At 42.2% G+C, this 62,367-nt stretch overlaps 2 long non-coding RNA genes across 4 annotated transcripts; one reads left to right on the top strand and one right to left on the bottom strand.

The window, feature by feature from the left end:
- The first annotated feature begins 16,226 nt into the window (after positions 1 to 16,226).
- On the top strand, positions 16,227 to 23,267 carry LOC112256561. The gene is made up of 4 exons (XR_002954425.2): positions 16,227 to 16,357; positions 21,206 to 21,405; positions 22,072 to 22,309; positions 22,462 to 23,267. It is a non-coding gene; the product is annotated as an uncharacterized LOC112256561 (long non-coding RNA).
- Positions 23,268 to 24,393: 1,126 nt separating this feature from the next.
- On the bottom strand, positions 24,394 to 43,650 carry LOC112256562. Of its 3 annotated transcripts, XR_002954427.2 has the most exons (6): positions 43,113 to 43,647; positions 42,470 to 42,595; positions 42,348 to 42,402; positions 36,542 to 36,652; positions 30,542 to 30,885; positions 24,394 to 25,125 (listed from the first exon to the last, which is right to left on the bottom strand). It is a non-coding gene; the product is annotated as an uncharacterized LOC112256562 (long non-coding RNA). The 3 variants fall into 3 exon arrangements; XR_002954426.2 differs by having other exon boundaries at positions 42,470 to 43,650; XR_002954428.2 differs by lacking the exon at positions 30,542 to 30,885 and having other exon boundaries at positions 24,397 to 25,125; positions 42,470 to 43,645.
- Between the last annotated feature and the right edge of the window lie 18,717 nt (positions 43,651 to 62,367).

The following is a 62,367-nucleotide window of genomic DNA, read 5'->3' as shown; positions in this document are numbered from 1 at the left end:
GTAGGCTTGTACAAGCTTCCCACAATAAGTTGGGTGAATTTTGGCCCATTCCTCCTGACAGAGCTTGTGTAACTGAGTCAGGTTTGTAGGCCTCCTGGCTCGCACACACTTTTTCAGTTCTGCCCACAAATTTTCTATAGGATTGAGGTCAGGGCTTTGTGACGGCCACTCCAATACCTTGACTTTGTTGTCCTTGAGCCATTTTGCCACAACTTTGGAAGTATGCTTGGGGTCATTGTCCATTTGGAAGACCCATTTGCGACCAAGCTTTAACTTCCTGACTGATGTCTTGAGATGTTGCTTCTATATATACAAATAATTTTCCTCCCTCATGAAGCCATCTATTTTGTGAAGTGCACCAGTCCCTCCTGCAGCAAAGCACCCCCACAACATGATGCTGCCACCCTGTGCTTCACGGTTGGGATGGTGTTCTTCGGCTTGCAAGCCTTCCCATTTATTCTCCAAACATAACGATGGCCATTATGGTCAAACAGATCTATTTTTGTTTCATCAGACCAGTATGTTTTGTTCGATAAAGTTCATATTTATATCCAAGAATCTCAGTTTACATTGGCGCGTTACCTTCAGTAGTTCCAAACCATCCAGGGATTTTGCAGAGAGCCACATCAATTTACAGAAATACTCATGATGAACATAGCTAAAAGATATGTGTTATGCATGGAATTTTAGATCCACTTCTCCTTAAATATATTTGGCTAAGGTGTATGTACATTTCCGACTTCAACTGTATATAATAAACAGAGTAGCAGCAGTGTATATAATGATTCAAATCAAATCAAATCAAATTTTATTTGTCACATACACATGGTTAGCAGATGTTAATGCGAGTGTAGCGAAATGCTTGTGCTTCTAGTTCCGACAATGCAGTAATAACGAACAAGTAATCTAACTAACAATTCCAAAAAATTGATTGTATGTGAGTGGGTGTGTGTAAAGTCAGTATAAATGATGGAGTGAGTGTTTGTATTTGTGTTGGAGTATCAGTGTGCATTGTGTGTAGGGCCCTATGAGTGTGCTTAGAGACAGTACCAAAATAAGAATAAATTACAACGGTTAACTCAGCCTGTGCAGCCATTTTGTTAGCTAATTTAGTTAGCTATTTAGCATTCTTATGGCGTGGGGACAGGCACTGTTCAGGAGCCTGTTGGTGTCAGAGAGAACAGTCCTTGGCTTGGGTGGTTGGAGTCTTTAACAATTTTCCGGGCCTTCCTTTCACATCGCCTGATATAGAGCTCTTGGATGGCAGGCAGCTCGGCCCCAGTGATGTACTGAGCTGTCCTCACTACCGTCTATAATGCCATGCGACCGAGGGCGGTGCTATTGCCACACCAAGCAATGATGCAACCAGCCAAGATGCTCTCAATGGGACAGCTGTAGAACTTTTTGAGGGCCTGTGCCAAACCTTCTCAACCTCCTAAGGGGGAAGAGACTGTTGTGCCTTCTTCACGACTGTACGCATGTGTGTGGACCATTTTTAATTTCTTTGTGATTTGGACACCAAGGAACTTGAAGGTCTCGACCCACTCCACTGCAGCCCATTCGATGTGGATGGGGGCTTGCTCGCCACCCCATTTCCTGTTGTCCACGATCAGCTCCTTGGTCTTACTGATGTTGAGGCGAGAGGTTGTTGTTCCGGCCCTACACTGCCAAGTCACTGTCCTCCTCCCTGTAGGCTGTCTCATCGTCACCGGTGATCAAGCCTACCACCGTCATGTCCGCAGAAAACTTGATGATGGTGTTGGAGTCGCGCATGGCCATGCAGTCGTAGCTGAACAGGGAGTACAGGAGGGGACTAAGCACACAACCCTGTGGGTCCCCGTGATGAGGGTCAGCGTTGTGGAGGTGATGTTGCCTACCCTCACCACCTGGGGTCGGCCCATCAGGAAGTCCAGGATCCAGTTGCAGAGGGAGGTGTTCAGTCCCAGGGTCCTAAGCTTGGACGGCCTACAGAGCGGCCGTCCAGCGCTCTAACATTCATGGGAGTGGAGAGGGGCTGAGTGGGAACGTTCAGCTCAGAATCCAGGGTAGCGTCCAAAAAGCTCTCATCAGCCAAAGAGTTAATGAGGACCTGGAGAGATTTGGACTGGTTTCCCCACAGCAGAATGGCATGAAAAGGGGTGCTTGCAAAGGAAGCAGGAATGTTCTCCATATGGCCCACTCGAGTACTCGCTTCTACCAGTGAGCCTGGTCTTTTTAGGCTCACTGAGAAGGTGGAGTGGCCGATGAGACGGCACTGCTAGAAGCTGGGTTACTGAGGGGCTGTGGGGTTACCAAAGTGGTAGGCTGCCTCCCAGACAACCCGCGGAATTACTCCAGCAAAATGTCCAATGCCTGGTCATGGCGTTCAGCCAACATTTGGACCCCCTCCATAAGGCCACAAAGCAGTTCCTCGTGCCTCCCGATGGTGGCTCCTTGGGAGGAGATGGCGTCGCACAGCTGGCCCGGGTCTGCTGGGTCAGTCATGGCCAGTTCGTACGAACACGTTTTGAAAGGAAGACCCAGATGCAGACAATGTCGAAGTAACAACATTTTATTGATTCGAACATGGGCAGTCAAAGGTACAGAACAGCAGACAGGCTCAGGGTCAGGGCAGACAGAAAGTTCAAAACCAGGAAAACTAGAAAACATGCACTATAAACTGGACAGGAGAAAGGGGCAAACGCTGGTAGGTATGAATGAACAAAACGAATTGGCAACAGACAGAGAACACAGGTATAAATGCACAGGGGATAATGGGGAAGATTGGCGACGCCTGGAGGGAGGTGGAGACGATCACAAAGACAGGTGAAACATCAGGGTGTGACATCCTTACTAATTAGTGACCTTAATTAATTAATCAAGTAGAAGGGTGGAGCGAAATCCGCAGACACTCGGCCCTCCGTGGAATGAGTTTGACACATGGTTTACAGTGTTTGTTTACATTTACTTTGTTTATAAAATTTCGAGTAAAAGAAGCTTATATTTTGAGTTCTGATGATCGATGAAAGTTGAAATAAGCTCGTGAGGCATTTATAAGTTATTTTCTTCAAGAATCAATGGGGATATATCATTCATTTATAAGTCCAAAAATGGATGCAGCAACTGCAGATTGCCCCTTTAAACCAACTTCAAAATGGCGGTCTTTGTGAGTCAAGATGTGGGTTTTTCATGACCGAAGGCACATGTACAATATGGAATTACATGCACGCAAACCATGCATAGAGCTGGCTGCCCAGCCAAACTGAGCAATCGGGGGAGAAGGGCCTTGGTCAGGGAGCTGACAGAGCTCAAGAGTTCCTTTCTGGAGATGGGAGAACCTTCCAGAAGGACTACAATCTCTGCAGCACTCCACCAATCAGGCCTTTATGTTACAATGACCAGACAGAAGCCACTCCTTAGTAAAAGGCACATGACAGCCTGCTTGGAGTTGGCCAAAAGGCACCTAAAGACTCTCAGACCATGAGAAAGATTCTCTGGTCTGATGAAACCAAGATTAAACTCTTTGGCCTGAATGTCAAGCATCACGTCTGGAGTATGCCTGGTAACACCTCTACGCTGAAGCATGGTGGTGGCAGCATGCTGTGGGAATGTTTTTCAGTGGCAGGGACTGGGAAACTAGTCAGGATCGAGGGAAAGATGAACGTAGCAAAGTACAGAGAGATCCTTGATGAAAACCTGCTCCAGATTGATCAGGACCTCAGATTGGGGCAAAGGTTCACCTTCTAACAGAACAATGACCTTAAAACATCTTAGGGCTAGGGGGTAGTGTTCAGAAGTTTGGATAAATGATGTGCCCAAAGTAAACTGCCTGTTACTCAGGCCCAGAAGCTAATATATGCATATAACTGGTAGCATTGGATAGAAAACACTCCGAAGTTTAGAAAACTGTTAAAATAATGTCTGTGTGTATAACATAACTGATATGGCAACCCAAGGAAATTCCATCCAGGTCACAGTCCATTTCAATGCTTGTATATGGGATATACAAATAAATAGCTCCCAGATTGCAGTTCCTATGCCTTCCACTAGATGTCAACAGTCTTTAGAAAGGGTTTCAGGCTTGTTTTTGAAAAATGAGCAAGTATTTGTAGTCTTTCAAGGTGTCCCTCGTTAGGACTCTAGTCTTGTGGTGCACGTGAAAGAGTGCGCACACTTCGTTATTTATCTCCGGTATTGAACATACTACATTCCGTCTTATATTGTATTTACATATTAGGGTACCTGAGGATTGATTAGAAACGTTGTTTGACTTGTTTGGATGAAGTTTACGGGTAACTTTTGGGATTCCTTTGTCTGCATGTTGAAATAGTGAAACAGGTGGAATACTGAATCAAACGTGCCAAATTAAACAGACTTTTTTGGGATATAAAGAAGGACTTTATGGGATTGGGACCCTTGGGATTGCAAACAGAGGAAGATCTTCAAAGGTAAGGGATTTATTTTATCGCTATTTCTGATTTTTGTGACGCCTCTGCTGGTTTGGAAAATGTTAATGCTGGTGTATGCGGGGCGCTGTCCTCAGAAAATCACAAGGCATGCTTTCACCGTGAAGCCTTTTTAAAAATCTGACAATGCGGTTGGATTAACAAGAAGTTAAGCTTTTAAATGATACAAGACACTTGTATGTTCATGAATGTTTAATATTACAATTTTGTCATTTGAATTTGGCGTGCTCCAGCTTCACAGGATGTTGTCGATTTTGATGCCGGTAACGGGATCCGTGCGCTAAGAGGTTTAAGCACACAGCCAAGACAATGCAGGAGTGGCTTCGGGACAAGTCTATGAATGTCCTTGATTAGCCCAGTCAAAGCCTGGACTTGAACCCTGCAGAGCTTGAGAGGATCTGCAGAGAAGAATGGGAGAAACTTTCCAATACAGGTGTGCCAAGCTTGTAGCGTTATACCCAAGAATACTCAAGGCTGTAATTGCTGCCAAAGGTGATTCAACAAAGTACTGAGGAAAGGGTAAATACTTATTTGGATGTGATATCAGTTTTATTTTTATACATTTGCTGAAAATGTCTAAAAATTAGTTTTTGCTTTGTCATTCTGGAGTATTGTGTGTGGATTGATGAGGAAAAAGAATAAGGCTGTAACATCACAAAATGTGGAAAAAGTCAAGGGGTCTGAATACTTTCCAAATGTATTGTATAACGTCCTTGGACGTTAAAGGAGTAGGCTTGCTTGCCTACGTTCCTTAATAGTACATTCCTGAAAGACATGAAAGAATGATTGATGTGTGTAGGTGCTGTGTAGGTGTCTCAGTGCTTCATAGCCCCGTGACAATGCCTTACATCTTAGGGACACATCAAGATTTCTCTTTGCTTATTTTTCAGCACAATAAACTGATTTATTGATTTTTATAATGAACAACCAAATATCGCTATATATCTTTATGAAGAACATGAATGAAAACAACCCAGCTCTATGAATACACTCCTTGGTTGAAGAACTCACGCTTTATCATAGAGATCCTATTAAATTACTAGAGGGGCTATGTCATAAACCCTCAAAGTTCCTTAATTCCATAATGGGAGAAAAAAATTGCAGCCATATTGGTCAGGGAGAAATCCAAAATCGATCTAATTGAATGCAGAGCAAATAAATTGCCCGCGCTTGAAGACGTCTACAGTATATGGGTCTGCTAATACAGGACTAGTAAAGGCCCAGTGCACTACTTTTGTGAAAATTGTATTTGAGTGTTTACCAGCATTTGTAACTTAAGTCTGATAATTATCTGTACAAAGCAGTTAGTCTGATAATACAAAACAGTTAATCTGATAACATTTGTGGAATATAAAAATACTATATATGTTTTCCAGTTTCTTGAAATACTTTGCAAATGTAACTTATTTCTATGTGAAAACTGAAATGGTCTATTCATTCCTTTTCCATTTTAGTAGATGCTCTTGTCATTTTTTTTAGTATCTGTGGGAATCAAAACCACAACCCTAGCATTGCCATACCAACTGAGCCACATCATCACAAACCACTTGATGTCTCAATGTACTCAATTACTGCATTGGTCATTGTTTTTCTTCACAGTGATGGAAAGTCTACAGGTACAAACCACAGCCTATGTACAATACAGTAATGTATATTTACATTACGTGGTTTGTACGGATGGTAAATTAATACTTCACAAAAGTGGTTGATTTCAGTCTTATTTGATAAAACAATATATTTCATTTGATGGGGATGTTTTGTGTCTTTGCCCATAACTTTGCACCTTTTGGTGTAAATGTTTGAGGACAGGGTTTTGTTCTTTGTGGATCCCATTAGAATGGTGATCACAGAGAAAGGGGCAGGGTTTTGTTCTTTCTGGATCCCATTAGAATGGTGATCACAGAGAAAGGGACAGGGTTTTGTTCTTTCTGGATCCCATTAGAATGGTGATCACAGAGAAAGGGGCAGGGTTTTGTTCTTTCTGGATCCCATTAGAATGGTGATCACAGAGAAAGGGGCAGGGTTTTGTTCTTTCTGGATCCCTTTAGAATGGTGATCACAGAGAAAGGGGCAGGGTTTTTCTTTCTGTTTAGAATGGTGATCTTTTGTCTGGATCCCATTAGAATGGTGATCACAGAGAAAGGGGCAGGGTTTTGTTCTTTCTGGATCACTTTGTTCTTTCTGAATGGTGATCACAGAGAAAATGGGGCAGGGTTTTGTTCTTTCTGGATCCCATTAGAATGGTGATCACAGAGAAAGGGACAGGGTTTTGTTCTTTCTGGATTCCATTAGAATGGTGATCACAGAGAAAGGGACAGGGTTTTGTTCTTTCTGGATTCCATTGATCAAGAAAAGGGACAGGGTTTTGTTCTTTCTGGATTCCAGAATGGTGATCAAAGAGAGAAGGGACAGGGTTTTGTTCTTTCTGGATCCCTTTAGAAGGGACAGGGTTTTGTTCTTTCTGGATCCCATTAGAATGGTGATCACGGAGAAAGGGACAGGGTTTTGTTCTTTCTGGATCCCATTAGAATGGTGATCACAGAGAAAGGGACAGGGCAACAACTCTTACAATTCCAACTATTGAATCCTGCAAGATCCTGTTCTTAATTATACAAATATTTTTTTTTTGCCAAAGCACATTTTTGCCCACGCTATAGGCGTTTCTATTGGTCTGCTAATACTAGTAAAGGCCCAGTGCACTACTGTTGTGAAAAAATATTTGTTTAAAAAAATAATAACAACATTTCGTTTTTTATTCCGATTTTCAGGGGTTGCTGCACCCCATACTTCCCGCAGCTATGGGGTTGACTGCATCGTTTGAATGGAATGTTAGTAGATTGGCAGTTAATTAGGAAAATGAATAGGATCATTCCTATCAAACAGTCTGCAGATGAATTCTTCACATTCATTATTTTAACACTATCTTATCACAGCACTAGCAAACCATAGATGACCAACATGGCTGACCTTTGTACCAGCAACAGACAGCCTGGTCTCATAGACTAGATATAACATAGTAAATGTAAATCCGGCACACTCAAATTAGTACGATATGTTACGTTTTAATTTATTATTTTAAGGTTATTTTAAGATGTATTACATTACTTTTAAGAGTGATTATTTTATTGTGACTCTGGGCGCGAACCCAGAGTCTCTGGTGGCACAGCTGGCGCTGCAGTACAGCACCCTTAACCACTGCGCCACCCGGGAGGCCCGTGCTCTGGTCTTTAGAATGCACATGTTCACAAATGTTCACAAATTCACAAGAAAAGACAAGCAAAAGTTATATCATCACTGATTTAGTGTTGCATTACTGTTTATAGCAATATATGTTCATCTGAATGGGGATAATGTTTGAGTACAACTTTGCAAGGCTAGCCCAACTACCATTAGCTTTGTTGTGGGAGAGGGTCTCTATCAGGTGCAGACATTGAGTTTTTATTTTCTCATGGGTTTTCTGCGCTGTCTTTTATCAGGCAAATGTACTTGTGTGTAGTCCAGACGGCAGCATTAACTTTTGTATTTGTATCCATTCCATGCAGGTATGTTGTGAAATGTGACGATTTTGTATTTCATGTTTAATGTGCCGTTCATTAGCTGCCGTTCATTCTGTTACTTGCCCGGGCATGTCAAAAATGGCGTTGTTGCTTCATTAGTATGCCTCAGGTATAATGGTACAATAGTACACTCTCTTCGAAATATTTAGCACTTATTAACAAATTATTGGTGTACAACATTTATATAATCTAATTGGTCTTTTGAAAATATGAACATATACATTTTGTACAATGTATTTTTGTTGTTGATGCTTTTACTACTGAGTTCAGAGCGTGATGAGGAGAGGCAAATATAGTTGTATGGGAGTCCAGACTGCAGCATTAACTTTTGCCTTGTATTGTATCCATTCCATGCAGTCATTAAAAGAGAGACAACCGGCAGAATTGTGTCTAGAGCCTTATCTTCCTCCTACACCTTACCAGAACCCAACGTAGAAAGGTCACAGTTACTTAAGGCAAAAACCAAAGTAGGGTGGTTGGCCAATCGTATATGTTACGAATATTCAGGGAGTCAGGAAGCAGGTGCAGAAAGAGAGTTTATTAATGATGATGCAAGGCAGATGGACATAACAGGGATAGCGTACTGAACACGTTGAAATCTCATTATGGACAGCTTTCGCATTTGATCTAATTAGCAACTTTTCAACTACTTACTAGTTTTTAGCTACATGTACTTTGCAACTACTTAGCATGTTAGCTAATCTTTCCCCTAACCCCTTTTAGATAACCCTTCCCATAACCTTGACCCTTCAACCTAACTCCAAAATGTACATATTGTGCAAATTTGTAACATATAATACGAATTGTAATTTGTAACATATATCTTACGAAATGAGGTGATGGACATCCACAAATTAAAACATACGAAACGTAACATAATCTACTAAATTGACTATCTGGGATTTGCGTACAGAAAAATACTAAATGCTAAGAGACCAGGCTGCATAAGACGGTTCATGTCCATTCTAGTATTCTAATTCCTAATTGCGCTTTATACACTCACACAAAGGGCACTTTTCCTCGCTAAATAGAATGAATGACGCAATATCTGACTGGTAAAACAGAGTTGAATCCATTTGGAATTTACTACAGTGTAAAAGCACATGACTCTGTTACACCCTGTGGGTTCATTAAGAGAAGTGTTGGTGTCTAGTTGGATGATGATAGTGAGTCGGATGGGGGATACATCAGCAATATGTGCTCTATGAACCACAGCTAACAGAGCTGATCTAGAGCTAATGCCTCTGGATGGTGTTTCATGCTTCAAGTCATTATTATACAGCCAAAGAGCCGGAAGCCTCAACAGGAAACAAGTCTGGAATTGGGAATAGAAAGACCAATATCAATCGTTCTAACTATGCCTGTTGGGGTTCTGGGTACAGTATATGCTATTCTACACACCGTGTCAATTACCATTATTATGTCTAAGTGATCAGACAAAACAATATAATACATTGGTCAATCATTTTGAAAAACGTTTTATTGACTTTCTACTGTACAGGTAGATATAACAGGGGTAGTGAAGGTCAACAATAGTCAACAGTAATAACTTAAAATAGTAGTGACACATTTGTAGAAACAAGATAAATTAAAGAAGGAAAAAGTGCCCAAAGTGCAAAATTGCCAAATTTCTTTGTCCCAGAAATACCTTACAAGGTATAGGTATAGAATACATCATGTTCTATTTAGAGGGCAATAGGGGGTGACCTAACAGGAGGCATTAGAGTTTTGTGCTGTTTCGACATGTCATGTTTCTGTGTAAGATCATTAGCCAGTCCATTGACAAGTTGTTTATGAGTGTCGGTCTCAGCCGAGTTGTGGGGACTGCCGGTCGCTCTCTGACGCCAGCTTGGCCAATTAGAACATCTGCTGAGTGGATTAGGGCCATTTGTAGTGACCTACAATGCAGTGGCAGGGCTAGCACAGCTAATCTGGTCCTGCTAAAAACGTATATCTTGGCAGACTCCGGAAACTGGCTCGGCTGCTGTGGAAAAAGATTATGCGATCAGATTCTGCTGACCTCTACTGTACCTGCTCTCCTTAAAAATCACTCCTCTTTGTTTAAGGTCAAGAGTATTGATTTGACGTTTAGTGGTTTTACAATAGCTGGTGATTTTGAATGTATCATCTCCCAACATAGACTGGATAAAGAGCTCCCATAATATGACCGCTTTGGTACCCAGCCTCTGTTCACAGCAGGAACCAGTCTCCTGTCCTCATTGGTCATCATCCCTAATACCAGATTAGAGCGATGTGCCAACTCCACCTGGTTAAATCCTACAGGAGGAAATTGGCTTAGTGATTAGGAGCTTCGTCATCCTGCTCTCTCTCTCTCTCTGTCTGTCTCTGCCAGCATCATTTTAACCATTAGACCATATGAACGTGACTATACGAACATACCCAAACCAAAAACCGTGGATTACAGGCAATATCCTCACTGGGCTAAAGACTAGAGCTACTGCTGACAAGGAACAGACAAGGACACAGACATGGACACACGGCCTCCGACAAGACATCAAACGTACAAAAGGACAATATAGGAGGAAGGTAGAATCCTATTACACCGGCTCCGACGCTCGTCGTATGCCGCAAGGGCTTGTAGACGATAACGGATTACAAAGGAAAACCCAGCCGCTTCGAGGACTGTGTGATCTCGCTCTCTGAGGCCGATGTGAGGAAAAACGTTTAAACAGGTTAAAAATCACAATCCCAACCAGTTTCAAGCTGACCACCCAGTCCTTTTACCAAGAGCTCCTAGGTAAACTGCCTAAATGACTATTGCCCTGTAGCACTCACATCTGTAATCATGAAGTGCTTTGAAAGGCTGGTCATGACACACATCAACACCATCATCCCAGACACCCTGGGCCCACTCCAATTTGCATACCGCCCCAGCAGATCTACAGATGATGCCATCTCAATTGCACTTCACAATGCCTTCTCACACCTGGACAAGAGCGGAAATAATTATGTGAAAATGCTGTTCATAGACTACAGTGTTCAGTACTATAGTCCCCTCCAAGCTCATTATCAAGCTAGGGACCCTGGAACTGAACCTCTCCATCGGCAACTGGATCCTGGACTTCCCAATGGGCCGGGCCCAGGTGGTGAGGCATAGTCCCTTCCTGTACTCCCCACAACTGTGTGGCCACGCATGACTCCAACACCATCAAGTTTGCTAACGACACAACGGTGGTAGGACTGATCACCGATGGCGATGAGACAGCCTATAGGGAGGAGGTCAGAGACATAGCAGTGTGGTGCCAGGACAACAACATCTCCCTCAACGTCAGTAAGACCAAGGAGCTGATTGTGGACTATAGGAGAAAGAGGGGAGAGCACGCCCCCATCCACATCAACAGGGCTGTAGTGGAGCGGGTCGCGAGTTTCAAGTTTCTTGGTCCACATCACTAAGGACATAACATGGTCCACACACACCCACACAGTCGCGAAGAGGGCATTCCCACTCCGGAAGAGGAACAACAACAATCAGGACTGGCCTATTTACCGCTTGGTATGGCAAATGCACCGCCTTCCACCGCAAAGCGCTACAGAGGGTGATGAGAACAGCTCAGTACAACTGCTCAGCATCCAACCACAAGGCCCAAAAGAGGGTAGTGTGTACAGCCCCATACATTACTGGGGCCGAGCTCCCTGCCATCCAGGACCTCTATATCAAGCAGTGTCAGAGGAAGGTCTGAAAAATTGCCAAAGACTCCAGCCACTCAAGCCATAAACTGTTCACTCTGCTACCATCGGAAAACGGTACCGGAGCATCGGCTCAGACCAACAGGCTCCGAGACGGCTTCTACCCCAAAGCAATAAGACTGCTAAATAGTCAATTCATGGTCCCCAAACTTTCTGCACTGCATCTCTTGCACTGACCCTACGCACACCTAGACTATAGAAACCAGATACACATTGACTCACAACCACTACATTGACATTCCCACAGAAAACACACACACATTCACATACACTACATACACACACACACACACACACACACACACACACACACACACACACACACACACACACACACACACACACATTACACACCCACGAACACACACACACTTTAAACTCGTAATTTGCTGCTGCTACTCTTATTTATTTTGCTCTTATTATCTATTCTGTTGCCTGGTTACTTTACCCTGCCTTCATGTACATATCTACCTCAAATACCTCATGCCTCTGCACACTGATCTGGTACTGGTACTTCCTGAATATACCGTAGTTCCATTCTTGTGTATTTTATTTCATTCTTCTTCTGTTACTATTTTATCATTATTTTTCTTTTGTATTATTATTTTTTAGACTCTGCATCGTTGGGAAGGGGTCATAAAGCAAGCCTTTCACGGTAAAGTCTACACCATTTGTATTCGGCGCATGTGACAAATAACATGTGATTCGATTTGAAAATAGGAACAGTAATCTAATGAACAGTATTAATAAAGTGGCATTATTTACATGGCATTGCAGTCTGGATGTTGTCCTCAAGTGAGAAATCATATTGCGAGTATGGTCCATCCTATACAACTGGAAGAATCACTAGCTTGCTTCAGTGACTGTCTCTGAAAAATTGCCCAAAACACCCTTGGACATCCCTCATCACAGTGTACAATGTACCTCATTACATACAGTATCAATATGTAAGAGAATTGACACCCTCAGAGAGGACGACTGTAGTGCTATCGTTTGACAATGCAGTGAAATAATAACCGGTCTTTCACTCTGGTCCAGACCGGACCTGACAGTGCATGCCAAGCTATAGTGACGGATGGCACCTCCTGTTTCTTATTCATTGAAATCAATGAAAGTAGTTGGACGTGGATGAGCTTCCCCAGCCCTTATGGTTGGCAATCTGCCCGAGGGAGCGGGGGTTGCCAACCATCTGTGTACCAGGGGGCTGAGCCAAACATGGTGACAATTTACCAGCCTTCACAGGCACACAATATGTAGCTATTCAGATGGACGGCCACAGCTAAATCTTCCAAGCTACTATAGCAACAGGTTGAACTACTCATCGAATCAGTAATCTCAAATTCATAACCTGGTATAGCAGCTCATATACTGTATGCCAATGAAGAATTTTACACAGGTGAGGCTAGTAATCATTGGTTATCAGATTATTGATCACTAGGTTAGGGTTCAACTTCTGTTAACACTAAAGTGCTAAAGCTCCACCATACCTGGGTAGAAAGATACTACATACTGAGGGATTCATATTGATTGATTGTTGTTTTTAAGGCACTTTCTGCCCAGCAAATGACGGAGGCGGGATGTTCTGACAGACAGTGTGGCGTTGAGACAGGTCCATGAAGGATGGGGCTCTCCCCTTCCCCGGGGTGCTCCCGACGTCCATCCAGGTCAGCACGCGAGCGGAGGGCCGGTGGTACAGTGCCAACTGCCTGGAGCTGTAGCCACACACCCCAATCCCCAAGGCCCCCAGGAACATGGCCAGACGGGGCATGGCCAGGTCCCCAGCCCTCTGGGTCTCACTTGCCACAGCCTGGGTCTGAGTGGGAGACAAAGCAACATGATGTGGTTACAGGGGAAAGCTTTCTTATTCATTAACAATTGACTTGGGAGATGGCATGGCATTGGCATCTATAGGATAACCAGAACAGATTTTCAATACTGGCTCAATGCCAGTCCACTGAGACCAAGACCAATGTACTGAATGTACTGTGCATTGTGGCCATATAAGCCAGCTAAATGAAAATAACATATATATAATGCAATTATTTTCTATACTGATAGATGGGGGAGATGTTGTGGGCTGCAGTCGCTTCAACAGAACAAACATAATATAACCTCCCAGTCTCTTGCGACAGAAGTCTCAACTTTCCTCTGCGCCAATCGAGTCAGCCACAATTATGCCCCCATCACCCCCACCCAAGAAATTAAAAACCCACTTTCTCCCATTTTGCCAAATTAACTCTGACAAAGGCTCTCTTGTGATACGGGCACATTTCCACGCAGGCCCCTAGACAACAATAAAGAGAAGAAGAAATAACAGGAACCTGAGCTCTGAGTCCCAGCCCCATTCCTGATGCTCTCTCACGGAGTTATTTGTAATCAGAATTCAACCAAACATGTCATGGATTTGTCCTCACTAGCTTGCGGTAAACAGCAGTAAATACGTCAAATAAAGCTTTGTGAGCTAAAACAAAAGACTTCCTCAAGTCTATAGCTGATAAGTAAAACAGAGAATATAGTTTTTTTGATGGAAGTAGAAACATAAACTGCACTGTGGTCTATTACACATTGCAAATTCACTGTGTTTTTTCCTCTGTCATTGCCTGCAGTCACTCTCAAATTTGAATGATTGCAAAGCCGCTGAACTTTCGAAGAAGGATCTAAACATAAAACTATTTGAGACAAACTGCCCTATATAAGATGGATTAGCAATGGATTAGTAATATATGATAACGTTAGGCTCAGTAAAGCAATCTATGGATAAGATGTAAACCTAGAGGCAGAGCCGAACCTGTCCACCCATCCACAACAACTACAGGCAATACAGCATACGTCAATACACCATCTCAAGTTCAATCCATTTCTCTACATCCCATGTACTCCCTAGAGACTCCTAAAGCCTCAGAATTCCAAGGACCAAGTCATCTATACTACAACATCAGCAGATATTGCCAGGCATTATGTTTGAAAGGTCCTCAATCAAAACAAGCCAGGAAAAGTCATGCCAAAAAAAGCAGAGCGCACTGCCTCATGCTATCCAGTGTCGAGGGCAGTTTCCACTGCCTCATGCTATCCAGTGTCGAGGGCAGTTTCCACTGCCTCATGCTATCCAGTGTCGAGGGCAGTTTCCACTGCCTCATGCTATCCAGTGTCGAGGGCAGTTTCCACTGCCTCATGCTATCCAGTGTTCGAGGGCAGTTTCCACTGCCTCATGCTATCCAGTGTCGAGGGCAGTTTCCACTGCCTCATGCTATCCAGTGTCGAGGGCAGTTTCCACTGCCTCATGCTATCCAGTGTCGAGGGCAGTTTCCACTGCCTCATGCTATCCAGTGTCGAGGGCAGTTTCCACTGCCTCATGCTATCCAGTGTCGAGGGCAGTTTCCACTGCCTCATGCTATCCAGTGTTCGAGGGCAGTTTCCACTGACTCAACCAAAGAGATCATCTGGACCTGAGCTACTTGATGTAGCAGACAGGTTACAGGTAAAAAAATAAAAATAATCTAAGAAATGCATATAAAATAAAAAGATAACCCCAACCCATTCCCCCCACAGTCCCCATCCACCTGCCCGCCCGCATCCTCCCTCCCCACCCGGAAACATGCCTCCCACCCCACCTAGCCTCATTGTTTTTCGCAGCAGTGGTGCATGCCAGCATTCACTTTCTCTGATTGATATAGAGATTCAAGAGGCTATCGTTAAGTAACATGATAGTTGCAAAGCATTGAATATTTAAATTCATGCACTTCTAAATTAATTGTGTAACTTTGCCCCAGTAGCATTTAACTGCAGGGCACCCTCACATCATATGAAATAATGTGACTAACTGAATTAGGGGACACAGTGAACAGTTGGGAGTGGGGGCCAATTTCATCCTAAAAAGTTTCATTGGCGTTAAATACAGTCTGTGAACAAAATTAAAATGTATAAATTGATGGTTCGGATTACGGGATGTCAAGGTCATATTTTTCCATATTCTGTTCCAGTTAAAGGGTTGTCAACCATACTTTTTTAATGGCTAGCTCAGAATATTAGCTTTCCAAAAGTAGTTTATATATTATAGAGATCAGCCCTTTCAGGAGCCCAGATCATTTATTTATAAATGCCATCATTTGATGGTTCGGTAGCAGACAGTTTTAACAACAATGCTACAACAAAACACGCTGTCCTTTTGTATCATTTTATAAGATTTATCTAAAAAAGTACATTTCACTGGCCACTCACCTGTAGATATCGTATGTACCCAGGAGTTAATCTTGGGAGTCTAAAAAACATCTTGCTGCTGGTCTCCAGGGTTTCAACTGGTTGCTTAGAGACTGATAGTGAAAATACAGCTCTGCTGGGCAACTCCTCTCAAACGGTTTCCTCTCGGTCTTCCTAGACTCCCTCTCTTTCTCTCCGATGGGGAACCCTCTGTAAGAGAGAGGACTGGATTTGGATGTGTGGACCTGCTGTTGTCTACCTGGTGTGGGTCAGTGTCTGAAGCTTTTATGTAGCCTCTTTATATAACCACTCAAACACAGTACAGTATAAGACACAGGTGGTGCATCTGACTGGATTATGGGAGTTGCTGGCACAAAGACAATGGCCTAGGAGTAAACACGTGGGGGAGACCATCAATGAGGAGACACAAGTCAACCGTTAGAGAGCCAGGTGAGATATGGGTCAAATTCCTTAGAGATCAAGCATGTAAACACAGCATACAGTTTCAAGTTTTACTAGTCGTATGTATGGGATACACCGTCCAACTAATTGCTGACTTGCAGGTTCCTTCTCGACAATGCAACAACAGTAAGAAATAAGAAAATATAAAAATAGGATCATAAAGTAAATGGCTCAGTAGAATAGAATAAACATTTTATCATAAGTATAATACAGGAAAGTCCAATATTTACATGTGTTTTGGGATAGGGGGGGATTGTTTAAACTGTGCAGTATTTAGCAATAATAATAAGAGTCTGGTACCAGCAGTTGTGATGTTTGTGTTGCATGAATGTACTGTATATACTGTATGTGTATGTGTGTATGTGTGTCACAGGAGGCTGCTGTGGGGAGGACGGCAAATAATAATGGCAGGAACAGAGCAAAAGGAATAGCATCAAACACACGGAAACCGTTTAATGTATTTGATACCATTCCCCTGATTCTGCTCCAGCCGTTAAAACGAGCCAGTCCTCCCCAATTTAGGTCCCACCAACCTCCTGTGGTCTGTGAGGGTGTATGCATGTGTTCTAAGGTGTGGAGAATCAGAGCAGATGGTCAGTCCAGTTCAAGTGTTCAGCAGTCTGATGTCTTGTACAGTACATACAAACTGTCTCTGAGCGTGTTGGTATCAGACCTCATGCTCCGATACCGTCTGCGTGACGGTCAGTGAGTAAACAGCTCATGGCGGGGGTGTGTGGAGTCCTTGATTATATTGCCTTCCTCATCCAGCATTTAAGTAGGTGTCCTGGATGGGTGGGAGCATACAGTATATACACTGAGTGTACAAAACATTAAGAACACATTCCTAATATTGCGTTCACCTGGTCAGTCTGTCATGGAAAGAGTAGGTGTTCTTAATGTTTTGTACACTCAGTGTACACTGTAGCATACAGTATACTGTACAGCAGTGGTAATAAAAAAATGACCCCAGTAAAAGTGAAAGTCACCCAGTAAAATACTACTTGTGTAAAAGTATTTGGTTTTAAATATACTTCAGTACCAAAAGTTAATATAATTGCTAAAATATACTTAAGTATCATAATTTCAAATTCCTTATATTAAGCAAACCAGAAGTCATGATTGTATTTATGGATAGCCAGGGGCACACTCCAACACGCAGACATAATTTACAAACAAAGCATGTGTTTAGTGAGTCTGCCAGATCAGATGCAGTAGGGTTGACCAGGGATGTTATGTTGATAATTGTGTGAATTGTAAAAATGTTGTCCTGCTAATCATTCTGTGACGTGTACTTTTGGGTGTTACGGAAAATGTATGGAGTAAAAAGTATATTATTTTCTTTAGGAATGTAGTGAAGTACAGATACCCAGATACAGAAACTTTTTACTGAGGAAGTTTAACTACTGAGTAATGATTTATGGTCAAGCATACTAAATGGATGGACATTAGGACCCCAGTTGGTTAGCTACTCTCCCCTTCCCAATCTTAGAATGATTGATAGGTGTGAGTTGAACCCTGCTTGTAACGTACAAAAAGTATTTAAGAGGGGGTACGATACCCAGCCATGTCACATCACCCCGAAAGATGACAAGCCAGACTGAAATAAAAGTCTGAAATTAGCAGCATCACCAAGCAAAGTGCTAATGGTATGCTGCTAACACTAACTGTTATCACAGCATATTGGCAATGTTGTGTTTGCCTCGCCGTCCCCTCTGGCTAATGGCTCGAGAATGGGACTATAAGCATGAACCAGACACCACAAACCTGGTGGATCCTCCTATGAATAGGGGCCAGAAATGGTGGCCCTTGTGTTAATCGTTCACTACTGCTGTGGCAGGTAGCTACTGATCCAGTCTGAGCTATTCCTGATCTCATAATGCCACTCAGTTCTAAATCAGCATCTGAGCACCGGAATGAAATCAATTCCTCTTAATCTAGTGTAAATTTACTATTGAATGCTGGGCAACCACAACCCAAACTAATTCCCTTCACCCGCTCCTCTCTGTCACACACGCTACTGCCAATTCTATTAGATTAGAATGCTCAGTGCTAAAGTCAGATGCTGTGATGTTAGTGGATAAGCTGTTGGCTCTGTGACAATAGGTGATTATCAACTTAAGTTCACTCACCAACAGAATGTCCGTATCATTGTGTGTGTTTGTCCCTAAGGCCAGAGTTTTTCCATAGCATGAGATCTGATCAGCAACAATAGCCTTATGCTAGGGCTCAGAGTTCTCCTGTTCAGGAAAAACGTCACATGTGCACCTTGACTTGATTAGTGAAGTAAATTGTCGCCAAGTTAGCTTGTTCAAGAGGTGTAGGTTCTGACCTTGTTTAAAGTGGATTGTGAATACTACACTGTACAGTAATTGGTAAGCTATCAAGTTGGTCCAAATGTCATATTAACTAACAAACAAACAAACAACTAAGCCAATAATTGGGCCAGACTTGGCATTTCCGTCTCTGGTAATTTGGAAGGACGCTGTGTGATGCTACTCCCATTAGGTATCCATGCTATCATATGAAACAACTTTAACAGTAACTCAATAGTGGCATTATCATGCTTACTCATGGAAGGAATAATGATCCAACAGCCTGTCAATTTGAGGAAGTAATTAGGGTGCAATGTCATACTGTATATCATGTGGACAATACAAATAAATACAAAATATATATCAAAACAAACATTTTAATACGCATACAGACATTCCCATGTACAGTGCCAGTAAAAAGTTTGGACACACGTACTCATTCAAGGGTTTTTCTTTATTTGTGCTATTTTCTACATTGTAGAATAATAGTGTAGACATGAACACTATGAAATAACACATATGGAATCATGTAGTAACCAAAAAAGTGTTAAACAAATCCAAATATATTTTATATTTGATATTCTTCAAAGTAGCCACCCTTTGCCTTGATGACAGCTTTGCACACTCTTGGCATTCTCTCAAACAACTTCAATAGGAATGCTTTTCTAACAGTCTTGAAGGAGATCCCACATATGCTGAGCACTTGTTGGCTGTTTTTTCCTCACTCTGCGGTCCAACTCATCCCAAACCATCACAATTGGGTTGAGGTCAGGTGATTGTGGAGGCCAGGTCATCTGATGCAGCACTCCATCACTCTCCTTCTTGGTCAAATAGTCCTTACACAGCCTGGAGATGTTTTGGGTCATTGTCTTGTTGAAAAACAAATAGTCCCATGAAGCCCATGGGATGGCGTATCGCTGTAGAATGTGGAGCAGCCATGCTGGTTAAGTGTGCCTTGAATTGTAAATAAATCACGACAGTGTCATCAGCAAAGCACGCCCTCACCATCACACCTCCTCCTCCATGCTACACAGTGGGAACCAGACACGCTGTCACGACTTCCGCCAAAGTCGGCTCCTCTTCTTGTTCGGGCGGCGTTCGGCGGTCGACGTCACCGGCTTTCTAGCCATCGCCGCTCCATTTTTCATGTATCCATTTGTTTTGTCTTGTTCCCTGCACACCTGGTTTTCATTCCCCAATCAATCTATATTCTTTGTGTAAGATTGTTTGTTTGTGTTACGTGTATTTGGAATTGTGGATATTGTTACGCGCATCACTTTTTGTCTATGTTCCGTGTTTGGGCACATTTTATGTTACTTTGTGCTGTCATTTTGGACCGGAATAAAAACGCGTGCCTGTTCACTACACTCTGCTCTACTGCACCTGACTTCGCCTCCAATACACACTCCTAACACATGCAGAGATCATCCGTTCACCTACTCTGCGTCTCACAAAGACACGGCGGTTAGAACCAAAAATCTCAAATTTGGAGTCATCAGACCAAAGGACAGTTTTCCACTGGTCTAATGTCCATTGATCATGTTTCTTGGCCCAAGCAAGTCTCTTCTTATTATTGGTGTCCTTTAGTGGTGCTTTCTTTGTAGCAATTCAACCATAAAGGCCTGATTCGATAAGTGCGGTCTCCTCTGAATAGTTGATGTTGAGATGTGTCTGTTACTCTGTGAGGCATTAATTTGGGCTGCAATCTGAGGTGCAGTTAACTCTAATGAATGTATCCTCTGCAGCAGAGGTAACTCTGGGGCTTCATTTCCTGTGGCGGTCCTCATGAGAGCCATTTTCATCATAGCGCTTGATGGTTTTTGCGACTGCACTTATCACGTTCAGGTAAGACCCAAATGCAGACTGTGTTGAAGTAGCAATGTTTATTACAGCAACAGGGGCAGGCAAACGACAGATTAAGGCAGGCAGGGGTCGATAATCCAAAGAAGTGGGGCAAAGTACAGGACGGCAGGCAAGCTCAGGGTCAGGTCAGGCAGAGGTCAGTAATCCTGAGTAGGGGCAAAGGTACGGGACAGCAGGCAGGGTCAGAATCAAGCAGAGTGGTTAGGCAGGCGGGTAGGTGGAGACAAGCACAAGGATAGGTGAAAAACAGATCAGGGCATGACAGCACATGAAGAAACTTTAAGTTCTTGACTGACCTTCATGTCTTAAAGTAATGATGGACTGTCGTTTCTCTTTGCTTATTTGAGCTGTTCTTGCCATAATATGGACTCGGTCTTTTACCAAATATATTCTGTATACCACCCCTACCTTGTCACAACCCAAATGATTGGCTCAAACACATTAAGGAAAGAAATTCTACAAATGATGAATGAAGCTCATATGAAGCTGGTTGAGAGAATGCTAAGTGTGCAAAGCTGTCATCAAGGCAAAGGGTGGCTACTTTAAATCATCTCAAATATTTTGGACAACCAAATTGAAGCAAAAATGATTGATGAAATCAAAGTGTTTCAGCTGTATGGTGATTTGCGATTCATAACTTACATTTTACCGGTACTACCAGTAGTAGCAGGCCAACCGATAACACCAAGATGGAATGCTTTTGAAGTGTTAATGCGCCGCCGAGAACAAGTCCAGGGAAGTACATCGCCAGTGGCACGCACACACTTCGTGCCGATCAGCAGCTCCACAATGATGTGATCGACTGTCTCCAAGGTGGGGGCTTTTCGTGGCAGCCAGACGAGACAATCAAAGGAGGATGTGGTGAGCAAAGTTACAGGGCTCGAACTTAGTCAAGCTTGCTCTATAGATTTGATGCTTTTAATTGTGCACGTTAAAAACAACATTTTTTATTTGGTGATGATAGGCTATACTCTATGGCTGGATTCATGTATTTTTTCCAATGCTACATTCATTTGGCAGACCTAACTTGATTGACCCTCTTTCTACAAGGCCTAGTCTATAAGAGGCCTAATCATATTTGTATGAATATTTTGTTAACGCCTAGGCTATAGAGATGCATTCAGGTAATGACCTCAATATTGTACATCAACATTTTAATCTGATTACAATTATTTATTGTCCATCATTCTTGAATTTGATTTGTTCTCTCTACTCTATTACCCTATACATCACATTGAATTACGAGATTGGATTGCACTTTTTCGATTAATTTGACCCCATTCAAATGATTCCCCTTTATTAACAATGGCATATTTTTTTCCTAGGAAGGGTAGCCTATGAAAGGCCTTTATATTTGTATTGTCTTCATTTGTTAATGCCTTGTTAGGCTATTTCCCAATCATTTTTGAATATATCATTCTATTACATATCCTATGTGGACAATGTTCATTAATGTTAATTTGTGTATTAATAATCTGATAATCAGGATGAAATATAATGTTTCTCCTATTTTTCATGTCCATATAGCCTGGACATTCGTTACCCGATTATCAAAAGCACTCTGGTATATGGAACTCCATCTAGAGAAGTTTAAAGAGGGAGGCTTAGCCATACCAGACAGATTCCTGCAATTAGGCCTTGGATCCAACAACAGGTACCAGGAAACACGACACAAAGGCACCAAAACGAAGTCAAAATCAGCTTCATTGCAGTCAGCTGTCTATTTCAATATCCCAGCCCTGGGCACACTGGAATCACTTCACAGGTATGTTCATGAATGTGTTGTCTCACTCCTTGGAGATTCATGTCTCATATACTGTGTCTGATATTGTAAAATGTCACCATTTATTCAGGAAATGTAAAACGTGTAAGCTTTATGTTTTAAACCTCTCAACTAAAACGGCCTGTATTCATTAGATCTCAGAGAAGATGTGGCGAGTCGAACAGAGTCCATAGCAGCTGATGCATCCCACTGGGAGAAGGTGAATCAAGCAATGACCAGACGTCACCAACAGCCCACTCCCCTACGTACACCAGAGTCTGATGTTTTATGCTACACTGTGAGAGCACCATGCTGACCGGTCAGCCCCCAGTATAGCACTCTGTTACAAGCTTTGGATAAAGTGCCCCAATTCCACCCCCTCTTTCAACTGGACTTTGCTGCTGAAGATAAGATTCCAGAGAAGGAAATGGATTGACAACTTGAAACCGCCATCGACTTTCACTGTATAGAAGTATGCCTGTGGTAACCACCTAGGCACTCTGACATTCAAATGGAAGGTATCCTCACACAGCAATGGTGTTCATGAGACCAGGCTTCTGTCATCTCCCCACTGTGAAAAGAAATACCAACATACTCCACACTAGAGCAATGCAAAAAACATTCCTGAATACATACGCACACGCTGCAAAGTGAACAGCTACTTCCTGAGAGAAATGTATCAGTTTCTGACAGATGACAAGAGTTAAGCAAATGATGATGAACAGGGGGCCTACTTGATGAGAGAGTATCCTTGTTCCTCCTTGATGGTGATGACCCAGACCTGATCATGGATTTAAGGAAGCTGAATGGCAAACCACAATCCTCATTTCAGCACTTTTGGGATTAAGTACAAAAGTATTTTAACGAATACACAGCTCAGGTCAACGATTGCAGACATGGGGCGGCAGGTAGCCTAGTGGTTAGAGCATTGGACTAGTAACCGAAAGGTTGCAAGATCAAATCCCCGAGCTGACAAGGTAAAAATCTGTTGGCAGTTAACCCACTATTCCTAGGCTGTCATTGAAAATAAGAATTTGTTTTTAACAGACTGGCCTAGTTAAATAAAGGTAAACAATATATAAATATATATTAGTTGAGGACTTGTGTGACAAAGTGGAAAAGCGGCTTCCACCAGTAACTAAAATCCCATCAATACAGTGGCTAAGACTGCAGTTTACACCCAAGAATCCATGGTCCATGTCTGCTCTCCAGTACACAGGAAGGTTTGACCTCAAGTTCATAGTCCAGTCTCGGGTGATAAGAAAGGAACATCAAGACTGAAAGTTTAGAACTACATTAAAACAGTTTGCCTGCATGTGGCAGAAGGACAGTGAAATGTTATGTGTGGATGATAAGGCAATCATCCCTGTCGGAGAACCTGGCCAGCCTATAGGGACCTGTAACAGAGGCAAACATCCAAGCATTGCTCCTGTGAGCGGGCCAGTTCTAGCAGCTGCCGACCATGATTATCACATCAGTGGACTTGTACCATCTGTCATGTTGATCCCAGGATCTCCATCTAGTTCATTCTATGATGGGAAAGTTCATGTCACTGTCAAGGACAAGGTTTTCTAGCCTTCCAGCCCCCTTTGAAAATACAGTTAAAATCTCAGCATCCTCAGTGGATAGAACTACAGTGAAGATGATGTGTCTCTCAACAAGTCAATCTTGATCATTCAATTGGATAGTGGGCCAGACCACAGAACCACAATTGCCTCTGTTCAAGCATGCCACACACTCAAACCCACAAATGCTGATGCTCCAGATACTCAACTAGTCTAAAGGCCAGTTTTATTGCTTCTTTAATCAGGACAACAGTTTTCAGCTGTGCTAACATAATTGCAAAAGGGTTTTCTAATGATCAATTAGCCTTTTCAAATGATAAACTTAGATCAGCTAACACAACGTGCCATTGGAACACAGGAGTGATGGTTGCTGATAATGGGCCTCTGTACGGCTATGTAGATATTCCATTAAAAACGAAATCTGCCATTTCCAGCGACAATAGTCATTTATAACATTAACAATGTCTACACTGTATTTCTGATCAATTTGATGTTATTTTAATGGACAAAAAAAATGCATTTCTAAGTGACTCCAAACTTTTGAACGGTTGTGTATATCAGAGATAATTATTTTGATCAGGAATAACGAAACTGTCACAAGTTATACTTTAGTGTGTTTAATTTCTCATGGTTATAACATTGTAACATCTGCATTCTTTTTAAGAAAAATAGTGTAGGTTTTCACATGGAATATAACTCTAGAGCCCACACAGGTGCATAGGACAATGTGGTAAAGTAATGTTATTCCTTATCCACAAAGTATCCACAAAGTAATGTTATTCCTTATCCACATGAAAAAACACTTGCTCGCCTCACTTTTCTGTGGGGAAAATCCATTAAACGGTTCATTAATTTAGTCTGTTATCACTTCCTCGATTCGGCTTGTACCTGGCTCGAACTCGGGACCTCTGCTTTGCTAACACACGTGGCCTCCCTCCTTGACAACATTCCAACGGTTTGAGCCACCCAAAAGGTACCGATTGGATGGCTCCATCCATTTAAAGCTAGCTGTGGAGTGAGCTTACGGTATGTACTTAACTCCGTTTCATGGGCTCACAATGAATTAAGTCAGACATGTTTTCCGTCAGGAGTATTGTTAAAAACCCTGAACATCTAGGAAAGTCTAAGGTTGTGTTGTTGGTTGGCTCGACTAGGAAGGTTATGTTGTAGGTTGGCCTGTTTTCCATTCTCTCTGCATGGGCGGGATGTCTGTGATCCAATACTGGAACAGGGACACAACTGCAGTGGCATCACCTGGAAAGAGAAGAGACAAACGTTACATTACAGTTGATTGCAATCAGGAATAGTGAGTGGTTAAATGTTAGTTAATGAGGTCATTACTGCTGTTCCATAGCGGTGAGGACAAGTAAACCTAACCTAGTTATCCTAGGCTAAATCCAGTATTGTACTGCCAGTGTACTCCTATCACCTACAGTACCTCACTGTTTCCTAACAGCTTCCCTTTCCCCCTGGGCTATGGCTTTTATCTGACTGTTCCGTTCAAGCAAAAATTAAAAGGAGATTCCATTCACCAGGTGCATGAAAGTCATTAAATAAAACTGTCAGCAGACGTCATCCCTGAGCGAGAGGTGTTGGGTGAAACAGTGAAATATAAGCTGTGGGATATTCCTTAGCGCTGCCCCTTGGGTGAATTGATTCCTCCTCTCTCTCAGTTCTGAAAGGAAGCTCCAGTGAACTGTAAAAAAACGTGAAGGACTTTAAAACAGGCTAAACCAACAGCACACCGCAGGCTTACTGGGCTAAAGCATTGGTGGCCAGAAGCAGCTGGTTTTATTCCACTGGTGGCCAATTCCATTTGTGTTTAGCTCGATGAATACCCCACTTTGCATTTGCCACCTAAAACATTTATAGTACCCCATTGACATTCTGTTAAATGGAAATGTGCTTTTAGCAAAAAATAACAAGGGGGAATATTTTGCCGCTCCGACACAATATGCAGGTGGGAATAGATTTGTTTTAACAGACTAAATGGTTATTAGACTTCTTTATTTCCCCTTCAAATGACTAATTAAGTTTCAGGGAAATACACAAAGCTTGCCCACATCTGGAGAGCAGGTGGAGGGACCAGCAAGAATACACTGTGTGGTTTGAGTCTATAGTGAGTCTATTGTTGGAACTGATCACTGGTTTGGACTGGAGCCTGTTTTCCTCCTCAGCGTTGCCTTAGCGACGAGAGTGGAAAGAGGAGCGTCACTATTGCCACCTGCTCAACTGTGCCCTGAATCCCCTGAACAGGACAGTCATATAACACTCCAGAATAGTACACTCTTCCCCAGGGACAGCCAAGTATCCACTGATCCTATTAGTCAATTAGGGCTGGGAATTGCCAGGGACCTCACGATACAATATTCTATATGTATTGCGATTCAATATGGCGATTTATTGCGATTTCATGTTCCAAACATATTGGTCTGCTGCAGAGAGAAGAGAGACCATGATCAGTCATGGAAATAAAAGTGCTGTAAACATGTTGGCTCAGGTACAGCCGACTAGCTCTAAGTAACGCAAAAAATATATATAATATCATCCAAAAATAATATCGCAATATGTAACTATCGATTTTCCCTCCCATCACTATTAGTAGGGTGTCTAATCAAAAACGCATCTTTTGACCAATGGATAAAATAATATGTTAATTGTGTTGATGCCCCTCTATGAAAACACATGGTCCAAACCGCATGTCTCTATCATAATCTGTTCAAAAGTTATTGGCGTTGCTACCCTTGTAGGATGGCCAAAATTAGGGTGAATAATTCAATGGAGGCCAGAGGGAAAAAGTTGTCAAATATTTGGAAAATAGCATCGTGTCAGCTAAGCTGAATGCTGTGCGATAATTGAGGCAAACTGACAGGCTCACTGTTGAACTCGTCCCCTTTCTTCTCAAATCCAGAGGACATAAAACAATATTGAGGTAAGCTATATATCGATTTTGAGACATGACATGATATTTTAGTATACGCTTTTCATATACATTTTTTCAAATTTTATTTTTTATTTTCACCTTTATTTAACCAGGTAGGCTAGTTGAGAACAAGTTCTCATTTACAACTGCGAACTGGCCAAGATAAAGCATAGCAGTGTGAACAGACAACAACACAGAGTTACACATGGAGTAAACAATTAACAAGTCAATAACACAGTAGAAAAAAAAGGAGTCTATATACAGTGTGCAAAAGGCATGAGGAGGTAGGCAAATAATTACAATTTAGCAGATTAACACTGGAGTGATAAATGATCAGATGGTCATGTACAGGTAGAGATATTGGTGTGCAAAAGAGCAGAAAAGTAAATAAATATAAACAGTATGGGGAAGAGGTAGGTAAAGTTGGGTGGGCTATTTACCGATAGACTATGTACAGCTGCAGCGATCGGTTAGCTGCTCAGATAGCAGATGTTTGAAGTTGGTGAGGGAGATAAAAGTCTTTGCGATTTTTGCAATTCGTTCCAGTCACAGGCAGCAGAGAACTGGAACGAAAGGCGGCCAAATGAGGCTTTAGGGATGATCAGTGAGATACACCTGCTGGAGCGCGTGCTACGTGTGGGTGTTGCCATCGTGACCAGTGAACTGAGATAAGGCGGAGCTTTACCTAGCATGGACTTGTAGATGACCTGGAGCCAGTGGGTCTGGCGACGAATATGCAGCGAGGGCCAGACGACTAGAGCATACAGGTCGCAGTGGTGGGTGGTATAAGGTGCTTTAGTAACAAAACGGATGGCACTGTGATAAACTGCATCCAGTTTGCTGAGTAGAGTGTTGGAAGCTATTTTGTAGATGACATCGCCGAAGTCGAGGATCGGTAGGATAGTCAGTTCTACTAGGGTAAGTTTGGCGGCATGAATGAAGGAGGCTTTGTTGCGGAATAGAAAGCCGACTCTAGATTTGATTTTAGATTGGAGATGTTTGATATGAGTCTGGAAGGAGAGTTTACAGTCTAGCCAGACACCTAGGTACTTATAGATGTCCACATATTCTAGGTCGGAACCATCCAGGGTGGTGATGCTAGTCGGGCGTGCGGGTGCAGGCAGCGAACGGTTGAAAAGCATGCATTTGGTTTTACTAGCGTTTAAGAGCAGTTGGAGGCCACGGAAGGAGTGTTGTATGGCATTGAAGCTCGTTTGGAGGTTAGATAGCACAGTGTCCAAGGACAGGCCGGAAGTATACAGAATTGTGTCGTCTGCGTAGAGGTGGATCAGGGAATCACCCGTAGCAAGAGCAACATCATTGATATATACAGAGAAAAGAGTCGGTCCGAGATTTGAACCCTGTGGCACCCCCATAGAGACTGCCAGAGGACCGGACAGCATGCCCTCCGATTTGACACACTGAACTCTGTCTGCAAAGTAGTTGGTGAACCAGGCAAGGCAGTCATCAGAAAAACCGAGGCTACTGAGTCTGCCGATAAGAATATGGTGATTGACAGAGTCAAAAGCCTTGGCAAGGTCGATGAAGACGGCTGCACAGTACTGTCTTTTATCGATGGCGGTTATGATATCGTTTAGTACCTTGAGCGTGGCTGAGGTGCACCCGTGACCGGCTCGGAAACCAGATTGCACAGCGGAGAAGGTACGGTGGGATTCGAGATGGTCAGTGACCTGTTTGTTGACTTGGCTTTCGAAGACCTTAGATAGGCAGGGCAGGATGGATATAGGTCTGTAACAGTTTGGGTCCAGGGTGTCTCCCCCTTTGAAGAGGGGGATGACTGCGGCAGCTTTCAATCCTTGGGGATCTCAGACGATATGAAAGAGAGGTTGAACAGGCTGGTAATAGGGGTTGCGACAATGGTGGCGGATAGTTTCAGAAATAGAGGGTCCAGATTCTCAAGCCCAGCTGATTTGTACGGGTCCAGGTTTTGCAGCTCTTTCAGAACATCTGCTATCTGGATTTGGGTAAAGGAGAACCTGGAGAGGCTTGGGCGAGTAGCTGCGGAGCTGTTGGCCGAGGTTGGAGTAGCCAGGAGGAAGGCATGGCCAGACGTTGAGAAATGCTTGTTGAAGTTTTCGATAATCATGGATTTATCGGTGGTGACCGTGTTACCGAGCCTCAGTGCAGTGGGCAGCTGGGAGGAGGTGCTCTTGTTCTCCATGGACTTCAGTGTCCCAGAACTTTTTGGAGTTAAAGCTTTCTTGGAGTTAAATGCAAAATTCCTGTTATTTTTCAAAGATTTCACAAAAACAAGCAGATCTCTGAAATGTCAATGGAGCACTGAGCGTACAGCAAGCTTTAAAAAAAAACTTTAAAAAACACGTTATGTTAATTTAGCTTTTTGCGACTCGCGGACACAACTTTGCAGACTACCACCACAACATGGAAAATCCTCAAAAGTCACTGCGAGAAAGCGTCGCCACTAATGTAAACAGAGCTCGGTGCTTATTATCGGACGTATTCGGTTACGAAATCCGACTTTTTGAATATAATGTTCCACTGAACAATTCAGAACATGAAAAATCATATTTGTCTTGGTAAAATGTACTTTATAACACAAGTGAAATTTCATCACAAAAAGTGTGGGCAGAGTGGGTGGACAACATACTATTAGACAGATTTGACCCAAATACACACCTGAGGTCATCTCATTCACAATTTCTAGATCTGTACAAAGTGTGGTCTCCTGGCAGCTCCTGAGTGAAACTCCAGGTGAATGAATGGCAGGAGACGCTGATGATTTTCAAACGGGTTAGTGTTTGGATAGGTGAGAACATGCATGTATAGGTAAGTCATAGTATGGACAGGTGTGGTCTGGTATTTACGGACAGGTGAGGGCTGATACTGACCGGTGAATGTATGCATGTGTACGTGAATGACGGGCTCAGACAAACACCGTTTAATCCAGGCGAGGTAAAACCAGATAAGACTACTCAACAGTAGACATGGTAGAGCTGTTCTGGAGCTCCTGCAGATCCTTTGGCATCCTTGCTGTGTCCTGTTGCTGCACCAGGGACTAGAGGCTGTGGAGCTGTGCCAAAACAGCAGGGGGGAATGTTCCATTGTACAGGCTGGTCAGAAGGCCCTCCACTACCAGATTTAACCTGCTTGGTAGTGGAGTAAGTATACTATTACTCCACCAACCATTAGAAACTCTGTTGCTGAATGGGCCTGTGTCTAATCACCTGGTCTTTCTCTAGACTGAGGTGCATATAAGGAACAGGATCATCTGGCCCCTTTAACTGAACTACTGTGGACATTTCCAGAGGTCTTCCTTCTTAGCCTTCCACAGTAATTCACCAACAGAGAAACCTTAATCCCTGGAACCAATGGGATTCTTTGGACTGACTGACTGTCGGTCTGTCTAGCCCTCCAGAGGCAAGTCATGGAGGGATTATGACAGACCAGATGACTGAGCCTGTCCATTACATTTGAGCATGATGAAGTAAACCCAAACACCTCAATGCACCTCTATACCTCGATTCCTAAATCTCTCAAGGTCCTCAAGTTGTTATAGGCTAGTGATTAATGAGCTGTGCTTTCACTTTCAATGTGCGTGTGCTCTGCACAGTGCTGTTCAAATTATTTATTTTCTACCAATCCCGAAAGCGATAAAATGAACTATGCTTCAGCACTTTTGGCCAGCTCTTAGGAAGACTGAAACACAGCCTAGGCTATATGTGACCGTATCTGGGTTGATTAGCAGCCCTGGTATGTCACACTCACAATCAGAAACATAGATCTTGTGTGGTCCTGAGGAAGATTATCACTTCAGCTGCTCTTCTCTGCCTCATATCTTCCTCCCCCCTCGCTCTCGTAGGTGAACTTGAGCCGCAGCACGCGGCACCAGACCCAGACACAAGAGCTTCTGTTTATGACGCTGTTTCCTCCTCTTCTTGTTGAGCCACACTCCTTCCTCCATGGAGGTCCCCAGGGTTGGATCCTGTAACCTGGCCCGCTCCGTCCACCACTGTCCCACCTCCTGGAGCTATAGTTTCCATTTCTCCTTCTTCTTCCTCCATCGTCTTCTTCTACCTCTTCATCTTTGTTGGACTCATGAGTGTTCTCAACTGAAGGGAACAATAAAAAAGTGAGAGCTTTTTAACTTTCATGACTTTCACAAACTAGTGTCTAATCCCTTAAAGCTGGAATCCGCAATTGTAAAACTGCCACGTCCATTTGTGAAATTAGAACAACAAAGTTACTGCAAACAACGAACACCGTTTTTTCCCCCTCGGACATCATTGCATGCAGCTGCATATGCAGTGCAATTTGTTTCACTACCATGCAATACGCTCCCCAGCGCTGCTTCGCCAACAAAAACAACGGCTATGGCACTGTTTCCCCCATATTGCGGAATCCAATGCAGACGTTTTAGATCAATACCTATTTTACTGTAATAGTTTTCCATTTAAATTGACCAACAAAAAAAATGAATCTAGCAAAAAAAATGATTTCTCAAGCAGAATTGAACTAGGACTGTCTGGGAGTGGTCTGAGTTGCGAGGGGAAAACTGAAAACTAGCAGTCAGGAACTCTTTGTTATTGGTCTATTAACAAATGTACCGCTTGGTGACGTCAGCAGGCAAGCAGAAACTCACGTCCATGCAAACCTGCTGATTAGAAGCTCCTGTGTAGATTGCATTTTAAACGAGCAACTATCAGAAAACAACATTGATTTGGCGGCAGGTAGCCTAGAGGTTAGAGCGTTGGACTAGTAACCGAAAGGTTTCAAGATCGAATCCCCAGGCCGACAAGGTAAAAATCTGTCGTTCTGCCACTGAATAAGGCAGTTAACCCACTGTTCCTAGCCTGTCATTGAAAATAAGAATTTGTTCTTAAGTGACCTGCCTAGTTAAATAAAGGTAAATAAAATGTCACATTGTTACCATGTTAGTTTCATCAGCTGTTGTACAATATGATACAAAACACAAGAAAAAGATTTTGACTGCCCTGGGCCTTTAAGGCAAGAATCCCATTTGGCTGTAGTACTGTGATCCCTGTGATCCAAATTCATCAAAAGTACCCATTTCATCGCACTTGGAATGAGCCACCTTCTACACCATGTTTACCCGGCCTTTAACACAAGACTTTGTTTATTTTGTAACAGATCAAGCTAATTCAGCAAGCATATTCAGCCAAGCTGCACCCCTTGGATGACCCTGCCTATAGACCTCTCTGTAGTGTAGCTGAGGGGATTGACGCTCCAGGATGGGTGGATATCCACTGCCCAGGATCACAGAGCACAAATCTGACCAAATCGCCTGTGGTAAAGATGGGGCCTTCCCACACACAGCAGAGAGTGGAGGTTTTTCCCTAGGGTAACTGGCGGGTAGAGAGGCTGTCTGGAAATCGGCAACTCAACCACAGTCTACAGACTCCAGCACCACTACTACAGAGCGTAAATGCACACACACTGTTAGGTGGGCGGCACACACACACTCTTTCTCTAGGCTTTCAGCAGAGTGTTGATAGCTTAGCAGTCCGAAGGGGAAGCAGCTACCATAAGGGCAGCTGTGCAGAGACAGAGAAAGTGGCATTTTAACCATCTTAAAAAACATTTGATTTATTTATCCATTTTCAGCTGTGAAAGAAACTGCGCAAATAGCAAGCTGGTAAATTATTATTCACGGCATTTACATAAAACTATTCATAAAAACCATGTACAGAGCATTCGGAAAGTATTCAAACCTCTTGGCTTTTTCCACATTTTGTTACGTTACAGCCTTTCTAAAATTGACAAAAAAAATGTTTTCCATCAATCTACACACTATACCCCATAATGACAAAGTTAAAACAGGTTTTTAGAAATGTTGACTAATTTATTAAAAAAAACAAAAAACAGAAATAGCTTATTTATATAAGTATTTAGACCCTTTGCGATGAGACTTGAAATTGATCTCAGGTGCATCCTGTTTTCATTGATCATCGTTGAGCTGTTTCTACAACTTTATTGTAGTCCACCTGTGGTAAATTCAATTGCGTGGACATGATTTGGAAAGGTACACACCTGTCTATATAAGCTCCCACAGTTGACAGTCCATGTTAGAGAAAAAAAACAAGCCATGAGGTCGAAGGAATTGTCCGTAGAGCTCCGAGACAGGATTGTGTCGAGACACAGATCTGTGTAAGGGTACCAAAACATTTCTGAACCATTGAAGGTCCCCAAGAACACAGTGACCTCCATCATTCTTAAATGGAAGACGTTTGTAACCCCCAAGACTCTTCCTAGAGCTGGCCGCCCAGCCAAACTGAGCAATCGGGGGAGAAGGGCCTTGGTCAGGGAGGTGACCAAGAGTTCCTCTGTGAAGATTTGAGAACCTTCCAGAAGGACAACCATCTCTGCATCACTTCGCCAGTCAGGCCGTTACGGTAGAGTGGCGGGACAGAAGCCATTCCTCATTAAAAAGCACGACAGCCCGCTTGGAGTTTGCCAAAAGACATATAAAGACTCTCAGATCATGAGAAACAAGATTCTCTGGTCTAATGAAACCAAGATTGAACTCTGGCCTGAATGCCAAACGTCATGTCTGGGAGAAACCTGGCACCATCCCTATGGTGAAGCATGGTGGTGGCAGCATCATGGGGATGTTATTCAGTGGCAGGGACTGGGAGTTTAGTCAAGATTGTGGGAAAGGTGAACGGAGCAATGTACAGAGAGATCCTTGATGAAAACTTGCTCCAGAGCACTCAGGACCTCAGACTGGGGCAAAGATTCACCTTCCAACAGGACAACGACCCTAAGCACACAGCCAAGACAACACATCTTGGAGTGGCTTCGAGACAAGTCTCTGAATGTCCTTCGAGTGGCCTAGCCAGAGCCCGGACTTGATCCCGATCGAACATCTCTGGAAAGACTTGAAAATATCTGTGTAGTGAATCTGACAGAGCTTGAGAGGATCTGCAGAGAAGTATGGGAGAAACTCCCAAAATACAGGTGTGCCAAGCTTGTAGCGTCATACCCAAGAAGACTCGAGGCTGTAATCGCTGCCAAAGGTGCTTCAACAAAGTACTGAGTAAAGGGTCTGAATACCTACCTGTTTTTGCTTTGTCACTTTGTCATTATGGGGTATTGTGTTTTAAATACATTTTCGAATAAGGCTGTAATGTAACAAAATGTGGAAAAACTCAAGGGGTCTGAATACTTTCTGAATGCACTGTAGGAAGCGATTTGCTGTTGGAGGTAATATGTAAATTATGCGGCAGATATGGGGCTAAGAAAACATGGGCTCGATAATAGACGCTTAATGCAGCAAGGTCCAGGTCAATCAATCGTGGTTCAAAGACACAGGCTGTCCTGTAGAATGAAGACGGACGTGTGGTGCATTCACACGCACGCATAGTATTAGTCATGAAAAATAATTGTCTGTTTTAAAAGGGAAACAGGTGAACTGCAGTCATCTAAGGAATGTGAGTCACACTGCTCCCTCTAGTAGTCAGGTAGGCTAAGTCTATTAGTGATCCAGAAACAACATTGTAATGTTGACAGGAGGGATGAATAGTAAGGTCATCCAAGGCCTCTCTGATGAGTACATCTAAACCACTGATAAGATATCCTTCTTGGCTGAGTTGGTCCCTCACTTTACACATTTTGACAGTCTACGAACTCCAAGGCCTTGTGGGAGTTTGAAGGAATTAGGCTTTTGGAAACAAATTCCCTGTGACATGCATAGACACACAGGCCTAAAACTACTCACCAACTAGCGGGCTCTGGGCAGCCCAAATACAATGCAGTAGAGTTGCTATTAACTAGGCAAATAGCAGTAGACATTGCTCTTAGTGTCAGATTATTCAGTCACTTGAGTATTGCTGAGCTTCTCCCCATGCCTCTTTACTTGTTTTTGGTGTGTATACTGTTCATTGAGATTTTCCCATAAGTGGGCCTTTTCAAATATGCAATATACATGATGACTTCATTCCTTGCTTAGATGTTAATTAAAAAAATGGAGAAGAACTGCATCATGCGTATACGCCCAGCTGCTCTACGTGGAAGTACTTTAAGCCATTATTCAAAATAGACATCTGCCACGGTAAATGTTAAGACTTTGAAGAAACAACAACAAAAAAATACAGATTTTCATGACTGAGTTTGTCATGCTCTTTGCTTTCTCCATGGTAACAACAAATATTTAAAGCGGTAGGCATACCGTACCTGCAAGTGTAATGTAGCACAGAGCCACAGACACAAACATCCACTCAAAACCACTCTACTACTCCATGTGTACTGCTACAAGATTAGGCCTATCCTGTGCTAACCTCTACTACTTCTAAAATAGTGCTGCTTGTCAGAAAAATGGAATGGCCAAGCATTAAAGGTGCAATACGAAGAAATCGCTCCGCCATTTTCTGGTTACAAAAGTGTGAATAGTTCGCCAAATTTCAGTTGGTGACAAAACAAGCAATAGTGTAGAGAATCATTGTACCATCTAAACTGCTGTGAAATATATTTTCAATAAACAACAATATTGTGTTTTCAGCTTGTGTACAAAACCGAAAGACGCAAGAACAAAACTTAACGGGAAGCATAGAAATAGCGCACATAGAACCGATCTACCGGTTCTTAGACTTGCTTTTAATGAGAATGATAGATCTATAACTCACATTTCTATGTGAATTTGGACAGGCTTTAAGAGAAAGTATTAATAGGCCTAAATTGCTGACTCGGCCTAAACCATTGTAATGGGTAAATATAGCTCAATTGAGTATGCCTTGATGTCATAAATTCTTGAGCTGCTAGAAAAACATGTCTTCCAATTAATTAACACAATTGCTGCAGAGAGCTGGTAATGTGTAAATACTAGTACAACCCATTCAGTGTACAAATTAAGCTGTTGCCTTAGGCTATTCTCTAATGGCAATACTCATCTCATCAGTTTCAACCAGGTAGCCCAAACCCCCTACCCCTCCAGCAGGCAGACGGTGAGTGAGTGAAATGGACTTGGGTAGGACGGCTTAAAGCAGCTTGTTCATTCAGCTGTTTCGTGATGCCAGGGAAACCTCCACTAAACACATCTACTGTACTTGGTTACATCTCAGTCTACTGACCACATATCAAAAAATATATACGTTCTTTGGTAAATCAATGTCAACTGTTGAGCCAAAATGGTTTAATTGAGTGCCCACATAAGCCATTTACACTGAGATAATCAATCCATATCTGTAATGACAACCATAACATTTGAACTTGAGAACACACTGAGCAACAGCATCAACCATTTGATTTAACTAGGCAAGTCATTTAAGAACAAATTCTTATTTACAATGACGGCTTAGCCCAGCCAAACCCTAACCCGGACGATACTGGGCCAATTTTGCGCTGCCCTATGGGACTCCCAATCACAGCTGGTTGCGATACAGCCTGGAATCGAACCAGGATCTGTAGTGAGCACTGAGTAGCACTGAGATGCAGTGCCTTAGACCACTGCGCCACTCGGGAGCCCCAAACTGGCTGGTCTAATCCATGTCGCACAGAGATTGAAAAGATCCCATCTCAATGCATGGGGTACACTCTGCATAACCATCTAACAACTAAGATCATGGTTAAAAATATTTGTTCCTGCTTTTTCCCCACAACTGGACAGGAAAAGACAATCAAGGAGAGTGATAGTAACACTGAGCACTGAGCCGAACAGGGGAACCAGGGAGAGGCCTCGATAGTAAATCCCTTGCTTTACGGTGCATCTCTTTCCCCAGACAGTCCATAAATGTAAGATTATAGCCCTCTTACCAAATTCACAGTATTTATGCATGCTGGCTGAAGGCGTGACAGATCCCTCTGCACTCGTCTTTTAATCTGCACTCGTCTGCCTGTCTGGGGATAGTGTTATCCCTCTATCTCCTGCGACACAGAGCAAATGAGAAAGAAAGAACATTAGCTATACTGTATATACTGGCAGTTGGTTTGGAGGTGTTTGTAGCTATATAATTTCCAGAGTGTGAAACCAACTTAGTTGGGAGTAATAAAAAGCAGGTGATGTCTCACTTTGCTTAGCCCCGGAAACAATATTTATTTCAAATCAAATTTTATTAGTTACATGTGCCGAATACAACAGGTGTAGACCTTACAGCGCAGGGCCTACTTACAAGCCCTTAGCCAACAATGCAGTTTTAACAAAAGTATGTGTGAAGTACAAAATATAAGTAAAAAACATGAAACAAACAGTTACAAATAATTAAAGAGCAGCAGTAAAATAACAATAGCGAGGCTATAAATTTGGGGTACCGGTACAGAGTCAATGTACAGAGTCACTGGTTAGTCGAGGTGATTGAGGTAATATGTACATACATGTAGGTAGAGTTAAAGTGACAAATAATAAATAAATAAATGGAGAAAAACGGAGAAAAGCAGCAGCGTAAAAGAGTGTGGGGGGCGATGCAAATAGACTGGGTAGCCATTTGATTAGCTGTTCAGGAGTCTTATGGCTTGGGCGTCGAAGCTGTTGAGAAGCCTTTTGGACCTAGACCTGGCGCTCCGGTACTGCTTGCCGTGCAGTTGCAGAGAGAACAGTCTACAGTTGAAAGTGTAGTTTACATACACTTAGGTTGGAGTCATTAAAACTCATTTTTCAACCACTCCACAAATTTCTTGTTTAGAAACTATAGTTTTGGCAAGTCGGTTAGGACATCTACAATGTGCATGACACAAGTAAGTTTTCCAACAATTGTTTACAAAAAGATTATTTCACTTATAATTCCTGTATCATAATTCCAGTGGGTCAGAAGTTTACATACACTAAGTTGACTGTGCCTTTAAACAGCTTGGAAAATTCCAGAAAATGATGTCATGGCTCTTGTAATGATCTTTGTCTTCATCGGATAAGGAGTAGGAAGGATCGGACCAAAACGCAGCGTGTTAAGTGTCCATGATTATTTATTATAACAGATCACGAAAATACAAAATAACAAAGTGAATGTAAGAAATGAACATCCAAACAGTACTGAAAGGTGAAAACACAAAACAGGAAACAACTACCCACAAACACCAGGTGGGAAAAGCCTACCTAAGTATGGTTCTCAATCAGAGACAACGATAGACAGCTGCCTCTGATTGGAAACCATACCAGGCCAAACACATAGAAAAGAAAACATAGAAAAACAACAGAATGCCCACCCCAACTCACGCCCCGACCAAACCAAAATAGAGACATAAAAATGGAACCAAGGTCAGGGCGTGACAGCTCTAGAAGCTTCTGACAGTCTAATTGACATAATTTGAGTCAATTGGAGGTGTACCTTTGGATGTATTTCAAGGCCGACCTTCAAACTCATTGCCTCTTTGCTTCATGGGAAAATCAAAACAAATCAGCCAAGACCTCAGAAAAACAATTGTAGACCTCCACAAGTTTATCATGTTTATCTGTACAAACAAGTATAAACGCAAGTATAAACACCATGGGACAACGCAGCCGTCATACCACTCAGGAAGGAGACGCGCTCTGTCTCCTAAAGATGAACGTACTTCGGTGCGAAAAGTGCAAATCAATCCCAGAAAAACAGCAAAGGACCTTGTGAAGATGCTGGAGGAAACCGTGCAAATCTTTTCAGTCTCCTGAGGGGGAATAGGTTGTCGTGCCCACTTCACGACTGTCTTGGTGTGCTTGGACCATGATAGTTTGTTGGTGATGTGGACACCAAGGAACTTGAAGCTCTCAACCTGTTCCACTACAGCCCCATCAATGAGAATGTGGGCGGGCTAGGTGCTCCTATTCCTGTTGTCCACAATCATCTCCTTTATCTTGATCACTTTGAGGGAGAAGATGTTGTCCTGGCACCACACGGCCAGGTCTCTGACCTCCTCCCTATAGGCTGTCTCATCGTTGTCGGTGATCAGGCCTACGACTGTTGTGTCATCAGCTAACTTAATAATGGTGTTGGAGTCGTGCCTGGCCATGCAGTCATATGCAGAACATATTTCATTCTGTGCTAGCAACACAGTCCTGTAGCTTAGCATCTGCTTCTTCTGACCACTTTTTTATTGACCAAGTCACTGGTGCTTCCTGCTTTAGTTTTTGCTGGTAAGCAGGAATCAGGAGGATAGAATTATGGTCAGATTTGCCACATGAAGGGCGAGGGAGAGCTTTGTATGCGTCTCTGTGTGTGGAATAATTGTGGTCTAGAGTGTTTTCCCCTCTGTTTGCACATTTAACATGATGGCAGAAATGAGGTAAAACTGATTTAAGTTTCCCCGGCCACTAGGAGAGCCACCTATGGATGAGCGTTTTCCTGTTTGCTTATGGCCGTATACAGCTCATTGAGTGCGGTCTTAGTGCCAGCATCGGTTTGTGGTGGTAAATAGACAGCTACGAAGAATATAGATGAAAACTCTTGGTAAATAGTGTGGTCTACAGCTTATCTTGAGATACTCTATCACAGGCGAGCAAAACCTTGAGACATCCTTAGATATCAGCACCAGCTGTTGTTTACAAATATACATAGACCACCACCCCTTGTCTTACCAGAGGCTACTGTTCTATCCTGCCGATACGGTGTATAAACCGCCAGCTGTATATTATTCATGTCGTCATTCAGCCACAACTCGGTGAAACATAAGATTTTACAGTTTTTAACCTTTTTGGGATAGGGGGCAGCATTTTCACTTTTGGATGAATAGCGTGCCCAGAGTGAACTGCCTCCTGCTCTATCCCAGATGCTAATATATGCATATTATTATTAGTATTGGATAGAAAAAAAACTCTGAAGTTTCTAAACTGTTTGAATGATGTCTGTGAGTATAACAGAACTCATATGGCAGGTGAAAATCCAACCAGGAAGTGGGACATCTTGAGGTTTGTAGTTTTTCAAAGCTTGGCTTACCGAATACACATTGAGATATGGATAAAGTTGCACTTCCTACGGCTTCTACTAGATATCAACCGTCTTTAGAAACTTGAATGAGGATACTACTATAAAGAAGGGGCTCATGAGACCTGTTTGAGTCAGTGGTCTGGCAGAGTGCCTTGGTCTCATGACGCGCGCTCCCGACAGAGTTCCCGAAGGAATTCTCCGGTTGGAACATTATTGATGTTTTATGCTAAAAACATCCTAAAGATTGATTCCATACATCGTTTGACATGTTTCTAAAGGACTGGAATGGAACTTTGAGTTTTTGTCTGGACGAAGTGCCTGCGCCTCATGAAGATGGATTACTGGGCTGAACACGCTAACAACAAGTGGCTATTTGGACATAAATGATGGACTTTATGGAACAAATCAGTCAATTATTGTCAAACTGGGATTCCTGGGGGTGCCTTCTGATGAAGATCATCAAAGGTAAGTGAATATTTATGGTGTAATTTCTAACTTCTGTTGACTGTTGCAAATGTTCATTTTTACCAAAAAGATTATTTGTGTAAGTGAAATAGCTCCATTTTGTTCATCACGTTTGGCTAAGAAAAAAAAATGAAATTGCAGTCACTTACAACGCCAAACTTTTTTCCAAATTAGCTCCATAATATCGACAGAAACATGGCAAACGTTGTTTAGAATCAATCCTCAAGTTGTTTTTCACATATCTATTCGATAATCTATCAGTGGTGGCAGCTGGCTTCTCATCAGAAGAAAACGGAAAAATACTGCAGCTGGAGATTACGCAATAATTGCGACGGAGGACACCAAGCGACCACCTGGTAAATGTAGTCTCTTATGGTCAATCTTCCAATGATATGCCTACAAATACGTCACAATGCTGCAGACACCATGGGGAAAACATGGAAAAGGTAAGCTGACTCCTAGCACCTCCACAGCCATATAAGGAGTCATTGCCATGAGGCGGTTTCAAAAAATTTGTCACTTCCTGATTGTATTTTTATCTGTTTTTTTTCTGTAACATCAGTTCTGTGGCACTCACAGACAATATCTTTGCAATTTTGGAAACGTCAGTGTTTTCTTTCCAAAGCTGTTAATTATATGCATAGTCGAGCATCTTTTCGTGACAAAATATCTTGTTTAAAACGGGACGTTTTTCATCCAAAAATTAAAAGAGCGCCCCCTATATCGAAGAAGGAGAAGTCTATCTTTTATCAATGTTTATTATGAGTATTTCTGCAAAATCACAGGATGTTTTGGAATCAAAACATTACTGCACGTAACGCGCCAATGTAAATATGCACATTATCGTACAAAACATACATGTATTGTGTAACATGATGTCCTATGAGTGTCATCTAATGAAGATCATCAAAGGTTAGTGATTAATTTTATCTATATATTTCTGCTTTTCGTGACTCCTATCTTCGTCTGGAAAAATGGCTGTGTTTTTTTGACTTGGCTATGATCTAACATAATCATATGTTGTGCTTTCGCTGTAAAGCATTTTTGAAATCGGACAAGATGGGTAGATTAACAACAGATTTGTCTTTCATTTGCTGTATTGGACTTGTTTGTAACAGTATTTTTATTGGAATTTCACAATTTTCACCCATATTAAGAGATACAACAACAGAGACAAAGCACACAGAAAAAAAACAAGAAAAACAGCACCCACTTACACATATCTACGCGCATATATATACACATATATACACATACATATACCCATGCATATACACACACATACGCATACATACGTGCACGCACACACACACACACACACCCATACATACGTACACCATTTTCCTCTTCCCGCTCGGTGCTTCTCTCACCCCATCCCATCATTGCGTCTCTCAATACATACATTTTAAACAAACTTACAAACAGAATTTAAACAAAAAGGCTCAGTTTAAACCAAGAGGTTAGGTTCCACACATGGAACGTACAGTGTAGTTCTGAAATACATAGATCCCCGCCATTCTAAGAGAATCCTTGCAGCATAATAGCTGATACCTCAGGTTCTAGGTAATTTAGATAAGGTTCCCATACTTTGTAGAACTGGTCTGTTTTAGAATGCAATGTACATGTCAGATATTCCAGAGGCACCCATTCAAATAGTATCTTATGCCAATCTTTAATAGAAGGAACCTTATCACCAATCCACTGTAAAAGGATGTTTTTCCTCACTGCGAAGGTAAGGATGTTGTAAAGCCTCCTTTTACCCACAGAAGTAACATGCCTACTAGGGAGACCTAACAGTAAAGAAACTGGGTCCAATTCTAGATCAACCCCTAGGATCTTTTCAATTTCTTGCAGAACACCAGACCAGTATCTTTGTATTTTGGTACATGACCATAAACAATGTGTTAGGGTGCCTGTATCAGTTTTGCATTTAAGACACTGAGGGGAAGAGGAAGTGGGGCTAAAAGCATGTCTGCGATTTGGGGATATATGCAATCTGTGTATTATTCTTAATTGGATTGCTCTAGTACGATTACATATAGATATTGTTTTTGCAGTATTGGACTTGTTAATGTGTGAAAGTTACATATTTCTAAAAAACATTTTTGAATTTCGCGTGCTGCCTTTTCGCCAGCGGAACCCCTGCCCTAGAAAGGTTAATGTCCCGTTGGTAGGATATACGTGCTTGTAGTTCGTCTATTTTATTATCCAATGATTGTACGTTGGCTAACAGGACTGATGGTAAAGGCAAATTACCCACTCACCGCCAGATCCTTACAAGGCCCCGACCACCGCCCTCGATATCGCCATCTCTTTCTCCTGCGAATGACAGAGATAAGAATAATTTGAGAATAACTTGTATATTGTAATATGAAACTCTACTTACCAGTGATAGTGCCCTCCTCCTCTACGCCTACTTTTGTTTCACAGAGGTCTCAAGGGGTGGAGAGCTGGATTCTTTCACAGGCCTGGTAGGTAAGGTACAGCATCTGAAGAACCTTAGACTGGAATACTGAAACAAAGTTAACTAACATTCTTAAAGGTGCTTCACATATTTTTTTGCATAGTAATGTCTAAACATGTCTAATATACCTGGCGCTAATAGTGGAATGATAGTGTTTCACAACATTACTTAACTGCCACTGTTGTGATTGGCTAAGATATTTGCCTATTGATTTCTCCCTTCAGGGGCGGCTTCTGTTGTAAAAAGTATATATATAATCTTGTGTAGCATCTTTTAACTTTTATTTTACTTTGCTGTCCATGTCAAGTACATGTCATAGGCTTCAAATATAAATGTAGTTAATGGACAAATGGGGGGAAAAATCATCACAACAGCAGATAATAGATGTATACATCTATGAATGTATTGCAAAGACACGCGGGATTGACAGGGCAGGATGCCACTTGCGTTTGACACAGTGAGATGCGCGAGGTGAGTAGCAGCCTTGCTAGCAGGATAGCTAGCTAGTACAAACTTGTAAAACCAGCTAACGTTACGTCTGGCGTTAGAAGCGAAATGGACTTACCTTGTTTCCGATGTGCCATATCACTAGAATTAACTCGAATGCACCATTAAACAAACCCGTGATGAACGCTAAAGCTATCAGCTAGATAGCTCGTTAGCATAGCCATCTACCCTGCTAGTGAGTGTTTTGCAGCTTTTAAGAACTTCTGGAATGACACTCCATCATTTGCATCATTGCATTGCCGAAGCATGCCCCGTTACCATTGAAATCATTTAGCCAAATGTCAATGTGTGTGTGTGTGTGTGTGTGTGTGTGTGCACAGCGGTGAAAGAAAAAAAAACAAGCAAGCTGGAGCGCAGACCTCACATCCATACGATAATGGAACCAAAGACTGTATGGTTTAGAAACTGATAGAAGTTCAACTGCCTGCATCAGTCCCCCTGCCAGACAGTGGCTCCCTATATCCTGATCAACAGCTCCCCCTCTGGTCGCATCCAGTAAAACTCCATTGACATGCGCAAACTAAGCCAGATGTGAAGAAGGGTTTGAAAGCAGCGCATGGAAACCGCGATGTGAATATCAAATAGGTAGGTACCAATGGCTCAGCATCAGGACCAGAGTGAGCCTAGTTTGGAATGGGCGCACCCTCTAAACTTCGCTGGAAACCTCAGCATGTGAACGGGATTTGAGGAGGAATTACCTACTGTAGAATGTCAGCCCTGAAGAAGGTAACATCATTTTTGATAATCTACCCCTCATGTCATAGTTATACCCTATTCGAAAAGTCTAAAGGGGGTCGGATTAGCAACGTTGGCAGCACATGGATTTCAGTGTGTTTGAATAGTCAGTGATTTTAGCATAGTGATAGATTAAGTGTTCAGTTTGGAAATGGGTGGGTCTCAGCATCTTACTTCCAAATATATTTTTTTCTGTATGGCTGATCAGTCTTATATATCCACTGTTTAAGAATTTTGATAGATGATTTTGGTAGGAAAGATCATTCATTACTTTTTAGTTACCTGCAATTATTAATTACCCCCCTGCATCTTTCCTAGAAAGATTATCATTGGAATGATTTTGCACTGTGGTGCACCTGACATGCTTTTGTACACAAACACACCACTGTTCTCTCTGGCTGCTACTGCATACATGCACAACTTTGCCCCGGAGGAGAAGAGTGAGAGATGGGAACTTTCTAGGCAAAACAAAAAAAAAATTTTTTTTGTGAGATGTAAACCTCTGAAATGGAAGAAATGTATCTTTCACAGTGCATCTCATCTCACACACTTCTGTGTGTAGCCGGCAGACATGCAATGTGCTGCTGCTATCTGTCTGTGTGGACTATGTTCAGTGGAAGCAGTGGTGGTGGTTAGTAGTGGGTACCGCTTGCCTTTTGCATGCTTTGAAGGGAGAGCTCGGTTCAGCTAGGGAAGGGAGGCAGGCAGCCGTGTTTGAATAGTCAGTTTCTCTGTCTGTGAGGAGCTGGGAGGAAACCTGGGTAAACATGTTATGTAATGATCGGGTGTTGAGGACACTGTGAGAGAAGCCAAGTATTCAACAAGACTATCTGGGACAATAATAATCAACTAGTACACTGTGCATTTATTTATTTGTGGCCAAAGAGCAATAGCAGCAAGACTAGATGTATTCCCGTGAAGGATGCATAGAATCTGTGAATTAGGTTACATCACTTGGGCTGCGGCTGGCGTACTGGAAATGCATACAGTATGATGTGCTATTGTCAGGTATGATGATGAGTCAAAGGCCACAGTAGTTAGGATTCACAATTTGCAGATGCAATGATTGATGCCAAACAAAAATGCTGTTATTGTGTGCAAAATTGGGTTTTTGAACACCACGGGAAGAAATGCTGTAAAATTCCTGGGACACATTGGCACAGTACAATCAATTATCTGGTTGCACAGAGACCACATATAGGCTAGTGGTTGACTGAGTTCCCACTGGGCTCAGATGGCAGTTCAACGTCTAGTTTTGATTTACATTGGTTGAGTTGTCAATTTATGTGAATTCAATGTGGAAGGTACAAAACATGTCTGGATCATTGGATCTAGTTTAAAATTTGGGAAAAAAACATGTAATTCCCTTATGTGGATGACCTTTTGCATATCAGTTTACCACATTGATTCAACAACATCATATTGAATTATTTTGTTGAACTGATGTGGAAACAACATTGATTCAACCAGTTTTTTTCCTGGTAGGTTGTAAATATTCCACAAACATCATAGGTGTTTTTATTTAACTAGGTAAGTCAGTTATGAACAAATTCTTATTTACAATGATTAACTGCCTTGTTCAGGGGTAGAACAACAGATTTTTACCTTGTCAACTCGTGGATTAAATCTAGCAACCTTTAGGTTACTGGCCCAACACTCTAACCACTAGGCTACCTGCCACCCCCTAAAAAGGTGAACATTGTAATTTGCATGTAATCTCTCCTAAAAGCTGAATGGCTGGCACATTGCGATCCCTCAAACCTCATATTTCCTAAACAGTTCAAATACGCTACACCTTGCCTCTTCAATAATACAAAGAGATTGTCCGTATTTTTAGCCCATAGTTCCCAACGCATCTTTCTTCAATGACAACCAGCTGCGCGGCAGAAACTTTGTGGTAGATTCCTGTGTGTTTCTCTCTGGACAAGGAAGAGAGAGGATCGCTACAGTTGCAACATGGAAACTGCATGTCTTACCATGTGGAAGCAAGCTGAGGGCACGTCAATTGCAAAGTGTTCTGTGTTCATTTATTATGCATGCATGTGTGAGAGATAGTGTTTTGGCAAAGCCCTGTCGTGACAGCCAGGAGGAAAGCAGTGTGTAATGAAATGAAGTGAATGGAAGAAGGGGCGGACCTGGCGTCAAATGAGCAGGGAGTTATCAAGATTGGCAACTATAAATGATTAGTATGTGTTTGTGTGGTATTGTACGTGTGTGTGTGCGTTCGTGTGTGTGTCAGGGCTGGGCTCAATTCAGAATTGAATTGAGAATTCCTCATGAATTTCAATGAAATGATTGCATTTTAATTGAATTTTAATATAAGTAGTTAACAGGATACAGAATTGCAATTCGAATTTGCATGAAAGGAAATAGAATTGATATCAATGAAATTCAATGAAATGTAAATGTCTCTTCTAATCTATATTAGGTGTAGTCTATACAAAGATTCATCTTGTACATTAAACATCATGTCATATTATACAGAAAGCATTCAGACTCCTTGACCTTTCCAACATTTTGTTGAATTACAACCTTATTCTAAAATGTATAACTTTTTTAAACTCATCAATCTACACACAATACCCCATTATGAAAAAGCGAAAACAGGTTTTTAGAAATGTTTGCAAATGTATAAAATATTAAAAACAGGAATACATATTTACATAAGTATTCAGACCCTTTGCTATGAGACTCGAAATGGAGTTCAGGTGCATCCTGCTTCCACTGATCATTCTTGAGATTGGACATGATTTGGAAAGGCACACATGTCTATATAAGGTCCCACAGTTGACAGTGCATGTTAGAGCAAAAACCAAGTCATGAGGTCGAAGGAATTGTGCGTAGAGCTCCGAGACAGAATTGTTTCGATGCACAGATCTGAGGAAGTGTACCAAAAAAAATGTCTGTAACATTGAAGGTTCCTAAGAACACAGTGACCTCCATCATTTGTAAATGGAAGAAGTTTGGAACCACCGTGACTCTTCATAGAGCTGGCCGCCCGGCCAAACTGATAGCCACTCTGACCTTCCAGAAGGACAATCATCTCTCCAGCACTCCACCAATCAGGCCTTTATGGTAGAGTGGCCAGACGGAAGCCACTCCTCAGTAAAAGGCAGTAAGCTTGGAGTTTGTCAAAAGGCACCTAAAGGACTCTCAGACCACGAGAAACATTATTTAACACTGGCCTGAAGGCGTCACATCTGGAGGAAACCTGGCACCATCCCTACGGTGAAGCATGGTGGTGGCAGCATCATGTTGTGGGGATGTTTTCAGTGGCAGGGACTGGGAGACTAGTCAGGATCGAGTGAAAGATAAACAGAGCAAAGTACAGAGAGATCCTTGATTAAAACCTGACCCAGAGCACGAAGGTCCTCAAACTGGGACGAAGGTTCACCTTCCAACAGGACAACGACCCAACGACCCAGCCAAGACAACGCAGGAGTGGCTTCGGGACAAGTCTCTGAATGTCCTTGAATGGCCCAGCCAGATCCCTGACTTGAACCCGATCGTACATCTCTGGAGAGACCTGAAAATAGCTGTGCAGTGACGGTCCGCATCCAACATGACAGAGCTTGAGAGGATCTGCAGAGAACAAATGGGAGAAACTACCCAAATCAGGTGTAACAAGCTTGTAGTGTCATACCCAAGAAGACTCAAGGTAGTAAGCGCTGCCAAATGTGCTTCAACAAAGTACTGAGTAAAGGGTCTGGATACTTATGTAATATTTGGGTTTTCTTTGTTACAAATTCTAAAAACCTGTTTTTGCTTTGTAATTATGGACTATTGTGTGTAGATTGATGAACGAAAAAACGATATAATCAATTTTAGAACAATGCTGTAATGTAACAAAAATTGAGAAAATGTCAAGGGGTCTGAACACTTTCCGGTTGCACTGTATAACAATTTGTATCCAGGACAAAACGGGAATTGCTTTGCCACATATTCTGTACAGGCTAACTTCTTTTCAGTTCTTTTTGTCAATTAGGTTAGTATTGTGGTGTAACTACAATGTGGTTGATCCATCCTCAGTTTGCTCCTATCACAGCCATTAAGCTCTGTAACTGTTTTAAAGTCACCATTGGCCTTATGATGAAATTTCTGAGCAGTTTCCTTCCTCTCTGCCAACTGAGTTAGGATGGACCCCTGTATCTTTCTAGCGACTGGGTGTATTGATACACCATCCAAAGTATAATTAATTTCACCATGCTCAACGGGATATTCAATGTCTGCTTTTTTTTTTTTTTTTACCCATCTCCCAATAGTTTCCCTTTTTCACTAGGCATTTGCAAACCAACCTGCTTTGTGGTTGAATCGGTGTGATGTTTACTCCTGAACTTGTTTTAGGCTTGCCATAACAAAGGGGTTTAAAACTTATCGACTCGAGACATTTCAGCTTATTCATTTTTAATTCATTTGTAAACATTTCAAAAAACATAATTCCACTTTGACATAATGGGGTATTGTGTGTAGGCCAGTGACACAAAAATATACATTTGAATCCTTTTTAAATTCAGGTTTTAACACAAAAAAATGTGAAAAAAGTCAAGAAGTGTGAATTCTTTCTGAAGGCATTGTATATCAAAATTAACCCAGTTGAATGAAGACACATTTATAGGATTTTGTTGTATTACAACTGCAAATGAGACCATATGCACGTGCCTATACTGCTTGAACTCCAATATACCTTAAGACTCATTTTGTTTGGACATGCTCAGGTTGACTTTTTCATGGAATCGCCCAGGCACAGACTTAATGGGCCCAGTCAGTGTGAGTTAAATTTGATTAAGTTACTGTAAAAACACAGAGTTCTGGCTTCTTTAGTCAACAAACAGTAGGCTAATTGTTTAAATGGGTCTTAATTGGTAATTATTCTCCCTTTGGTATCACTTCTCCTGCTCGGGTTTGCTCTGATTTCAGCAGTTGAAGAACTTAACCACTATTTTGTACAGTATTGTATAGGGCTGCACAATTAATTGAATTGACATCGAAATATTAACATGTGCAATATCCATATCGCAAGAGATTCATAGCGCATGCAATATTTTGAAACGCATCTCCTCACTGTTAGATTCACCATAAGGGTAAAATAAAGTCAACTGATTGTTCCAAACAAGAACAATGCTTCTTTTCACTTAGCTTCTTACCATAAGTCGTTACATTTCTATGATTCCAACCGTTCGCCCAAGTGTTTTGATCTAGGCAATATCTTATGTCAAATCGCAATAGCAAAATTTGGTAGTATGGGTAATGTTTGGCCATATCATGCAGCCCTAGTACAGTACAGTTGTTCAGCTATAGGTCTAGTAGTCTATCTTGTCTGTGGGTGTAGTTTGCTGGTGCAAATCGTGAATGTGAAAGTGCAGTTTTCTTGAACAAACTGTCACCTCCTGTGCTCTGCAGCACACTTCTCTGCTTTGAAAGTTAAGCAGAGGGAGAGATTATGAGTCATACAGACGTGAGAAAAACACTCTACTGTGTGAACTTAATGGAGGGGTGATGATATTAGAGGCTGAGATGTTCTCATTTACAGCAACCACCTGGGGAATAGTTACACGGGAGAGGAGATGAATGAGCCCATTGGAAGCTGAAGATGATTAGGTGGCCATGATGATGTGAGGTCCAGATTGGGAATTTAGCCAGGAAACCAGGGTTAACACGCCTACTCTTACGATAAGTGCCATGGGATCTTTAGTGACCACAGAGAGTCACGACACCCGTTTAATGTCCCATCCGAAAGGCACCACCCTCCACAGGGCAATGTCCCCAATCACTGCCTTGAGATATTTTATCTAGGACCGGAAGAAAGAGTGCCTCCTACTAGCCCTCCAACACCACTTCCAGAAGCATTTGGTCTTCCTTCCAGGGTCCGACCAGGACCAACCCTACTTAGCTTCAGAGGCAAGCCGGCAGTGGGATGCAGGATGGTATACTGCTGGCAAATTTTAATGCATGTCATAGGTAGTGGATTTGGAAACAAAAAACACAACATGTCATTCTGGAAAGTGGCTGCTTTACCTGATTTATTGTCATATTGTGTAGCGATAATGTGTTAATCTTTACAAACGGTCTTTCTACAGTTTGTTTTATGAGAGAGCCTACCATGTTCAAATCCTCCTCCTGAAGTATAACCTAGACTTCTTCTCATTTTAACCTTCATTCAGAAATTCTCTCTCTCTCGCTCTCTTTTCTTCCCTGATATGAACTGTTGGCACTGCCTCGGTCTGGCCCCCCTTCTATCTAACATGAGTGTGAGACACTGTAGCCAACCTCTTCACCCTGCTGTGCACCACAAGTACTGTATAACTGGTCACCTGTACCTTTGCCAAAATCAACCATGCTATGTCTATGGGATGTATCGACCTCTCCTCAACCCCACCGCTCACTCCACTGATATGGAGGGCTGCCTGCAGATGGACATCCTGTAGTGATTTCACCTCCAGAAGTTAAAAACATATTTTATATCTCCATGTGCAGTTATATGCAGTGAAGTATGCAGTGAAGTGCAGTGCTCTCAACTCTAAATGAACACGGTTCTACGTGAAAGAATGCACGGTATACTGCCAGCGAGCGATGTACTGTAAGTCTTTACGAAGCGGTTTTGGTGGGTATTTTGGTGTGAACCTTTATGGGTGATGCAAACACGGCATAGGTGTTGTAAAATACAGTATCTTCACTTTAGAGTGCATGAGTACAATTGTTCTGAAACTGAAAGCATCTACACGTGAAGTGGAGGCAGTCTACTTGGTGTAGTACAGAACTTTCCTGCCATGCAGGACATTTAAACCTGTAGTGTATTTGAGGTTTAAAAAGGCTCCTGAAGTTTGTAATTTACACTTTGAAATCTCTGACTTGATTTTCCCTTACAAAAAAATTTACCAACCCCTACACAAATGTCCGTTAATTATAATCCATAATTCACATTTCCTGTTGCTGCAGGATTATTATCGCGCTGTAGCAAACTAGCTCAAATTACGATCCTACATCAATAGGTGGCTTATAGTGCTTTCCCCTTTTAGGTACCTTTCAGCCAGTTCACTGCTTGTAATACGATCATTACGCGGTAAGCCGTTCCTCAGCAGACTAAGCTGACGTTTATTAAGTCTCTAACTTCCTCAGGGGATTCTGATTAAACATAGCACTTATCTAACATTTCATCTACACACAAGTCATCTTGATAGCTTGACTGAGCATAGGGGACCAAATAGGGGAGAGTAGCAAACACTTTGAAATGCATGGAATCTACTCCACTTCTCAGCTGCAGGAAGAGTTGCTCCCCAGCCACCCACACGTAGTTTGTGCCAAGATATCCCATTATACACTGTTTTTTCCCATAATTAACTGTGTGTGTGTGTGTGTGTGTGTGTGTGTTATGTGTGAATGCATGCATGCCTGAGTGAGGTTGGATTTGACACTGTCAGTGGATCTGAGTCTCTGCTGGGACAATAGGCATTTCTGTTGACTACACTCCTCTTGATAAACTGTGTTGCATCTCCCCAGCCCTGCATGCAGTGCAGAGGCGTTAAATGAAACTGGGACAGTGTGTGCATCCAACCCTGTCTTGTATTCAGGGGAGTTTTCAACTTTCTTCAGCTTACTAGAGTCAATGTCCGTGCCACACGGAATTCTAATTACCACACACCAAAAAAATCCCCATCAAAACCTGTTTTTTTAAGCGACACTAAGAAAAAAGGGTTCCAAAAGGGCTCTTTAGCTGTCCCAATAAGAGAAACCTTTTTGGTTCCAGGTAGAACCATTTTTCGTTCTAGGTAAAACACTTTTTGGTTTCAGGTAGAACTATTTGGGATTCTATGTAGAACCCTCTGTGGAAAGGGTGTTACATGGAACCCAAGAGAGTTCCACCTGGAATCAAAGGGGTCTGCCTGGAACCAAAAAAGGTTATTCAAGGGGTTTTCCTTCTTGATAGTATCTTGTGTGGAGATGTCTATTTTTTTGCATGGGCTGCTGAGATGCAGTGGAGATGTATTCCTGTTAGTGGTCTTGGGTGGAAAACAACCCAAGACTTTTATAACATTTACATGTATGCTCCTCTGTTATCTATGACTGGGAGAGTTCATGCTGAAGCTGCTGTATCCGTTTCCTACTGAGGGACAATCAGTGTTCTGCTGATTTCTATTCAGCAGTCATATCCACTGGCATGGCCAAACGGTACTTTTGCTTTCTGCTCCCCAAATAGCCATTCAGAGAGTAGGCAATCAGTTCCTTTTATATGAGATGCCATCAGTAAAAAAAAAAAAAAAACCTCAAAACGATAGTGTATGACTTTTCTGGTCTGTATTGGCTTTTTTTTCCTTTCGTTTTGCATCTCTCGCCTTCTCACTTGTACTTTCCTGAGTGTGTGATTGTTATTGTGTGAAATTACCACTGGCCAATCTCTCTTTTCATTGGCAGTCTACATGTGATGCTTGTATTTCTATTGAGAGCAATCATATTCAGTTAAGACATGATTGTGAAATTAACAGTCAGTGGTCGAAAGAAGTACTTATTAGTCATACGTGAGTAAAAGAAAAAATACCTTCATCGAAAATGACTCACGGAAAAGTTAAGGTTACGCAGCAAATACTATACTGAACAAAAATATAAATGCTACATGTAAAGTGTTGGTCCCATGTTTCATGAGCTGAAATAAAAGATCCCAGAAATTCTCCACACGCACAACAAGCTTATTTCTCTCAAATTGTGTGTACAAATGTGTTTACATCCCTGTTAGTGAACATTTCTCCTTTGCCAAGATAATCCATCCACCTGAAAGATGTGGCATATAAAGAAGCTGATTAAACAGACTGGTCATTACACAGGTGCAACTTGTGCTGGGGACAATAAAAGACCACTCTAACATGTGCAGTTTTGTTACACAACACAATGCCACAGGTGTCTCAAGTTTTGAGGGAGTGTGCAATTGGCATGCTGACTGCAGGAATGTCCATCAGAGCTGTTGCCAGAAAATGTCATGTTAAGTTCCCTACTATAAGCCACCTCAAACAGTGTTTTGGAGAATTTGGCAGTATGTCCAACTGGCCTCACAACTGCAGACCACGTGTAACCACGCCAGCCCAGGACGGTTGGACGTATTACCGCCACACCGGCAGTCACAAGTCATGCCGGCAGTCAAATTCCACGTGCCCGTTTAGTCACGGTAATTAGGCTTCTCCAAGCCATGATGATACTAATTGTCATTAGTAGCCTATCAAACTTGCTAACTGCCTGGTACTCAGCACTCTATTGTCTCTCAAATCACTATGACATCAATGCAAATGTAATCAAAAATCTAAACTAACACTTCATGAGAGCCCATGACCTCATGTTGTGCAACATTTCTATAGGCTATGAAATTGCGTGAGAAAACAGAGTGATGGTCTCTTTTAAAAATAGGAGGATCCCATCAGCTTGCTATAGGCTATTTCTACTATATTTATTTCTCAACACTACTAATATTAAGCATATTACTTTACAACAGGAGTATAGCCTACCTGGCTGGCATGAAAATGAACCAATGGAAAAGCGTCCTCCATTCTCTATTTAAGATGACATGTATTTTTTCCCCTGACCCTGTTTCGATACAGGTACTTGATAATGGTCCATTCTAAATCAAAACAAATTTCACACATATATGATTCAGTATATGTGTAACGGTTCTCTTGTGGTGAAGGAGAGTCGGACCAAAATGCAGCGTGATGATGATTCATGATATTTTAATGAAGGAAAAAACTATACATGAAGAAACTACAAAATAATGAAATGTGAAAACCGAAACAGCCCTATCTGGTGCAAACACAAAGACAGGAACAAACACACAGTGAAACCCAGGCTACCTAAATATGGTTCCCAATCAGAGACAATGACTAACACCTGCCTCTGATTGAGAACCATATCAGGCCAGACATAGAAATAGACAAACTAGACATGAAACATAGAATGCCCACTCAGCTCACACCCTGACCAACCAAAACATAGAAATATACAAAGTAAACTATGGTCAGGGTGTGACAATATGTAAAGACTAGATTAAATCAAGTATAGTCAGATGGGTGTCGATATTAGCCTATCACTTGTGAATTATATATTATCAATTGTGAATGATGTCCCGCTTGTGTTCAGTAAGGCAAGGTACAGTGCATTCGGAAAGTATTCAGACCCCTTGACTTTGTTACACTACAGCCTTATTCTAAAATGTATTAAATAGTGTTTCTCCCTTATGAAACTACACACAATACCCCATAATGACAAACTGAAAACTGGTGTAAAATTTGGGGGGCAAATGTTTAAAAAACATTTTTTTACATAAGTATTCAAACCCTTCACTCAGTACATTCTTGAAGCACCTTTGGCAGCGATTACAGCCTCGAGTCTTCTTGGGTATGTCTCTACAAGATTGGCACACCTGTATTTGGGGAGTTTCTGCCATTCTTCTCTGCAGATCCTCTCAAGGTCTGTCAGGTTGGATGCGGACCGTCACTGCCTGGCTATTTTCAGGTCTTTCCAGAGATGTTGGATCGGGTTCAAGTCTGGGCTCTGGCTGGGCCATTTAAGGACATTCAGAGACTTTGGCTTGTCACCAAAAACACTCAAACTTTTACAGATGCACAATCAAGAGCATCCTGTCGGGCTGTATCACTGCCTGGTACGGCAACTGCTCTGCCCACAACCGTAAGGCTCTCCAGAGGGTAGGGAGGCCTGCAATACGCATCACCGGGGGCAAACTACCTGCCCTCCAGGACACCTACACCACCCAATGTCACAGGAAGGCCAAAAAGATCACCAAGGACAACAACCACCCGAGCCACTGCCTGTTCACCCCGCTATCATCCAGAAGGCGAGGTCAGTACAGGTGCATCAAAGCTGGGACTGAGAGACTGAAAATCAGCTTACTGCATGGACGCGCTCCTCCACCTCAATCGCCGGGGTATCCTCTCCTGCTGACTCCATAGTGTGGTCAGAGGTTCTGTAATGGGGTGCGTGCTGGTGGCAGGGAAGTCAGGCGCAGGAGAATGAACTTGGTAAAAATGGAGCTGTTTAATAAACATTCAAAAAACCTCCTAAAACCAAAGTATACAAATATAACATAATAGGGTGCAAAACCCGTCGCACACCAGAACAAATAACACACATACATACAACAAACAATCTCTGACAAGGACATGAGGGACAACAGAGGGTTAAATACACAACATGTAATGAATGGGATTTGGAAGCAGGTGTGTAGGAAGACAAGACAAAAACAATGGATCAATGATGGCAAGAAGGTCGGTGACGTCGACCGCCGAACACCACCCAAACAAGGAGAGGGACCGACTTCGGCGGAAGTCGTGACAGTCGGAACTAGAAGCACAAGCATTTCGCTACACTCGCATTAACATCTGCTAACCATGTGTATGTGACAAATAGAATTTGATTTGATCTATTTGATTTGAACAGTAGTTCAGGTGCTACAAAACTAGGGCCTGTAGGACCTGCCTTGTTGGTAGTGTTGTTAAAAAGGCAGATCATAGCTTTATTATGGACAGACTTCTCCCCATTTTAGCTACTGTTGTATTAACATGTTTTGACAATGACAGTTTACAATCCAGGGTTACTCCAAGCAGTTTAGTCACCTCTACTTGCTCCATTTCTACATGATTTATTACAATATTTAAGTTGAGGTTTAGGGTTTAGTGAATGATTTGTCCCACGTACAATGCTTTTAGTTTTTTAAAATATTTTATTTATTCCTTCCCACCTATTCTGAAACTAATTGCAGCTCTTTCTTAAGTGTTGCAGTAATAAGTGTTGCAGTAATAAGTGTTTGCAGTAATAAGTGTTGCAGTGATAAGGGTTTGCAGTAATAAGTGTTGCAGTGATAAGGGTTTGCAGTAATAAGGGTTTGCAGTGATTTCCCTCGCTGTAGTAGCTGGCGTGTAGTGTTTTGTCATCCACATACATTGTGAGGACAAACGATGGGCGACGAGAAGCAAGTACAGGGAGTGAATATTTAATAAATAAACGTCATGAAAGAAAACAAGGACAGCGTCAGGACAAGGGGAACAAAACAACATTAATGCAGACACAGGGAAGAGACTGAGTAAGCCCCATGTTCGCACTCCCTTAAATCATATCCTTTCTATTGTATTCAGCTATGTTCAATTGTATTCTTCATACTATAAAATAATATAAAATAATGCCATGGAATTCTAAATACATCTTGTCTGGTAAATTAACTAGTGTAGTCCACAACCATGTGGCATAGCCAGATCATGGCCTAACATAAGGACAACTCAGAGTATGTTATTCTGTTCTACATTTCTTTCATATCATGTTTCTCTAGAACAGAGTGGAGGTGGGGTTATGGTATGGGCAAGCATAAGTTATGGACAACAAACACAATTGCATTTTATCGATGGCAATTTGAATGCACAGAGGTTCCATAACGAGATCCTGAAGCCCACTGTCGTGCCATTCTTCCACCGACATGACCTCATGTTTCTGCATGATAATGCACAGCCCCATTTTGCAAGGATCTGTACACAATTCCTGGAAGCTGAATTTGTCCCAGTTCTTCCATGGCCTGCATGCTCACCTGACATGTCAACCATTGAGCATGTTTGAGATGCTCTGGATCGACATATAGGACAGCGTGTTCCAGTTCACGCACAGCCACTGAAGAGGAGTGGGACAACATTCCACAGGCCACAATCAACAGCCTGATCAACTATGCAAAGGAGATGTATCGAGCTGCATGAGGCAAATGGTGGTCAAACCAGATACTGACTGGTTTTCTGATCCACGCCCCTACTTTTTTTTTTAAAGATAGCTGTGACTAACAGATGCATATCTGTATTCCCAGTCATGTGAAATCCATAGATGAGGGCCTGATGGATTTATTTCAATGAACTGATGTTCTTATATGAACTGTAACTCAGTAAAATCTTTGAAATTGTTGCATGTTGCGTTTATATTTTTGTTCAGTGTACTACAGTAAAAGTCTAAAAGTATCTGGTTTAAAATGTTCTTGGTGTACAGTGGTGGAAAAATGACTCAGTTGTCATACTTGAGTAAAAGTAAATGCTGTACATCAAATTCCTTAATTTATCAAACCAGATGGCACAATTTTCTTGTTTTTTATTTTATTATAAGGACAGCCAGGGGCACACTCAGACATCATTTACAAACGCAGTATTTGTGTTTGGTGAGTCCACCAGATCAGAGGCAGTAGAGATGACAATGCCATATATTGATAGGTGCTTGAATCGGACCATATTCTGCCTGTCCTGCCTGAGCATTTGAAATGTAAAGAGTGCTTTTGGGTGTCAGGGAAAATGAATGGAAGTAAAAAATGACATATTTTCTTTAGGAATGTAGTGGAGTAAAAGTAAAAGTTGCACATTCATCATCATGATATTTTTCTCTCTCTTCTGAGAAAAGCCCCCCTCCTGTGATCTGCTGGCTTTGCCTGGAAACACAGGACATGGTTGTGTTGTGCATTCTCTTTGGCTGCAGAGACAGATAAGGGAAGAAGGACAGGAGGCATCCAGAATGCAAATAATGAGATACACTCTAATTCTTTTGTATTTCATCTGCAGCCCCGAATAGTAATTAAGCAAAAAATATAACATTGAATAATATTGGCAGTAGCACAGAGGATTTGAAAGCACTTATGCTAAATGGTACCTTTTAATAGCACATTGGCACAGTGGATTAAGACTGTTCATTCACAAGATCTGTCCTTTAGTCCAGATGGTAATGTAGTAAACTCTCATTTACAATCTTGTTTCATGCATGCCTATTCATTTGTTTTATAGAAACTGTGGACCTCCACAAAAAAACATGTAATTATTTGCTAACCAGAGCCATAGTCTGTGCCAATAAGCTCCTTGTTCCCTGTTAAAATTGGACCTGAAGCTAAAAATAACTTAGCACATACAGTATAGAACTAAAATAACAGATCAGCTGTGACTGTGCTTTTTCATTAGTTTCACCTTCTATTCATCCCCCAACTGGAATGTTCCACTATCACATCCATTTGAATGAGTCGACATCAAACACATCCTAAAGCTGATTCTTGACATGTTATTCCCAGTTGTCCCATTTATAGTATTGTACTATTTGTGTTTCTTGTAAATCTGCCTTGTTAAAGCAGAACAACATAAATCCTCTCTCTGGTACGCAGCCCAAGATGAGCTTAAAGACAAATGGATGCCTAACATGTTTATATGAAATTAGACAATATGCTTTCAGGCCCAACAATCCCTTTAAAGTGAAAATGAGAAAGAAGGACTCCTCTTTCTGGGTGTGACTCCTCTTTTCGTGGTATCCAATTGTTAGTAGTTACTATCTTGTCTCATCGCTACAACTCCCGTACGGGCTCGGGAGAGACGAAGGTCATGCGCCCTCCGAAACACAACCCAACCAAGCCGCACTGCTTCTTAACACAGCGCGCATCCAACCCGGAAGCCAGCAGCACCAATGTGTCGGAGGAAACACCGTGCACCTGGTGACCTGGTTAGCGTGCACTGTGCCCCGCCCGCCACAGGAGTCGCTAGTGTGCGATGAGACAAGTATATCCCTACCGGCCAAACTCTCCCTAACCCGGAGGACGCTAGGCCAATTGTGCATCGCCCTATGGACCTCCCGGTCGCGGCCGGCTGCGCCAGAGCCTGGGCTCGAATCCAGAGTGTCTGGTGGCACAGCTAGCACTGCGATGCGCCACCTGGGAGGCCTGGTGTGAAACATTTATGATCATCCTGACAGTTTGTCTCTCCCCCTCCTAATGCAACGTCTGCCAGCCCAGCCAGCCAGCCAGCACCATGCACCGTCCCCTTAACTTAGCCCATTAATGCTGAGTTTGATCCATGCAGGCCAAACTGTTTATCATTCACTTTTGTGGAGCCTCTCATTCGGTTTCAATGCTCATCTCTTGCTCCTTATCCACCTAACCACTCCACGGCAAGGCTTAGGTCATCCTTTAAATGCCTGGCGGAGCAACAGCCAATAACATGAGCTGCTAATTGATGAATGGAGCCGACAGGCTGAGAGGAGGAGGTGAGGATGATTTGTGGCGCTTATGAAGCAGAGGTGACAGGATAAAGACTACCTGTTCAATGTTTCCCCAATATGCATTTAGCAGCGGCGCAATGCCGTTGCTAGATTGTGGCCGCCACTGAAAACAAAACAAAACAAACAAGATATACAGTAACAATCAAAAGTTTTGATGAAGACATCAAAACTATGACATAACACATGGAATCATGTAGTAACCAAAAAAGTGTTAAAAATCTAATTATATTTGAGATTCTTCAAAGTAGCCACCCTTTGCCTTGATGACAGCTTTGCACACTCTTGGCATTCTCTCAATCAGCTTAATGAGGAATGCTTTTCCAACAGTCTTGAAGGAGTTCCCATATATGCTGAGCACTTGTTGGCTGCTTTTCCTTCACTCTGTGGTCCAACTCATCTCAAACCATCTCAATTGGGTTAAGGTCGGGTGATTGTGGAGGCCATGTCATCTGATGCAGCACTCCATCACCCTCCTTCTTGGTTAAATAGCCCTTACACAGCCTGGAGGTGTGTTTTGGGTCATTGTCCTGTTGAAAAACAAATGATAGTCCCACTAAGCTCAAACCAGATGGGACGGCATATCGCTGCAGAATGCTGTGGTAGCTGTGCTAGTTAAGTGTGCCTTGAATTCTAAATTAACCACTGACAATGTCACCAGCAAAGCACCATCTCACCCCCTCCTCTATGTTTCGCGGTGGGAGGTTTGAACCAAAAATCGCACATTTGGACTCATCAGACCAATGGACAGATTTCCACCGGTCTAATGTCCATTGCTTGTGTTTCTTGGCCCAAGTAAGTCCCTTTTTCTTAATTGTGTCCTTTAGTAGTTTGTTTGCAGCAATTCAACCATGAAGGCCTGATTCACGCAGTCTCAAGGCAAAGGGTGGCTACTTTGAAGAATCTCAAATATAAAATATATTTTGATTTGTTTAACACATTTTTGGTTACTACGTGATTCCATATCTGTTATTTCATAACAGTTTTGACGTGTTCACTATTATTCTACAATGTAGAGAATCGTAAAATATAAAGACAAACCTTGGACTGAGTAGGCGTGTCCAAACTTTTGACTGGTACTGTACAGTGAGGGAAAAAAGTATTTGATCCCCTGCTGATTTTGTACGTTTGCCCACTGACAAAGAAATGATCAGTCTATAATTTTAATGGTAGGTTTATTTGAACAGTGAGAGGCAGAATAACAACAACAAAAAATCCAGAAAAACGCATGTCAAAAATGTTATAAATTTATTTTAATTTTAATGAGGGAAATAAGTATTTGACCCCCTCTCAATCAAAGATTTCTGGCTCCCAGGTGTCTTTTATACAGGTAACGAGCTGAGATTATACTTTTTTCCCTCACTGTATATATTTAGTCTATAATGTAGAAGTATAGATGTATGCCCCAGGAAGACCCCATCCACCGCCGCCCCCCATCTCCCCCTAGACTCCTCTCATTAGAGAGGATAGGAACTTGATATGTTTCAGTTTTAATTAAGATATGCTTATCCAATACCTAGTAGCAGGACTTGATATAACTCTGGTAGATTGAGGTGTTTGAAGTTACAAAGAAGAGCAAATATAGGGAATATTATTGCCTCCCTTCCCACTGCTCTTCCCATGGGTGAATGGGAGAGCGCCGAGAGGTCGTTATTATGAAAGTAATTTTGATGACAATAAACCTGTCAATCAGTAGTCATAAACAGACACCTGCTGTTTGCTGTGACACCTGCTCTACCCTAATCGCTCATGGACAGACTAGGTAAACCAAATGAGCAAGATTTTAGTTCTGGTTTAACTGAGACTAGCTCTACCCAATTCCTGCCTCTAGTTTTGTGTTCTTTTCAGTGAAAATGCTACATAAGAAGCTTTAGCTTTAGACTATGAAAATAGTTTACATTTGCTGGTGCTGAGGGAAATCATTTCACTATGCTGTGTTTAGATCATATATTTCATTTTAATATATGAAATAGAGGTGAAATCGATTAGCAGGCATTGGATAGGCTACAGTGTGTTATTGTTCATTATATCATACAAATAATGTAAATAGTACAGTAAGTGCTTGTTCTATTTTATGTTCCATAGCTTCCTGTCAAACTGTTGATGCAGCAGAAAATGCTTCTAAGTCAGGCTTCTTCAATCTTGTAGTGAACACATCAGATTAAATTATCAGATGGTCTTAATTTCCTCCATTTGACTGCTAGATACTTGTTATCCTATCACATTCTCCTCTCCACACCACCAAATTCACCACTGCCAATGTTTTAGATAGAAGACTCTCAGAATTACATGGTCCACCCACACACACATCTGTATCTGGACCACAATTTCACAGCTTACTGCATAATTAAAATGCTTCATAACAGATCCATTTAAATAAACATGAGGATCATTCTCAGCCCATACAAATGGGGTGAGAAATTGTTGCCTATTGCTGTAATTGTAGGCCATAGAGTGTGGCTGAATGCTCTCCCAGGACTAATTGCCATCCATTCTGCTGTGACAGAACTGTTCTTTTTTTTTTATCCCTCTCTCTCTCCCTACACAGGTGCTGCCAAGCATCCTGCAGAAGCATTGCTGTATCTTACCTGACACGAACACAGGTAAAAGCAGGTGCCCCAGCCAAACACATTCAGAGCAGAGGCAGATTGGGGCGTGGGACAGGGGGAGATGCACTGTCTGTCAGCCAGCCCGCCAGCAAGGGGTGAGGGGGGTTCATATCTGTCTGCATGGTCCCTGGAGTATCACAGGATTCTATCTGACAGATGTTGACATACTGTCAGACCTGCTGTTTCTGTCTCATCTCAGCTGGGAGTGGAAATATATGCTGATGGGTGTAGTCAGTGCTACTGCAGAAGCCGTCTGCTTATTTGAAACTGCAACAGGTATTTGAAGTGTTGTTCAGTTTGGGGTTAGGATGGGTGGTGATTTATATAAGCAAATGATCTAATATTGTTGCTGCTCTGAATGTTAACTACTGTATTACTGGCAGTCTCCTGTGTGAAGGTCCTGAGTGTGTTGTGTTGCCTTGCCTCGACCAGTTTCAAGGCTACTGTAACATTGCCCTGCGCATGACGGGCTTCTTCACATCATTGTTGCAGGTGTGAAGCGGTGGCTGATGAAATTGAAGAGCAGGGAGATATACTCAGATACCTGGTCGGGGCTCTTCCCCAGTTTACAGGGTTTGTGACATTTTCTCTCTATCCTCCTGCACTAGGCTAGCGCAGGGCCCCATTATTACCTTGCATGAGGGCTCCAGAAACCATTCATTTCACAAAGCAATGCCGCGGTAGAGTTGTTGTGACACACCCATGTCTATTGCTTACTCATCTTTCAAGTACTATAGGGAGGACATGGTCACTCTGGATTGGATCATTGAGAAAACATGATGATGAAGATGTATGAGTAAGAGATTTCATTGTGCTCATCAATCAAAATGAGTTATTGAATGCTTTTGTGCTGTAGGTTTATTATAGTGCATGTCCTTAAAAAGTGCTAGTGCATTTAGTGTTAGTAAATGTTTTTTTCAAACT

The sequence above is a fragment of the Oncorhynchus tshawytscha genome, linkage group LG08 (genome assembly GCF_018296145.1).
Source record: "Oncorhynchus tshawytscha isolate Ot180627B linkage group LG08, Otsh_v2.0, whole genome shotgun sequence".
Taxonomy (NCBI): Eukaryota; Metazoa; Chordata; class Actinopteri; order Salmoniformes; family Salmonidae; genus Oncorhynchus; species Oncorhynchus tshawytscha.
Note: the sequence above shows the minus strand (reverse complement) of the source record. Positions and strands in the feature narration are given on the sequence as shown.